Below are 72089 nucleotides of genomic sequence, written 5' to 3'. Positions count from 1 at the left end.
AATTAACCATCACAATAGGTTAAGAAAGTTCTCTTCTATTACTAGTTTATTAAGAGGTATTTGGTTTTTGTTTTAATAATTAATGAAAGTTAAATTTTATCAAATGCTTTTTTTGCATCTATTGAGGTTTGTTTTTATCCTTGGTCAGTGTGGTGAGTTACATTGATTTTCTAATGCATTCTTAAGATAAGCTTAACATGATCATGATGTTTTATCCAGAAATTTATTCCAGAATTAATTCTGCTAATATTTTAAGATTTTTGGAGATATATTCATCATTGAAAATGGTTATTAATTTCCTGTCTCATATTGTTTTTTAAGTTTTTGGTGTCAAGTTCACCTTGAGGAGTATTCCATCTTATACTTATACTCTGGGCATTTTTTTTTTTTTGCAAGATTAATTGCTTACTTAAATATTTGTTAAAACTCACTCATGAAGCCATCTGGGCCTAGATTTTCTTTTTGAGAATATTTTTGATTATTGATTCAATTTTATAAAGTTATTAGACTATTCATGTTTTCTACTTAAAATTGTTTTGATAAATTATTTCAAGACTTTTCCCAATTCAACTAAATTTTTAAATGTATTATCATGAAGTTATTCACAATACTTTTACTTCTGTTTAATGTCTCTGGAATCTCTGAAAATATCTCCTTTTCATTCGTATTTTTAATTTGTGCCTTTTTCTTTTTTTTCCCCTAACACAATCTTACCAGAAGTTAAAATACTAGATTTTTTTAAACAAAATCTATTTCTAGTCCTATTGATCCTATCTGCAACATATTGTTATGTATCTAATTCCTGTTTATATTTTGTTATTTATTTTGTTTTACTTTCAGGTTATTTTGCCATTCTGTTTTGACTTCCGGAGGTGAATGCTCAGTCTTTTTAATCTTCTAATACATGAATTTAGGAAATAAATCCCAGTGTAGCACTCATTTTAACTCCATCTCATACATTTCATCTGTTCTGAAAAATTCTCAGCCATTATTCCTTAACAATATTAAAAAAATGTTTAGTTTAAATATTTCCTAATTGTCATTGTTTACTTCTTCATGCATGGAAGTTTAGGCATGTACTTCTTAATTTCCAAATATATAGACATCTTCTTGCTATTTTTTGTTATTGATTTCTTGCAAAATTGCATTATGGTTTTTAATCCCTTGATAATTTTTACTTGATTTATGACCCTTATATAGAGTCAAATTTAATAAATGTTTATTTATGTGGTAGACTACATAATTGAGCCCTAAAGATGTTGATGTCTAGAGCCCAAAACCTATAAATATGTTACCTTACACAGTAAAAGGGACTTAGTAGATGTGCTAAGAATGAACCTTGAGGTGGGGAAGTTATGCAGGATTATCCCTGTAGGTCCAATGTAATCACAAGAGGAGGGTGGGTTAGATTTGACTATAGAGGGAGTAAGGCCATGAAGCAGAGTTTGGAGTGATGCAGCCAGAAGCAAAGGAATGCCACAACCTCTAGAAGTTAAAAGAGGAACATATTCTCCCCTAGAGCCTTCAGGAGGAACCAGACCTACTGGCATCTTGACTTTAATCCCTTAAGACCCATTTTGGACATTGGATATCCTGAACTATAGGAGAATAAATTTCTGTTGTTTTGAGCCACTAAATTTGTGGCAATTTGTTACATAGAAATAGGAAAATAATATTATGTATGTTTGAAAACAATCTATATTGTTCAGATTGGAGGGATAGCATTCTGTAAGAGTCTGCTAGGTTGATTTTATGAATCATGCTTCCTAAATCTTTACTGATTTTTCCTATGTTTGTTTTTGTCTATCACTGAAAGAAGTTTGCTAGAAATATTTCACTATAATTATTTATTTGTCTATTTCTCCCCATGGTCCTGTCAATTTTTGTCTTTAAGACTATATAATTAGGTACATACAAAATTTTAAACTTATATATATTTTTCTAGGGAATTGAAGTGATACTTCACCTATAATAATGCTGTTTTCCTTAAAGTATTTTTTGACCAATTTAAAGACAGCTTTTGTTGTTATTGTTAGTTTAATTTTGTTTTTACCAAGTTTAATGATGTTTTAAAAATTGCACCTTTAATCATTTTTCATTTAGTTTTTCTATTGAAATAGTTGGGCTTATCTTCGCAAATTTATTTGGGGCTTTCTGTTAGTCCTACTCATAGAAAGTTCCTTTCTTGATATTTTTAGATTGAGAAATATTCTCTCTTAATCATTTCACTTTTTATCTCTACTAGTTTGGAATATTTACCAATATTTCTGTTCTTTCGTTGGCAACTCACCAATGACAACGTGTAAACTTAATTTACCAAAGTCTTTATTTAATGAAACTCCCTTTGGTGAGAATGGTTGATTTCTACTCTTTTAGCAGTTTTCAATTACACAATATAGTGTTATCAACTATAGATACCATGTTATACATTAGATCATCAGACCCTATTGATCGTATAAGTTGGTACTCTTTTACCAGACTCTCCCTAATTCCCCAACCTCCCAGCCCTTGGCAACGACTTTACTACACTCTGTTTCAATGAGTTTGACATTTTTAAAGAAGTTTCCACAGGGAGGAGGGTATAGCTCAAGTGGTAGCTTAGCACGCATGAGGTCATGGGTCCAATCCCCAGTACCTCCTCTAAAAAAAATTAAACCTAATTACCTCCCCCACCCCTGTCAAAATGAAATAAATAATAAATTTTTGAAGAAGTTTCCACATATAAGTGATATCACACAGTACTTATCTTTTTCTGTCTGTCTTATTACACTTAACATAATGCTCTCCATCACGTAAGAGAGAGAAATAAAAAGGGCCCAAATTGGAAAAGAAGAGGTTAAAGTGTCACTATATGCTGATGGCATGATACTGTATATAGAAAACCCTATAAGGTCCACACAAAAACTACTAGAGCCGATCGAAGAATTCTGCAAGGTAGCAGGTTACAAGATTAACATTCAAAAATCAATGGCATTTCTTTACATTTACATTTCTAACAATGAATCAACAGAAAAAGAAAGTAAAGAAATAATCCCCTTTAAAATAGCACCCATAGTAATAAAATACCTAGGAATAAATCTAACCAAGGAGGTGAAAGAATTATACACAGAAAACTTTAAACCATTGATGAAGGAAATTAAAGAAGACTTTAAAAAATGGAAGGATATCCCATGCTCCTGGATCGGAATAATCAATATTGTTAAAATGGTCACACTGCCCAAGGCAATCTACAGATTTAATGCAATCCCTATCAAATTACCCAGGATATAGTTCACAAAATTAGAATAAATCATAATAAAGTTTATATGGAGCCACTAAACACCTAGAATTGCCAAAGCATTACTGAAGAAAAAGAAAGAGGCTGGAGGAATAACTCTCCCAGACTTCAGACAATACTATAGAGCTACAGTCATCAAGACAGCATGGTATTGGTACAAAAACAGACATATAGACCAGTGGAACAGAATAGAGAGCCCAGAAATGAACCCACAAACTTTTGGTCAACTAATCTTCGACAAAGGAGGCAAGAATATACAATAGATAAAGACAGTCTCTTCAGCAAATGGTGTTGGGAAAACTGGACAGCAGCATGTAAAGCAATGAAGCTAGAACACTCCCTTACACCTTACACAGAAATAAACTCAAAATGGATCAAACACTTAAACATAAGACAAGATACAATAAACCTCCTTGAAGAAAATATAGGGAAAACATTATCTGACATACATCTCAAAAATGTTCTCCTAGGACAGTCTACCCAAGCAATAGAAATAAAAGAAAGAATAAACAAATGGGACCTAATGAAACTTACAAGCTTCTGCACAGCAAAGGAAACCATAAGTAAAACAAAATAACAACCTAAGGAATGGGAGAAAATTTTTGCAAATGAAACTAACAAAGGCTTGATCTCCAGAATATATAAGCAGCTCATACGACTTAATAAGAAAAAAACAAACAACCCAATCCAAAAACGGGCAAAAGACCTAAACAAGCAATTCTCCAAGGAATAAATACAAATGATCAATAGGCACATGAAAAAATGCTCAAAATCAGTAATTACCAGAGAAATGCAAATCAAAACTACAATGAGGTATCACCTCACATCAGTCAGAATGGCCATCATTCAAAAGTCCACAAATGACAAATGCTGGAGAGGCTCTGGAGAAAAGGGAACCCTCCTACACTTCTGGTGGGATTGCAGTTTGGTGCAGCCACTGCGGAAAACAGTATGGAGATTCCTCAAAAGACTAGGAATAGACTTACCATATGACCCAGGAATCCCACTCCTGTGCATATATCCAGAAGGAACCCTACTCCAAAATGACACCTGCACCCCAATGTTCATAGCAGCACTATTTACAATAGCCAAGACATGGAAACAGCCTAAATGTCTATCAACAGATGACTGGATAAAGAATAAGTGGTATATTTATACAATGGAATACTATTCAGCCATAAAAACTGACAACATAACGCCATTTGCAGCAACATGGATGTTCCTGGAGAATGTCATTCTAAGTGAAGTAAGCCAGAAAGAGAAAGAAAAATATCATATGAGGTCATTCATATGTGGAATCTAAAAAAAAAAAAAAACATAAATACAAAACAGAAACAGACTCATAGACAATAGAATACAAACTTGTGGTTGCCAAGGTGGCAGAGAGTGGGAAGGGAGAGACTGGGATTTCAAAATGTAGAATAGATTAAACAAGATTATACTGTATAGCACAGGGAAATATACACAAGATCTTATGGTAGCTCACAGCGAAAAAAAATGAGAATGAATATATGTATGTTCATGCATAACTGAAAAATTGTGCTTTACACTGGAATTTGACACAACATTGTAAAATGACTGTAACTCAAGAAAAAAATGTTTAAAAAAATAATTGCCAAGACCAATGTCAAGGAGCTTATAGTCTCCATTTTCATCTAAGAGTTCTATGGTTTCAGATCTTATGTTCAAGCCTTTAATACATTTTGAGTTGATTTTTGTGTATGGTGTAAGACAGGGGTCAGGTTCCTTTCGTTTGCATATAGCTGATTACATATAGTTTTCTCAACACCATTTATTGAAGAGACTGTTGTTTCTCCATTGTATATTTGTGGCTCCTTTGTCCTAAATTAATTGACCATATATACATACATTTATTTCTGGACCCTATTCTGGTCCAGTGATCTATATGTATGTTTTTATGCCAATACCATTTTTTTTATTATTATACTTCATAAAATAATCTGAAGTCAGGAAATATGGTGCCTCCAGCTTTGTTCTTTCTCAAGATTGCTTTGGCTATTTGTGGTCTTTTGTGGTTCCATATAAATTTTAGGATTGTATTTATTATTTCTGAGAAAAATATCATTGGAATTTGTAGGGACTACATTGAATCCATAGATTGCTTTAGGAAGTATGAACTTTTAACAATATTAATTCTTCCAGTTCATAAACCAGAACATCTTTCCATTCTTTGGATTTTCTTCAGTTTCTTTTAGTTTTCAGTGAATAGAACTTGCAACTTCTAGGCTAAATTTATTCCTAAGTATTTTATTCCCTTTGATGGTATGGTAAATGGGATTCTCTTCTTAATTTCTCTTTCTGATAGTTCATTGTTGGTGTATAGAAACATTATTTTTGTATACCAGTTTTGTATCCTGCAACTTTACTGAACTCATTTATTAGTTCTAACAGTGTTTTTGGTGGGGTTTTCAGAGTTTTCTATGCATAATATTATGTTAAATGCAATAGAAATAATTTTACATCTTTCTTTCTTTTTTGGACGCCTTTTATTTCTTTTTCTTGCCTAATTGCTCTGGCTGTGAATTTTAGTACTACATTGAATAAAATTGAAAATAGTGAATATCTTTGTCTTGTTCCTTGTCTTAGAGAAAAAGAATTCAATATTTCACTATTGAGCATGATGTTAGCTGTGGGCTTATAATATATAGATTTTATTATGTGAGATACATTCCTCCTATAGTCAATTTGCTAAGAATTTTTATCATGAAATGATGAATTTTGTCCTTTTTTCTGTATCTATGAAGATGATCATATAATTTTTATTTTTCAGTTTGTTAATGTATCACACTGATTTACTTGTGGATGTTAAATCATTTTTATATCTCTGGAATAAATCCCACTTGGTCATGGTGTGTGATATTTTTCAAATTGTTAATATTTTATTGAAGATTTTTGCATCTATATTTGTCAGGGATTTTGGACTGTAATTCTCTCTTCTTGTAGTGTTCTTGCTTGGCTTAGGTATCAGGGTATTGTTGGCCTTACAAAAAAGATTTGGAAATGTTCCTTCCTCTTTAATTTCTTGGAAGAGTTCTCAAAGGATTAGTATTAGTTCTTCAAATGTTTGGTAGAGTTTTTCAGTGAATGCTTCTGGTTCTGAACTTTTCTTTTTTGGGAGGTTTTTGATTACTAACTCAACCTCTTTACTAGTAATTGGATTGTTCAGATTTTTTATTTCTTCAATATTCAATCTTGGAAGATTTTATGTTTCTGGGAATTTATCCATTTCTTCTAGATTTTCAATTAGTTGGCATATGCTTGTTCATAGTAGTCTCTGTATTTCTGTGGTATTAGTTGTAATGACTCCTTTTCCATTTCTGATTTTATTTATTTGAATTCTTTCTCTTTTTTTCTTGTTAACTATAACTAAAAGTTTGTCTTTTTCTTTAAAAAAAGCTCTTGGTTTCATTGACTCTTATATTTTTTTTTAGTCTTTATTTCATTTATTTTTATTTTCATCTTTATTACTTTCTTCCTTCTACTATCTCGGGGCTTAGTTTCTTCTTCTTATTCTAGTTTCAGTTAGTTTATATCTTTTTTCCTTAATGTAAGCATTTATTGCTGTAAATTTTCCTCTTAGAATTGCTTTTGCTTCATCCCATGAATTTTAGTATGTTGTGTTTCCATTTTCATTTGTCTCAAGGTATTTTTAAATTTTTCCTTCCATTTCTTCTTTGACCTTTTGGTTGTTCAGGAGCATGTTGTTTATTCTCCATGTAGTTGTGAATTTTCTAGTTTTCTTCTTGTATTTGATTTCTAGTTTCATACAGTTGTGGCAGGAAAAGATGCTGGATATGATATCAGTATTCTTATATATATTAAGACTTTTGTGACCTAATTTATGATCTGTCTTGGAGAATGTTTCATGTGAGCTTGAGAAAAATGTGTATTCTACTACTGTTGGATGGAATGTTCTGTAAATATTTGTTATGTTCATCTGATCTAATATGTAAAATCCAATGTTTCCTTATTAATTTTATGTCAGGATGATCTATACATTATTGAATGTGCATTATTTAAGTTCTCTACTATTATTTTATTGCTGTCTGTTTCTCCCTTTAGATCTGTTAATATTTTCTTTATATATTTAGGTGCTTCTACATTTTGGTTCAGAACTATTTACTAATAGTATATGCCCTTTGATGAATTGACCCCCTTTTCATTATATAATAACCTTCTTTGTCTCTTGTTATAGTCATTGGCTTAAATCCTGTTTTGTCTGATATAAGTATAGCTACCCCTGATTTCTTTCAATTTTCATTTGCATGGAAAATCTTTTGTCTATCCCTTCACTTTTAGTCACATGTGCCCTTAAAGCTGAGATATATCTCCAGTACATAGCATATAGGTGGGTTTTTTTTTTTTTCAATCTAGTTTTTCTGTGTGTTTTAAGTGGAAAATTTAGTCCTTTTACATTTAAAGTAATTATTGATAGGTGTGGACTTACCATTGCCACCTTTTGTAGTGGTATTCTTTGATTTCTTCCTCTTTATCTTCTTTGTATCTACTACAATTTTTCACCTTGTTGTTAGCTTGATGTTTATTTAAAATATATTATATTTATAACCATCTCTTTTAAGTTGATAATAACTTAAAATCTTTGGATATATACAAACCTAACATTTTTACACTCCTTCTCCCCACATATTGTTTTGATGTCACAATTTATATCTTTTTACATTGTTTATCCACTCACAAACTGTTGTTGTTCAAGCTGTTTTTAATACTTTAGTTTTATACTTTTATATATTTTTCTGTTATTAGAGTCCTTTTGTTTCAGCCTGAAGACTTTCTTTAACATTTCTTATTAGGTTAGTCTAGTGGTAATTAACTCCCTAAGCTTTTGTTTGTCTGGAAAACACTTTATATTTCCTTCAGTTTTAAAGGCCTACTGTGCCAGGTAGTGTAATATTGGTTGGCATTTTTTTGTTCAGCACTTTGAATACATCTTCTGGCCTGAAAAATTTCTCCTGAAATATCTGCTGAAAGTTTTATGTAACAAGTTGCTTTTTTCTTGCTGCTTTTAAGACTCCTTGTCTTTTTGACAATTTAGTTATATGTCTTGGTATGGGTCTTTGGGTTTATCTTACTTGGACTTCTATCTGGCCTTCCTGAACCTGGATGTCTGTATTTTTCCCCAGGTTAGGGACATTTTCAGGCATTCTTTTCTTTTTTTGCCATTATTTCTTTGTTTTAAATATTTTTAAAAATTTTATTTATGTGTAGTTGATTTACAATGTTTTATAGTTTCTGTTCTACAGCATAGTGATTCATATATATATATATATTCTTTTTCATATTTCTTTTCATTATAGGTTACTATAAGCCTTTTAATATAGTTCCCTGTGCTATAGAATAGGACCCTATTGTTTATCTGTTCTGTACATAGCAGTTTGTATCTGCCAGTCTCAAACTCCCAATTTATACCTTCTTCCCCTCTTTCTCCCTGGTAACCATAAGTTTATTTTCTATGTCTGTGTGTCTCTTTGTTTTATAAATAAGTTCATTTGTGTCATTTTAAGATTCAACATATAAGTGATATTATATGATATTTGTCTTTCTCTGTCTGACTTCACTCAGTATGATCATCTCTGAGTCTCTCAGTATTGCTGCAAATGGCATTATTTCATTCCTTTTTATGGCTGAGTAATATTATACACACACACACACACACAATATATGATATATATCCCATTTCTTCATCCATTCATCTACTGATGGACATTTAGGTTATTTCCATATCTTGGCTATTGTAAATAGTGTTACAATGAACATTGGGGGTGCATGTATTTTTTTGAATTAGAGTTCCCTCCAGATATATGCCCAGGAGTGGGATCGCTGGATCATATGGTAACTCTATTTTTAGTTTTTAAAGGGACCTACATACTGTTTTCCATAGTGGCTGCAGCAATTTACATTCCCACCAACACTGTAGGAGGGTTCCATTTTCTCCACACCCTGTTCAACATTTATTATTTGTAGACTTTGACTATGTCCATTCTGACTGATGTGAGGTGATACTTCATTGTAGTTTTGATTTGCATTTCTCAAATAATTAGTGATGTTGTGCATCCTTTCATGTGCCTTCTGTCTATATATCTTCTTATTTGTGAATTGTACCTTTCATTGCTTCTGGAATATTCTTAGACATTATAACTTTAAGTATGGTGTCTACCATGCTTTGTATCTTCTCTCTCTGTAACTCTAGTCATACTTATGTTAGATTATCTAACCCAATCCTCATCATTTTTTGACTTCACTTTCATATTTTTCACTCTTTCTATGTGCTACTATATTCGTTTACTAAAACTGTTGGAACAAATATCATGAATTTGGTGACTTCAAACTACAGAAACTTATTCTCTCATGGTTTTGAAAGCTAGAAGTCCAAAAATCAAGGTCTCTTCAGGGCTTGTTCCTTCTGGATGCTCTGAGGAAGAATCTGTTCCATACCACTCTCCTATCTTCTGGTGTTTGTTGACAGTTCTTGGTGTTCTTTGGCTTATAGACACATCACTCATATCCTTGCCTCTGACTTCACATGGTCTTCCCCATGGGTCTTCTCTTCTGTATCTGTGTTTCAAATCTTCCACTCTTTTCTCTTATAAGGACACCAGACATTGGATTTAGGGTCCACCCTAATTCTAGGACGATCTCATCCCAAGATCACTAACTTAAATCACATCCACAAAAACCCTGTTTCTAAATAAGGTCATATTCATAGGCACCAAGGGTTAGGATTTGGATATCTTTCTTAGGTGTGGGGGACATGATTCAACACACTGCAGCTACATTCTGATTAATTTACTCATATAAATCTTCCTATTTATTAATCTATCTTTAGTTATATCAAATCTACTATTAAATATATTCATTTATGGTTTTAAATTTTCAATTATTAAATTTTTATTCTTCAAAATACTTTTGTCTTTTTAAAATTTTTCTCTGCATGTTTTAAAACTGTTCTTAATTTTTGTAAATATATAGAAACATGGCTATTTATATTTTGTGTCAAGTAACTACAATATCTAAAGTTTTGTGGACCCCTTCCTATTTTGCTGTTTCTCTTGGTTCAGAGTGCCTTCCTTGTTTTCTCATGTGTTTGGTGAATTTTGATTGTGAGTAGTTCAATTTCACTGAAAATTTGCTTTTTGAGATTCATGGAGACTTGGTATTAATGTGAGTTCCTTCAGAAAGTGTGTGTATTGCTTCTGCCAGAGCCCAAGATAACTTACTTGGAACTACTTTAAATTTTTAGTTTGAGACTTTGAGAATGATTCAGACTATAAATTTGTACTTTAAGTCAACATGGTAGCTGGGTTATAAATTCAATTTCTTAAGGATATTGCCTTCCTCTGCCAAATTGCCAAGTTTCAGACAAATTTTCATGTAATCTTTGCTGAAAGTGGGTGGTATTTCTAGTTCCCTCTTACATTAAGGTAAAGCCCTTTGGAGTCTTTGATTTAAAAGAAGAAAAATCTCTGCTTAGGCTCTCCACCTTAAGCATATTTTGAAATTTGCTTCCTGTACTCCAGGTGCCACAAGACCATGAAAGCTGATACCCAAGTTCACCTAGTTTGTCAAATGTCCTCAAATTCCTCTTACCTCTCTGGTTCACATCATCACTATGTCTCTGGCTTGAGAATTTCTTACTTTGAAGCTCAACAGTTCTCATAATAAAACATTTTAAAGGTTTTATCTGGCATTTTAGTTATTTAAAAAGGGGAGTTTAGCCTACTAACATTGTCTGTTGTCTTATCAGAAACAGAAATCTTATTTTTCTTTTTGAATCAATATGGATAATTTCTGTGATTTTAGAAAATTACCTATAGCATCTACATTAAAAAATGATTAGTCTAATTTTTTAATCATATTCTCTCATGGACTTCAGAATCTTAACTATATCTGTGGTTATGGCCCAATTTTTATTTATAATTAATTTTAATTTATGGTTAGTTTATTTATAGGTGATCTTTTCTCTCTCTCTTTCTAACTTGATCAGGCCAATGATTAATAAAGACAAAAAGTGATTAAAATAAAATGTGATAATATCTATGAAGCTTCTGTGAGTGGGTTATGGAGGTAAACACAAGAGACATTTTGTGAAGAATTAAATGAGAAGATGCATGAAAGCTTTTAGCACATTGTCTCATACTTGGAAAAACCTCAATAGCTGTTAAACTTTGTAGTATTAGGAAACCTTACTTAGAGAAAGGAGAGAGTAAGAATTGCCCAGACAAAGGGGAACAGTGGAAGAGTGGGAAAAAGTTGATTAGTATTGATAAAGCCTAGAGTAACTAAATGAACTTTAATATAACTAAAGCATAGAGTAGAAGAGTGATAATTGCAGGAGGTGAGACTAAAGAGCTTAGAGTAGAGCATATCATGTAGGGTTTGGTAGACATAATAAGGAATCTGGACTTTATCCTAAGAGAACATAATTATTGAAGGGTTTCAAGCAGGAAAGTATCCTGATTATATTTATCCTTTAGAAATATTATTTTGGCTACTGTATGGAGAATAGCTTAGATAGGGTTAATAGTGGGTACTAGGAGAACAGATAGTGGATAACTGAAGGAATACAGTAAGAAATGAAATGAGGAAATGGAAGAATTTGATATTTTGTAGATGAATCCTTAGAACTTCATGACTGACTGGATGTTGAGAGTGAAGGACAGGCTAGGGTTAGGACAAAACTCAGATTTATGGCTAGGGCAATCAGAGGATTGTCTTATTCATTGATATGGGGAGCAAAGAAGAAGAGCAGGTTTGGAAGATACAATGGTAAGTTTTATTTTGTACATGTTGAATGTGAGATACTTTTGATACTCACAATACTCATGAGAATGTCTCCTCTGCTTCTTTGCCTCAGGAAAGTGTAAAAGATACAGGTTTCTCTATAAATAGCTAAGAATTTGATCAATTTTCCTTAAAGGGAGGTGGGAGAGCCTACACAAAACTTTGAGAGTAGAAACCAATTCTTCCATTCCTTTCTTTGACTCCTCTACGTTTGACTTTGTGTTAAATATGGTCTCATCGTTGGCTTTACAGAATATGGCTATCATGTAGACAATTCAATTTAGCTTCTCCTGACCCAGCAAACATGGTATAGTTGGATACCTCTCAGATAGCCCCCAGTGATCTCCACCCCATAGTATCCACACCCTTGTGAAATTTCCTCCCCTTGAATGCGGGCTCAATTTTCAACTTACTTCTAAGGAATAGAGTGCGGCACAACTGATGTGATGGCTCTCCTGAGTTAGAATATTAAAGGACTATGGCTTTTATGTTTGGGTTCTGTATTTCATGCTGTCTCTTAAATGTCTTGCTATGGGGGAAGCCAGCTGCCATCTCATAAGTCAGTGCTGTGGAAACATGCAATGTGGCAAAGAACTGATGCCTACTAAGAGCCGTAAGAGAGCTTGAGATTGTATCCTCTGCTAGTTGAGACTTGAGATGACTGCAGCTGACTTTTTGTTTGTCAAGTGAGAGATCATGAACCAGAATCACCCAGCTAAGCTGCTCCCAGATTCATGACTCACAAAAACTGTAAGATAATAAATGTTTGTTGTTTACAACTACAAATTTTGGAGTAATTTGTTATGCAGCAATAGATAAATAATATCCCTAACTTGCTCGTAAGGCAATCAGGCTGAGTCATGAAGATTGTATTTGAGATATAAGAATAAGCATGTAATGATTGAGAGATCAAAGCTATTTTATTTATTGAAGTATTAAAATAGTACCTGAACAGAATCTTATCTGACATAGAAATAACACCAGAACTCTACTGAATGTGATTATCACCTAAGCCACCAGAGATACTGATCCTGCTGAGTTTCTTCACAGTTATGTAAATCAAAGGCTGAGAGACTGGCTGAAATCAGGATGTAAATCATTGGATAGTTTCTTTTGGAAAGCCTTACAATGAATCAAAAGGAATTTTTAATAAGAAATTGAAATGAAACCTCACCTTTGGAGAAAGAGTACTCTGTCATTCCTGTAGCCAAGGCACCCAGTCAAAGAAAACAAAGGATTATGACAACGATCCTGTGAATTGAGTCCTGGGGCTCCCTTAACCTTGTTTCTTACTTGACTCTGGAGAGTGGACTGGGCATGATTTAGAGGCTAAAGACTGGTTCAACAATGGGAAGATGCAAAAATTCAAGTTGCAGACCCATCCTTTGATCTTGAGCCATTAGTACCACAGATCCTCTTGGCCTTTCATGTCTGACAAATTCTCAGGTATTGGTGACATGACTGCTGCTATGAGTGGGTAAAGGACTGTCCTGCTGTCTGAAATGGGAAGTGCCTGGCCAACACCCTCTTCTCTGGTTGCATGAGACAGGGACCCAAACAGGGAAGAGATGGGAGGGGGACAAAGACACCAGTTCAGAAGGTGATCATTTAGGGCTTCATGCTACAAGTGATTTTGGATTTCCAAAGATGAAACAAGTCTCTCCAGTACAAGGCAGCTGCAGGTCACAGTCCTAGGACCTGGCTGGTTTTGTCAATCTGGCAGTTCAGAGTCAGCGCAAAGGACATCCCCAACACCTGAGAAAAGAGTTGGGAAAATGTGAGGTCTTTACATGTGGAACTATCTCACCCATGAACCCTGGGATCAGCCCCAGAGAAAAAGAAAGTGTCCGTCACACTGAGACTACTCTTGCTATCACTTTCAATTCCTTCTCAGGGTTTTGTCCTTTAATTTTAGAATGGCAATGGGGAGACAAGTGAGGGTGATGATGGCAAGGCAGTAGGGTATGAAGCATTGGGACATCTTTTGTGTCCTTAAGAAATCATAGAAGTCCTGCTGCTAGTATAACAAGTTCTGCACAAGTCAACACTTTGTGCAATGAGTCACCTCTACTCATGTCTTAGGCCTCCAAGGTTTCCAAGAAGAGAAAAATTGTTTCTCTCTCAGCTTTTTGATTAAGTCTTAGCTAATTGTGATATACTCAAGACACTTGGTATAAAAATGGTAGAAATCTCACATAATAAAAAAGAACACAAAACTACCCCCTAGCTACCAATGATTTATCAAACTAAGCAGAGAAACAATGTGGAAGTTGATTACAATTTCCATCAGCAACTTCTGCTTAGCATATAAGGCCAATTTTTCCAGTGGAATATTTTATTCACCACACGCTTTTCCAGACCAGCTGAGTGAGGGACCACAGTAAGGTTCTGCCTGGTGACATTTAACTTGATTATGAGACACTCTTATCTCTTAGGGATAAGTTGACCAGATAGATCTTACAGCATATTTTTGTATGCATTAAATTGGTAATAATGTCATTTGCTACTTGACTGGGGGAGCTCATATTTATTGAGCACATACCATGTATCTGGTACTGTTCTAAAGATTACATGACTTAACTCATTTAATCCTCAAAGTAGTCCTGTGATTAAGCTCTTACCTGGATCACACATACACAGATAGTGATGATTCCAATATACAGGAAATTGGAGTGAAACCACAGTTTTGCTTTTACATAGCAACCCTGGAAAAAATTACAAGTACAAATGATACTACTATATTATTCAACTTTGTATTAGTAGGTTTATTTGGAGAGTTTCTATTTTGCCTTATGCCAAGAGACTTAGGCCCAGTATTATATTTTCATTTTCTTTAAATGGATGAAAAAACAGGAATAAAGTAAAGAATATTAAACTACAGACTTTTCTTGTATCATTATCATTATAATTATAATTGCACCTAAATTAGAAGTCTTAGGTGTTTACTCACTGAGTTAAAATGGCTTCCAAGAGGCAGGTCAGCAACATATGTTCTGGTGGTCTTTGAACATTCACTGCTGACTTGGGGTTGACAAAGGGGACTATAGGCTATGCAATCCTAGGACTGGTTGATTTCAGCTTCTATTTCAAAAGCCAATAAACCTACCACAGCCCTACCAAGCTCCAGGCAGGTGGCTGATTGGTGGGTGTCCCAGTCTTTCTTCACAGTCTTCAAGACTGGGAAAAATTGCAGAAATGTCCAAACCATCCAAGTGGGTAACATGGGATAACAGGACCTTAGGGACTTGTTCTAGTTAGAAGATGATTTTGGATTCTTCTGTGGGCCTCATCTGAAGGTTCAAATTAAGTCAACAGTTCCATCAACACTCTCTCTCCCAACTCCTTACACCTTTGCTTATGATTCATTCTGCTAAGGAGCTGGAGGATGCTGCCATCTCCAAGGAAGGAGAGCAGGGGAACAGGTAGAAGGAGATTTTCTGCCTCAACCTTAAAATTTTACTTTCAACCATAGGAAGACCTCAATTCTCATTCTTGCTCAAGAAAAATCTAGACATAGTCTTCTGCCAGTATCACATAAACGTTTCTTTGCTAATGTCATAATTTAGAGTAAATAGATAGATTCTTAATGGCATTTCTAGACTAAATGAGCTTGTTCCTTTTTTTCTGATTTGTCTAGTTACCTGGGTTATTTTTCTGGTCTCTATTTTGTTAAAGGCTTCCTCTTTCTGGCTGGGAGGAGTAGGTCCTGTATGACTAGAGTTTCTAAGGTAATTAAAAGTTTAACCAAAGGAGTCAATAGCAGAAAAGTCTCCCCCACACACACACACAAATTACCTTAACTTGCGGATCTGGGGGGCAAGATGCTGGTGGGCTGCCTATCCAATCACTCGTGCCATTTACACCACAACACTTCAGCTAAAAGTCAAACCCCAAAAAAGTTATGGTTAGAAAGCTAACAGAAATAAAACCACAGGTCTTGGGAAAAAGGTGGACCCTTCAGCTCTGACTCTATAGCAGAAAATCTAGAATTGGCCTGACTACAATGTTCCTTAGAACTAAGCACTTTCAAATCTGTTATACCATTTCACTCACATAAAACTTCTTCAAGTAGAGAGGTAATACTTAATTTATTCACATTTTACAGATTAAAAAAACTCAGGCATACTGGGGACTTTATAATGGAAGGATCAGACTGACCATACCTAGACCCCTAGGCTGTTAGCATACTGATGCCATCTTAGGCCTTTTATAGTTTTTCCTGTCCTACAGCGAACCCTACCCAGGATTGTACTGTGCAGTAAATCATTTCTCTATCATCAAGGGCTTTGTAATTAATAGATATTGTGGTCTCTATGCTCTGTTAGTCCACAAATAATAATGAAAATCTTTGTTGACATATGCTCAGCTCCCACAAGACTAGATACCCATTCATGAATCTTGACTTAGGAATGGCTGTTCTGTTTCCAAGCACTTACCTTCAAACCCTCAGTTAACTATAAAATTGTCCCAGTAACCCCTTGGCAGTGCAGAGTGCAGCTGCAAATGCTTCCAGATTATTGTCCACCTGATTCCAATCCCTGTGAATAAGTCACCCTATAACAAACTGATTCAGTGATTATATGGAGCTGTCTGCCTTGTTTTTTGGCCTAAAGATGTCTTTTGAGTTCAGTAGGCACTTTTCATTCCCTCCATCCCTGGACAATTGGTAGGCCAGGCAGGAGACAGAAAATGATGCAGAAATGGATACGGGGGCCAAGCAAGGAAAAGCTCATTATCAGTAGGGGAAATCACACACTGGCCAGCCATTTCCATGTGGCGTGATCTGGTTACGTTTATGGAAAACTTCAGGCTGGTGCAAGAGTACCCTGAAAAAGTGAAGGGCTCACTAGATCTATTAAGCGGTTGGAAAATGCAAATGGAAAAAAAGTGAGCAAGCTATTGCAGCTGTTGCATGGCCTTTGTTCTGCGGTTTAAGGATGAGCGCAGACAAGGAATTACAGTTCAGCTGGGAACTAGAGAAGACTAAAGAGGCACTAGCACTAGACAGGGATGTCTGGATGGCATGTTCTGCCACTTCAGACATTTTTTCAAAGAAAATACAACAGGAAGAATATAGTGAAGTGATGGGATGTAAGATAGCTAAATGTAGGGCCATAGGCTGCCCTGTTCAAAGGTGAGGACTATTATTTCACAGGAGAACTGGGACTCGAAGAGGTGGAATCCTTGGGCTAATGACTTGTCAGAAGACAAGGACATAACTATGGAGGAGGAAGAGGACCTATGGGCCTGGCTTCTGATCCAAACTAAATCACAGGCCACTAGAGAACGAAGAGATAATAGAGAGGAAATCCTTATGAGCCAAAAAGCAACCATGCGGGAATTTTCCTCCCTGAATTAGTAGAATTAACCAGCAGATTTAAACAAGAGTGAGGACTGCATTGCAGCCTAGGTGCTCCATTTATGGGATACTAGGGGAGATGGCATTATGTTAAACGGGTAAAATGGCTTTGGTTACAGCACAGCCTGCCTTCTGGCACTGTTTGTATGTGACTGAGGTGGGAGAAAATTGAGGGCACCCAGCCAACTTGATTGAATGGATTCATGTAGGTATAGATATGATTTGGCCAAATGAGAGAGAAGAGCTGTCACCCCCTAAGATGGGCATCTATGGAAAAGTTACAAGAAATAGTGAGGGAATTAGGAATGAAGTGTGCTATCTATGCTCTTAATTTCCAAAGACCTAAAGAGGAGTTATTTACAACAGGCATGAAGGATTGTATCTTGCAGTCCACTCCAAGAGTTTGGTAGGGAAACTTAGATTCAGTTTTGGCTCCAGTGGTTAATCCACTCATTCATATGGTGGTGGCCATGATAGCTGATCTAAATGACACTGAAAGGATCCAACATAGGGAAATAGATAATTAGACTTAGATAAAGCCAAAGAGAAAAAACAAAACATGAGGAAACTAAAGAAAGGGGCCTGACTAGAATTTCTTGCAAGCAATTGTGGCAAGACCTGGTATTAGCCAGGACCCCTAAGGAGAATACAGATAAACAACCTAAGTCGGTCCTTTTAAACTTATGGAAAGTATTAACCTAAAGAAAAACAGTTTAAACTGAAAAATTGTGCTCTACGCTGGAATTTGACACAACATTGTAAAATGACTTTAACTCAATAAAAAAAAGTTTTAAAAATAAATAAAGAAAATAAAGAAAAACAGTTTACTCCTCTGGCAACAAGAGAAAAAGAAGAATGGCACAACCCAGTGGTCTACCACTGAGAGAAGATGAAGAACAGGGGTGGATACCCCCAACTCCTAGGGAGTAGGAGTGGGGTCAATGTTGCTCCTTGGAGGGGATGAATGGAGGCCCCATGATGAACAGACTATTGTTCCTGCATCAATAAAAAGATTGTTCTGGCTTTAGTGGATACTGGTGCCAAGTACACCCTGATTTGTGGGAATCTATCCAAGTTCCAAGGGGAAAAATGAGCCATTGATGGAAATGGAGGCCAAATGTTGTAGTGAAACAAATGAACTTGTATTTACAAATTGGAAGATTGCCTCCCTGATTCCTTTTGTTTATTTTTACCCATACCTGAGTATACTTCGGGTATGGATGTCCTACAAGACCTGGACCTCAAAAGGCAAGTTCTGCTTTTGGATCAGAGAGCTCAAGCCTGTAATCAAGGGTTATGCTAAATAAGGCCCCATGAAGTTGCCTATCCCCTGGAGATTGATGACAACAAAACAATATCACTTACCTGGGGGACAGGAATAAATAACAGCTATCATGAAGGAATTAGAGAAAGTGGTGGTATATGACTAGCACAAAGCCTTTTCAGTAGCCCCATGTGGCTGGGGGAAAAACCAAGCCCCACCTGGTACATGACAGCAGACTACAGAGAATTAAACAAGGTAGTACACCTTATCTATGCAGCAGTTCCATAGAACTCTTGAGTATGCTCTCTTCCTCTCTTAAAACATAGCATTGTGTCTTTCTTAGATTTGTCTAACAACTTTTTCAGCAAACTCTTAGATAAGAGGTCCCAGGACCAGTACACCTTCACATGGTAAGGGAGACAATGGACTTTTACTGTCTTACCCCAAGGTTATCTGCATAGTCCTGCTATATGTCATGGGATGGTGGCCCTGGGCTTGGAGAAACGGGCTCTCCCTCCCTCTTTAGTTCTCTGTCATTACATTGATCATATTTTGTTAGCCTGTAATGGCTTGTTTTCTCTTTCCTAAGCCTCTGCATCTCTTCAGGAACATTTAAACATGGGGATGGGAGTTAAACCCTGAGAAGGTGCAAGGACAGGTACAATCAGTAAAGTTTTTTAGCTGATTTCTTGGCAGAAACTTTGCAGGCCAGAAGGGAGTGGCATGACATATTCAAAATGCTGAAAAGGAAAAACCTGCAACATAAGATACTCTACTTTAGGATGGAAGGAGAGTTTTAAAATTTCTTACATTAGCCAAAACTAAAAGAGTTCATTGATACAAAACCTACCCTAAAATAAATTTTAAAAGATTTTCTCCAAGTAGCAAAGTAAGGAAGCTACAGAAAAGGGAAAATCTAACTAGAAAAGGCAAATATATAGTAAAGACTAAGGATCAACCACTTAAATAAGCCAGTATAAAGATTAAAAGACAAAAAATATAAAAGTAATTATAACTATAATAAGCAGTTAAGAGATAAACATGAAGATGTAAAATAGGACAGCAACAAATACAAAATTTCAGTTAAGGGAGTGAAAAAAAGTAGATCTTTTAGAATGTGTTTGAACTTAAATGACTACCAGTTTAAAACAAGTAGAAATACCTATAGGTCAACATATATAAACCCAATGGTAACCACAAATTAAAAACCAACAATAGACACACAAAAACCAAAAAGAAAGGAACACAAGATGCTACTAAAGAAAATCATCAAACCACAAGGGAAGAAAGAAAAAGAAGAAGAAATGAACAGAGAAGAACTACAAAAACAACTGAAAAACAAGTAATAGGATGGCAATAAGCACATATCTATCAATAATTACTTTAAATGTCAATGAACTAATGTTCCAATCAAAAGTAATAGGATGGATGATTGGATTAAAAAAAGGCTCTTCTATGTGATGCCTATAAGAGATTCACTTGAGAGCTAAAGTCACACACAGACTGAAAGGAGGAGATGGAAAAAGATATTTCATTCAAATGGAAATGATAAGAAAGCAGAGGTAGCAATACTCATATCAGACAAATGGACCCAAAAACAAAAGGTGTAGCAGAAGATAAAGAAGGGCATTATACAATGACAAAGGGATAAATTCAAGAGGACATTACACTTGTTAAATGTATGCACTAATACAGGAGCATCTAAAAGTATAAAGCAAATACTAACTGTCATAAAGGAAGAAATTGACAATAATACAATATTAGGAGACTTTAACACCCCACTTACATCAATGGAGAGATCATCCAGACAGAAAATCAAAAAGGTGATACTGGTCTTAAATGACACAATAGACCAGTAGAACCCAGTAACTATCTATAGGACATTACATTCAAAACCATCAGAATACACATTCTTTTCAACTATATTGGAGCTTTCACCAAGATAGATCACACACTAGGCCACAAAACAAATCTTAACACATTTCAGAGGATAAAAAATTATATCAAGCATTTTTTTGTACCACCATGGTATGAAACAAGAGATCAATGACAGAAAGAAAAATGGGAAAAGAATACTAAAAAAAAAAAAAAAAAAAAAAAAAAAGCTACTAAAAAAAAAAAAAAATGAGTCAATGAAGAAATCAGGAGGGGATTAGAAAATATTTTGAAACAAATGAAAATGGAAACACAATGCTCCAAAATCTATGGGAGATGCAGCAAAAACAGTGAAAAAATGGAAGTTTATAATAATTCAGGCCTTCCTAGAGAACAAGAAAAATCACAAATAAACAATCTTACCTACCACCTAAAGGTCTTAGAAAGAGAATGGCAAAGCCCAAAGTCAGCAGAAGGAAATAAATAACAAAATCAGTGAAGAAATAAATGAAATAGAGATTTTTTAAAATAGAAAAAAATCAATGAAACCATAGATTTTTCTTTCTTTCTTTCTTTTTTTTTTTGAAAAGTAACTAAAATTGATAAACCTTTAGCTAGGCACACCAAGAAGAAAAGAGAGAGGACCCAAATAAACAGAATAAGGAATGAAAGAGGAGAAATAACAACCAATACCAGAGATAGAAAAAATAATGGGAGTACTACAAATAGTTATATGCCAACAAATCATGCAACCTAGAAGAAATGGACAAATTTATAGAAACAAAGAACCTGTCAAGACTGAATCAAGAAGAAACAGACAATTTTAACAGACTGATAACTAGAAGTGAAATTAAATTTGTAATTTAAAAAAAGAGCTTCCCAGAAAACAAAAGTCCAGGACCACATTTTCACGAAGGGAATTTTACCAAACATATAAAGAAGAACTAATACTACTCTTCTTAAGATATTCCAAGAAATTGAATAGAATGGAACAATATCAAATTCATTGTATAAGGCCACAATTATCCTGATATTAAAACCAGAAAAAGATACTATAAAAAATACAGGACAATATTTTTGATGAATATAGATGCAAAAACACACAACAAAATATTAGCAGAGTAAATCCAACAATATATAAAAAGGATCATACACCATGACCAAGTTGGATTTATTCCAGGGACACAAGGATGATTCAATATTTGAAATCAATCAGTGTGATACACCACATTAAGAAAGAGAAGGATAAAACTCACGTGATTATCTCAATAGATGTAGAAAAAGAATTTAACAAAATTCAATATCCATTCATGATAAAATTTCTCATCAAAGTGAGTATAGAGGAAACACACCTCAGCATAATAAAAGCCATTTATGACAAACCCACAGCCAGTGGTGAAAAGCTGAAAGCCAGCATTATCCTAATAGCAAAATCAGACAAATATATTACAAGGAAAGAAAACTAAGGACAAATGTCTCATGAACATAGATGCAAAAATCCTCAAAAATTTGAAATTGAATCCAAAAAGTATGTACAGGAGCATACACCATGACCAAGCAGGATTTATTCCAGACTTGCTGATTCAACATTTAAAAATGAATAAGCTCTAGAGATCTCCTATATAACCTAAACACTACTGATTATTGTACCTATAATTAACAATAATGTGCTGTTAAGTTTGTAAAGAAGATAGATCTCATGTTAAATGTTCTCATCACAATAAAATTGAATTAAGGCTAGGTCAACATTAGATAATCAATTAATGTAATTTGTTGTATCAACAAACTGAAAAAGAAAAATCATATGATTGTAGCCAGCCATAGATGCAGGAAAAGCATTTGACAAAATCCAACACCCGTTCATGATTTAAAAAAAGACTCAGCAAACTTGGAATAGAATGGAACTAGCTTAACTTGATAAAAAAAAAAAAACTACAAAAAAAAATACAGTTAGCATCATGCTTAGTGGTAAGAAACCTGAAGCTTTCCCACTAAGATCAGGTACAAGTCAAGGATGTCCCCTCTCACCAATCTTCTTCAACATTATACTGGGAGTCTTTGCTAATTCAATAAGGCATAAGAGGCATAAAGAAAGGATGAAAGAAAGAGAGAAAGAGAAAGAGAAAGAGAAAGAGAAAGAGAAAGAGAAAGAGAAAGAGAAAGAGAAAGAGAAAGAGAAAGAGAGGAAGGAAGGAAGGAAGGAAGGAAGGAAGGAAGGAAGGAAGGAAATACAGATTGGAAAGGAAGACATAAAACTGTTTTTGTTCACTGGTGAAATGATTAATTATGTAGAGAATCTGAAAGAATTAACAAAAAGATTCCTGGAACTAACAAACAATTATAGTAAGGTTGCAGGATACAAGGTTAATATACAAAAATCAGTTGTTTTTCTATATTGCAACAATGAATAAATGGAATTTGAAATTAGAAACACAATACCATTTACATTAGCATCCCCCCAAATGAAATACTTAGGTATGGATCTAACAAAATAGGTAAAAGATCTGTATGAGGAAAACTCTGATAAACAATCAAAGAAGAACTAAATAAATGGAGAGATATGCCATGTTTATGGATAGGAAAACTCAATATTATTAACATGTCAGTTCTTCCCAACTTGATCTATAGATTAAATGCTACATCAATCAAAATCCCAGCAAATTATTTAATGGATATCAAACAACTGATTCTAAAGTTTATGTAGAGAAACAAAAAACACAGAATAGACAATACAATATTGAAGGAAAAGAACAAGATGGAAGACTTACACTACTCAACTTCAAAACTTACTATAAACCTACTATCAAGACAGGATGGTATTGATGAATAAATGGACAAATAGTTTTAGAGAGTCCAATAACAGACCTGCATATAGTCAACTGATCTTTGACAAAGAAGCAAAGGCAATACAATAGAGAAAAGATAGTCTGTTCAACAAATGGTGCTGGAATAACTGGACATTCACAAGCAAAAAAAACGAAAAAAAAAAAAAAAAAGAAAAGAAAAAGAAGAAGAATCTAGACAGATAGCTTACACCCTTCACAAGAATTAACTCAAAATAGATCATAGAGCCAAAAGTAAAACACAAAACTATAGAAATCCTAGAAGATAATATAGGAGAAAACCTACATGACCTTGGTTGTGATGATACATTTTTAGAAACAACACCAAAGGTCTTATCCATGAAAGATGTAATTAATGAGCTGGACTTCATTAGAATTAAAATTTTCTGTTCTGCAAAAGCGGTGTCAGGAGAATTAGAAGACAAGCCATAGACTGGGAGAAAATATTTGCAAAAGACATCTGATAAAAGACTTTTATCTAAATAGTTATATATTTTTAAAAACCACTTAAAACTTTACAATAAGAAAACAACAAACCTGATTTAAAAATGAACTGGACCAAGTGCCAAGATGGTGGAGTAGAAGGACGCTCATAGCTCACCCTCTCCCACAAGTACACCAAAACTCACATCCACGGACCCACTCAGCCAACCAGAGCACCTGCCAAACTCCAACAGAACATCACCCTCTTCAAAAGAATCTGGTAGGAGAAAAGGAATAAAGAAAGAAGAAAAAGAAAAACAGTGTGGGACTGGTCCCATGGGGGAGGGAGCAGCAAAGAAGGAATAGTGCTCATTCACTGAATCTCCCCCTCTCCAACAGAGAGGCCAGCAGGACAGAGGGGGAACCTCTGAGGCTCTGTTCTGTATGGAGCAGCCCTTGACCGACAGAACTAAGTTAAACAGGCATAGAAAGTCTCCGAAACTCCCAGCCTTAGAGGCAAAGTGGCAGGTGGGGGATGGGACAGGCTGCTCAAGACGGGCGGAGGACTGGGGCAGCTGCACTGAGGCACCTCCGGGGGACTTCAGGGTGCTGTGTACCATGGATGAGTGGGTACACAGGGCAGAACAACCTGGGCCCTCCATAAAACAACATGGCTGATGTGCCCTGGGGGGAAGTGTGCCATACCCCCATCTCTAAAACCCACCCAAGGTTTTTGGGAGAAGAGGGGCAGGGCTCAGGCACAGCTGCCATATCCTCTGGCGCTTAACACCCAGGCAGGGGTGGGGTTGAAACCTGAATCTGTACCTAAGGGCTTAGCAGCCTCAAAGGCTGGACAGAGAATTGTCTACAGCCCCAGGCAGATAGGATCTTTCTGCCCATGTACCTCAGAGAACTTGCTCCACCAAGACAAAAAGACAAACAGGGAGCTGAGTTTTGGCACGGACCAGGGGCAGGACTGTCCCACCATCTTCCCCAGTCTTCAACAAGGCCACCTACAGAGCGCAGACCTCAGGCAGAGTGGGCAGCTTCACAGAGTAGGGGAGCAACCTGCGGCAGGAGAGGGCAGGCGGCCACCCGCCTTCCTGGCAGGAGCACAGCACCTGACTGCAGTGCTGGGAGGGGACGCAATCTGCTTGCCGAAAGGCACTGGGAGCAGCACTGATGAGGGGCGCAAACAGAGGGCCTCTGGAAGCAGCAGGCTGAGTTTGCAAAACAGTGAAGACAGAAAGACTTCTCAATAAAATCATTAAGAGCTTACAGTCTCCACAAGAAAACATCCCCCCTCTTTTTTTTAATCTTTTAAAAAATCTGTTATATTTTCTATTGCCTTTTTAATTTTTACTTTTTAAAAAATTGTATATGCTTCCAGTTTTAATCCCTTTAAAATTTTTCTTTTAAAATATTATTATTATTATTTTTAAAAATCCACCACATTTCATTTTTATTTCTCTTGGTTTTGATTTCCTGTTATTGATTATACACAGGTTTCAAATATCATTTTTTTGCTCTTTTCTCCTTTTTTTTAAAGCTTTTAAAAGATGTTTCAACTCGACTGATAGTCTGATTCAAATTTCTCTTCTATTATTGATTATACATGGTTTTCAACCTTTTTTTTCTCCTTTCTTTTAAAATTCTCTTTCTCTTTTTTTTAAAGTTTTATTCCTGCATAGGAGTTAGATAGATAAATAAATAAACTCCTTAAGGACCGCAATAGATAACTGATACTCCATAAGCCACAATGCCAGAGAGATATGAGCAAGATGAAGATCCAGAGGAACCACTCCCAATTAAAAGAGCAAGAGAAATCCCCTGAAAGAACAATCAATAAAGACATCGATAGCCTACTAGATCAAGATTTCAAAAAAGGAGTGATCAAAGTACTGAAGGAATTAAAAGACATAGTATTTAGAGATATAAAATATGTCAAAAATGAAATTGAAGCTATAAAGAAGAGCCAAGTAGAATTGGTAAACTCACTTGCTGAGATGAGAGCTGACCTAAAGGCTGTACAAAGCAGACTAGATAATGCAGAGGAATGAATAAGTGACCTAGAAGACAGGACAACAGAAAGCCCTAGTCAGAAAAGCTGAGAGAAAAAAGGTAAAAACCAATGAAAACAACATAAGGGACCTATGGGATAATATAAAGCGTGCTAATCTTCACGTAATAGGAGTTCCAGAAGGGGAATAAAAAACAAAGGGGATTGAAAAGGTATTGGAAGAAATCATGACTGAAAACTTCCCAAAACTAAAGAAGGAATCAGATATCCAAGCACAGGAGGCTCAGAGGGTCCCAAACAGGAAGAACCCAAATAGACCCACACCAAGATGACATAATCAAGATGGCCAGAGTCACAGATAAAGAAACGATCCTAAAAGCAGCAAGAGAAAAACAGAGTGAGTTACAAGGGAAGCCCCATAAGGCTCTTAGCTGATTTCTCTACACAAACACTACAGGCCAGAAGGGAGTGGCAAGATATATTCAAAGTCCTGAATGAAAAAAGATGCAGCCTAGGATCCTTAATCCAGCAAGGCTATCCTTTAGAATAGAAGGAGACATACAGAATTTCACACACAAGCAAAAACTAGAAGAGTTTAGCAACACTAAACCCATGCTAAAAGAAATATTGAAAGGTCTACTCTAAATAGAAAAGAAGCAGGATGCTATAGAAATGAAAATCTCATAACTAGAAAGGTGATAACTCATGAATTACAAATAAAATAAACACAAAATTGTAAAATAAGACATCTAAATCATTAAGAGTGGGAGAGGGAAGCAATAAAATATAGAGTATTTTTTGTTCTTTCTTTTTTAAGAAAGCTTTTTTAAGTTTTGTTTTCAGTAGGATGGGTTTGAAATTATATTACTATCTGTTTAATACAAACAGTTATAGTAATGGGTTAATAGACTTACAAAAAAAGGGTAACCACAAGCCAAAAACTTACAAGTGAATCACAAAAACTAAATAAAATGCAAGATAATATAAACAAAAATTACTAAACCACAAAAGGAAGAAGAAAGGAACAAAGAGGAAATACCAAATCAACTGCAAAAATAAGTTCAAAATGGCAATAAACACACATCTCTCATTAATTACTGTAAATGTTAATGGACTAAATGCTCCAATCAAAAGACATAGAGTGGCAGACTGGATAATAAAGCAAGAACCTTCAATATGCTGCATACAAGAGGCTCACTTTAGGGAGAAGGACACATATAGATTGAGAGTGAAAGGATGGAAAAGGATATTCCATGCAAATGGAAAAGCCAAGAAAGCAGGTGTAGCAATACTGATTCCAGACAAAACAAAGGCCATAAAGAAAGATAAAGAAGGACATTTTATAATGATTAAAGGAGTAATACAAGATGAGGATATTACACTTTTTAATATATATGCACCCAATATAGGAGCACCTAAGTACATAAAACAATTAGTAACAGAGATAAAGGGGGATATTGATGGGAACACAATCATTGTTGGAGATTTTAACACCACATTAACATCACTAAACAGATCTTCCAGACAGAAAATAAATAAGGCAACAGAGAAATTAAATGATACAACAGAAAAATTAGATTTGGTGGATATTTTCATAGCATTACACCCCTCAAAAATAGGATAAACAGTCTTTTCAAGTGCACATGGAACATTTTCTAGGATTGATCATGTACTTGGGCACAAAAGAAACCTCAACAATCTTAAGAAGATAGATATTATCTCAAGCATCTTTACTGACCACAATGCCATGAAACTAGAAATCAACTATAGAGAAACAAAGGAGAAAAAAAAGAAAGCATAGAGATTAAACAATATACTATTAAAAAAAAAAAACAATGGGCCAATGATGAAACCAAAGTTGAAGTTAAATATACCATGAGACAAATGAAAACACTACCACACAAAATTTATGGGATGAAGCAAAGGCAGTGATAGTGATATAGGCCTTCCTCAAAAAAGAAGAACAATCTCAAATAAACAATCTAACCCACCCGCTAAAAGAATTAGAAAAAGAAGAGCAAAATACCCCAAAAGGCAGCAGAAGGAAGGAAAGAATAAACATAATAAACATTAGGGAGGAAATAAATAAAATAGAGATTTAAAAAAATTGAAAAAAATCAATCAAACCAAAAGCTGTTTTTTTGAAAGAGTAAAATTGACAAACCTCTGGCCAAACTCAAAAGGAGAAAAAATAGAGAGCACAAATAAGCAAAATAAGAAAAGAAAATGGAGAAATTACAAATAACATAGAAATACAGAATATCATACGCGAATATTATGAAAAACTATATGGAATCAAAATGGATAACCTAGAGGAGATGGACAAGTTTCTGCAAACATAAAGTCCACCAAGAGTGAACCAAGAAGAAACTGACCACTTGAACAAACCTATCACTAGAAATGAAATCGATTTTGCAATAAAAAAAACCTCTCTACAAATAAAAGTCCAGGACCGGACGGCTTCACCAGGGAATTCTACCAAACATACAAAGAAGAACTCTTACCAGTCCTTCTCAAACTCTTCCAGAAGATTGAAAAGGAGGGAATACTCCCAAACTCATTCTATGAAGCCACCATCACCCTGACACCAAAACCAGGAAAAGACACTACCCAAAGAATTATAGGCCAATATCACTGATGAAAATAGATGCCAAAATCCTTACCAAAATATTAGCAAATAGAGTCCAACAGCACATAAAAAAGATTATACATCATGATCAAGTGGGGTTCATCCCAGGGACACAAGGGTGGTTCAACATATGCAAATCAATCAATGTAATACATCACATCAACAAGAGAAAGGACAAAAACCACATGATCATCTCAATAGATGCAGAAAAAACATCTGATAAAATTCAACACCCATTTATGATAAAAACTCTCACCAAAGTGGGTATAGAGGGAACATATCTCAACATAATAAAAGCTATATATGACAAACCTACAGCCAGCATAGTACTCAACGGTGAAAAACTCAAAAGCTTCCCACTAAAATCTGGGACAATATAAGGCTGCCCACTATCACCACTCCTATTCAACATAGTCTTGTAGTCCTAGCCACAGAAATCAGGCAAGAGAGAGAAATAAAAGGGATCCAAATTGGAAAAGAAGAAGTAAAAGTGTCACTATATGCTGATGACATGATACTATATATTGAAAACTCTAAAAGGTCCACACAAAAACTACTAGAACTGATTGAAGAATTCAGCAAGGTAGCAGGTTACAAGATTAACGTTCAAAAATCAGTTGCATTTCTTTACACTAATGATGAATCAACAGAAAAAGAAAGTAAAGAAACAATCCCCTTTAAAATAGCACCCAAAGTAATAAAATACCTAGGAATAAATCTAACCAAGGAGGTGAAAGAATTATACACAGAAAACTTTAAACCATTGATGAAGGAAATTAAAGAAGACTTTAAAAAATGGAAGGATATCCTATGCTCCTGGATCAGAATAATCAATATTGTTAAAATGGTAACACTGTCCAAGGCAATCTACAGATTTAATGCAATCCCTATCAAATTACCCAGGATATAGTTCACAGAACTAGAACAAATCATAATAAAATTTATATGGAACCACAAAAGACCTAGAATTGCCAAAGCATTACTGAAGAAAAAGAAAGAGGCTGGAGGAATAACTCTCCCAGACTTCAGACAATACTATAGAGCTACAGTAATCAAAACAGCATGGTATTGGTACAAAAAGAGGCATATGGACCAATGGAACAGAATAGAGAGCCCAGAAATGAACCCACAAACTTTTGGTCAACTCATCTTCAACAAAGGAGGCAAGAATATACAATGGAATAAAGACAGTCTCTTCAGCAAATGGTGTTGGGAAAACTGGACAGCAGCATGTAAATCAATGAAGCTAGAACACTCCCTTACACCATACACAGAAATAAACTCAAAATGGATCAAACACTTAAACATAAGACAAGATACAATAAACCTCCTAGAAGAAAATATAGGCAAAACATTATCTGACATACATCTCAAAATTGTTCTCCTAGGGCAGTCTACCCAAGCAATAGAAATAAAAGAAAGAATAAACAAATGGGACCTAATGAAACTTACAAGCTTCTGCACAGCAAAGGAAACCATAAGTAAAACATCAACCTACAGAATTGGAGAAAATTTTTGCAAACCATGAAACTGACAAAGGCTCGATGTCCAGAATATATAAGCAGCTCATACGACTTAATAAGAAAAAAATGAACAACCCAATCCAAAAATGGGCAGAAGACCTAAACAAGTAATTCTCCAAGGAAGACATACAAATGATCAATAGGCACATGAAAAAATGCTCAATATCACTAATTATCAGAGAAATGCAAATCAAAACTACGATGAAATATCAGGTGTAGCAGTCAGATAGGCCATCATTCAAAAGTCCACAAATGACAAATGCTGGAAAGGCTGTGGAGAAAGGGGAACCCTCCTACACTGCTAGTGGGATTGCAGTTTGGTGCAGCCACTGTGGAAAACAGTATGGAGATTCCTCAAAAGACTAGGAATAGACTTACCATATGACCCAGGAATCCCACTCTTGGGCATATATCCAGAAGGAACCCTTCTTCAAAATGACACCTGCACCCCAGTGTTCACAGCAGCACTATTTACAATAGCCAAGACATGGAAACAGCCTAAAGGTCCATCAACAGATGACTGGATAAAGACGATGTGTTATATTTATGCAATGGAGTACCATTCAGCCATAAAAACCGACAACATAATGCCATTTCCAGCAACATGGATGTTCCTGGAATGTCATTCAAAGTGAAGTAAGCCAGAAAGAGAAAGAAAAATACCATACGAGATCACTCATATGTGGAATCCAAAATAAACGAACAATAAAAACACAAACAGACTCATAGATATTGAATACAAACTTGTGGTTGCCAAGGGGGTGGGGGGTGGGGAGGGAAAGACTGGGATTTCAAAACGTAGAATAGATAGACATGATTGTACTGTATAGCACAGGGAAATATATACAAGATCTTGTGATAGCTCACAGTGAAAACAAAAATGTGACAATGAATATATGTATGTTCATGTATAACTGAAAAATTGTGCTCTACACTAGAATTTGACACAACATTCTAAAATGACTATAACCCAATAAAAAAAAGTTTAAAAAAATGAACCAAAGACCTTAACAGATACCTCACCAAAGAAGATATACAGATAGCAAATAAACATATAAAAATTCACATCAGATGTCATCAAGGAAATGAAAATTTAATCAGTAAGCTTTCAGTATCTATCTATTAAGATGGTCAAAATCTGAAACAATGACACTAAATTCTAGTGAGCATGTGAAGCAACGGGAACTCTCATACATTGCTTGTGGGAATCAGAAATGGTAGAGATGCTTTGAAAGACAGTTTGGAGGTTTCTTAGAAGATTAAACATACTCTTACCATATGATCCAGCAATCATGCTCCTTGGTACTTAGCCAAAGGAGTTGAAAATTTATGTCACAAAAAAATTGCTCATGAATGATTAGAGCAGCTTTATTCATAATTGCTGCAACCTGGAAACAACCAAGATATCCTTCAGTAGATGCCTGAATAACTAAACAATGGAATAGTAACACCAAAAAGAAATGAGCTGTCAAGCCATGGAAAGACATGGAGGAATCTTAAATGCATATTACTAAGTGGAAGAAGCCAATTTGAAAAAGCTGTACATACTGTGTCGTTTCAACTATAGGACACTCTAGAAAAGGCAAAACTATGGATACAATAGAAAAGATCATTTGTTGCCAGGGAAGAGGGTAGGAGGAGGGATAAACAGACAGAGCACAGAAGATTTTTAGCATTAGTGAAACTATTCTGTATGATATTATAATGTGGCATATATATTATAAATTTGTTCAAATACATAAGAGTGTGCAACACCAGGAGTGAACCCTAATGTAAACCCTATGGACTTTGGGTGATAACTATGTGTCAATATAGGTTCATCCTTCATAAAAAAAATATCATCTGGCAAGTGATGTTGATAATGGGGAGACTATGCAGCATGTGTGAGAGTATATGGGAAGTCTCTACCTCTCATTTCTGTTGTAAACATATGACTGCTCTGAAAAATAAAGTGTTCTTTAAAAAAGAAGCAATTATCTTTATATTTTATTTGTGAAATGTCTATTATTTGTTTTAATAAATTCTAGCAAAAAAGCAGAGAGGATTAGCTAAAACAACATTGGTAAGATGTTGACTGTTGAAGCTGGGTGATATGTACCTGGAGATTCATTTTGCTAGTCTTCTTTCTTTTGTATAAGTCTAGAAATTCTATAAGAAAAGTTTCTAAATTTAATTTAAAAAGGGAAGTAAAGAAGTGAGGATCCAGAGAAGTTAAGTGACTTTTCCAAGGCCACCCAGTCTGGTCTCCGGGCTTTAATTCCTATGCAATTTCTTTTACTCCACACTGAGTAGGCATGGCAGGGCCACAGGTGGCTCCATGTAGTCAAAATGGTATTGTCTGAGACACAGACTATGGTGTCATGCTGGCTCCCTTACTCTAACACACCAAGCCAGGAATGCCAGGTTAATATTTATGTTTCTTGGTAGGGAGGAGCATGAGGAATGGGGTGCTGGTGAGCTAGGGAGCAAGAATGATTTGGGTTACTCAGGAAATTAAGAGATTTCTGATGTTATTTTCAGAAGAATTTTGGAAAATACATAAGCTAATCCAGTATGATACAGGTCTTTCTTACATCTTAGTAGGGGTTAAACAGTGAGGCTGGGTGAAGGATAAAAAGAGAACAATAGACAGTTTTGTACTGATCAGGTTGATTCCCGTGCTCTCCTGTTTATGACAGCCAAGCATTATTCTGAACCTAGGGGCTGATCTGTCCCAGGGAACTGAGGTTGGAAAATTAAATCCAGGCTGAACTGAGGAGGATTCCTCTTGTACTCACATATGTCTGGATGGAGTCCCACGCCGCCTTGGTGCTGTTGTCTGAGTGGTATCGCTTGATGCTGTCGGTCAGACCCTCAGCTACATAGTCATTCAGCTGGGTGGGCATATTCCAGCAGAGGAGACATTGTAAAAAGCAGGTGAGTTGAAGGAACAAAGAATTTCTAGCATAGGCTAGTAAAGTGGTTCCACTTGCTCCTCCCTTCCAAATGGTCTCCTCAGAACTAAGGAAGTGAGGGGAGGGAGCTTATATATAGGAAGGAACGCTGAATATGAAATGGCATTGAAGGAAGAAATACACGGTTGTCTCTTGTCCTTCTAGAACTCTGGTTTTACGAAGGAAGAAAAGAGACAATAAAAGCATGGGTGTCTTGGGCTCTGAGACAGATATTCTGTACTGCCAAACACTTGGAGAAAAATGAGTAGGAAGGAGATAAATTTGTTTTTGCTGTTCTTTACGTTTATCCTTTAAAACGCCACTCAAATGAAATTCCCTTCATGAATTTTTTTCTTTCCCCAAGTACAGTTAATCTCTCTTTCCTCCATCCTTACACCTTGATTCTACCTCTATTATAGGACTTATTTTGTGCCAACTTCTTCCCCACTGCACACTCCCCGCTCTTAGCAATACAACACTGAGTTGTGTTCTCTATAACTTACCTTCCGTTCATAAACGAAGAGCAGGATGGCCAAGGTCACCTCAGCAAGGAGGATAATCAGCAGCAGGACAAAGAACTGGGGAAAAGCAGAGAGATGCTCACAGCATTGATCCCAGTTCTTCCCCCACTCCCACTTTACCCCTGCAGCATCCGGCATGTCTCTGTGCATGTGCAGGAGGTTCTGTTCCTGCCTACTCAGGCCTTTAAAAGCCTTCTCTAGTTCTGTGAGGAATATTTTTCTTTTCCTACAGCTAGTCTCCAAGATTCTGGAGGGCAGATCAGCTGTCTTCAAACTTTGTTCTCTTATTCCCATTGTGAATATTGAGTTCCGTGCGCATTATGAATATGCAATACCATTTGTTGACTCAATGAAGCATTTTTGGCATCAACCTATTGAGACAATTGAGCAAAAGACTAGTAAATTAAACCATGTATCTTTCGAGTTTGGGGCGTGGTCCTTTCTGCAAGTGCAGGGCTACTTTGGGGTGGAAGATGGTGGAGATTGAGAGGAACCCTGTACAGATGGGGAGAAGAGATGCTCTAATCATGGTCTTAACTCATATTTATCTCCAACTTTAGATTCTTATGCTAATCACAGTTAATAGAAAACCCATTTTCACTTATTCACTTTCCCTCACCTTTTTACTCCAACACAAATTGTGGCTACTTAAACCTGTTCTCCATGTCTATTATGCCATTAGTCTTTTGCCATTAGTCTGGGAACTATTTGAGAATAAGGACTTTCTTATTCTCTCTCTTGGCTCCAGTTTAACAGTGGATCCATAAGGGAGAGAAGATTAACCACATGGCTTGAGGAAGAACCACGGTGTTGGGGAACCCATACTTATGGCTAGAGTGGCACTGTTATACCAAGCTCTGTTCTGGGCACACTAGAGAAATGAGGAGTTCTTCCTTCACAGAGCTTAAGTGCAAAATCCAAGTCTAAAGGCACTCCTTAGGGTAATTAACTGACAGGGAGCATCTCTCGTGTTAGAACTCAGTGGCTGCAGCCTAGGCCCTCCTCGCCTGGCTGGGTCACTCACATTGTGACAGATGTGAGACAGGTAAGCATCCTCTGCCATTTTAGGAGGGTCACAGAATTCAGAAGAATTTAGAGACTATATTTTCCATCAGTTAGTGACTCTGAGTCAGATCCTGGAAATACATACTAATGTCACAAGGATTTAGGCAGAAGGATGACACTCGATTTCAATCAGATATAAAGGAGAAATAAAAAGCTACAAAGGCAAATTATAATGACAGGTGTCATTATTAACAGTGTAAAATGGATGCCAAGGAGGACAGCAATACCCTCTCTTATCTATCCCAGGGAACCTTGAGGAAAGCAAATAGTATTGGTCTAGACAGACGTGACTGACCTGAGGTGCGAATCTCATGTTCCTATGATTTCCCTGTGCTAACAGGAGAGATATCAAAAAACATCTTGTCTGTTGGTTAAGGCATCAGGTCCCCCTACTTAGAGCACCACATCAGCTGTGAGAGTAACTCACCGACATAAGCAGGCACTTGTTCTCCTTGATAGATCCCATGCAGCCCAGGAAGGCGACCACCATGATAATGGAGCCCACGATGATGAGCACATTGCCCAGTGTCAGAGAGGGGAGGTTATGGAAGAGCACCCCAAAGTTGTTGTGGATCAGGAGGTAGATCCCAAAGCCCAAAATGCAACAGCCGCAGAACTGAAAGGAAGAATCACAGAACATTCTGAAGTAAAACATGGTTCTTGACTGTCTCCTCATATTCTCACTTACTTGAGATCAGAATCACCTTTTTCCGTGGACTCTACCCAACAAACTCTTTACTCAGATTTCCTCATGCACCTAGAAAAAAAGTTATCATCTCCTGTGATGTCCCACCCATGCATTATCCTACCCATATCAGACACCAAGGAAGGTTCATTCCTATCAGTAACACAGTTATCTTCATGCTTCAGATTCCTGCTCATGCTTCATATCTTCACAATTCAGATTCCTACTTCTTGTTTCTTCAACTGCTTATACATGGTCTTCGCTTTGGAAACCAAGACCACGTAAAGGGGATGCCCTGATGAACTTGAGAAGTTCATCTTCCTTGGCAGAAAACTAGAGAAGCCAAACTTTTAAGATCTTCTCATAGAAGTATGAGTATCAACCCATCTTATGTCTGAAATTCAATTGCTGAATTTTGTATAGTGAAACCTCCCCAGAAAAGGTGACTTCCCTTTCAATCAGCTATTTTTTCCAAGAAGCCAGGGTTGGAGGTAGAAAGAGAAAGAAAAAGGGGCACACAATACACAGAATATAGAATCTTAGGTTTCTCACCCATAGATGTCAGCAATGAGCAGTGATAGCTTAAAGCTCCCAGACAGAAACAGCATCCCCAACTGCACTATATCTTTCAAATTTTGTAGGCTTATACTGTGGCAGGATGGGAAGAGGGGAGCAAATTATTATTTTCTTGTTCTTGGGCTGGGTATACTGTTCATGACCTGGGCATGCATGGGTTGCATTCCACACCAGGCTCTTCAGGAGAAGAGAAAGAAGTAGAGTGTAGCTGGGAAAAGGTGAGCTCAACCATGCTTAGAGGAGACACACTTACCCAAAAGATCAAATTGAAGAAAAACAGGACATACTTCAGCAATTTCAAGCTACTCATGCCCATGCTGAGATATTCTTGCCCTAAAAAGTAGAAGTAAGAGAGGAAGTAAGTGACCTGGCTCCACTAAGTGGCACCAGAGATCAGAGGCCACAAAAGTCCAGGGTTCAAAGATCTCCAGCATTACCTTGAGTTTGAGCTGTGAATTTTCTCTGAAAAGCTTCCCTGAACTTCTTGTTCTTTTAGTCTCTAAACTGAGTTAAAAATTGGCTCATCTTGAATACTCACTTTTGCTTCAATTCAGCAAGCCAATGATTCTTAATATTGGATTAAGCACTCTAGAAGGAAGCGATGGAGCTATTCTAAGAGGAGGATTAGGCACAGTGACACACACCAGGCCAGTGTTCAGAGACTGAAGGCAGTCCTGGGGTCAAAGATAGGCTGATCAATCAGCTGCTGTGGAAAAGGTCAGTGGGCTGGCTTGATCAGCCAGTTTCTTAAATGCACTGAGATACATATGCATTCTACATTTGGTCTATAACTCTCTCCACATGAAAATGAGGGGAACAGATCTATGCCTCACTCATTCTTTCACTGAAGAAACATATATAGTGTTTTCTGTTCTAAATGCTGTGGGAGATGCAAACATGACTAAGCAGTAGCTATCCTCCAGAAACTGTCAATATGAAAGCAGAGATAAAATTGGCCAACAAATATCCAATGGAGAAATGAAAAGAGATAGCAATGAGAACTTGAATTTTTAAAATATAAAATTTCATTTCTCAGTGAGGACATATCAATATCTAAAGTCTGGTCCTCAACTCTAGAGATCCAGATACACAATTCTGAATTTTCTCTCAGAAGTAATGAGGTTCTATAGAGTGACATATTTTAAAACTGTGCATAAGACTGATACAGAAAGCAGAATGTCAATTTATTGGATTTTTTTCCCATTAGAACTATGCCTTTTCTAGTGCACAGATTGCTTTTATAATCCATCATTCCTTCTTTGCAGTGCCAAGGTACCTGTAAATCAGATGGTCTTAAGAGATAGTTCATTCAGGCTGTAGATAAGCCTGATGAGCTACTTATGTTCCATAATAGAGTAATGTTCTCTGTTAAAAAGATAAAATACTTATATTTATCTCATACCTGTTCCTTTATTTTGTCCTTCTCTTTTCCCTTCCTTCTTGTCTTGACCCTCAGAGTTACTCTTTTTTAAATTGAAGTATAGTCAGTTTACAATGTTGTGTCAGTTTCTGGTAAACAACATAATGTTTCAGTCATATATGTACATACATATTTCCTTTTCAGATTCTTTTTCATTATAGGTTACTACGAGATATTGAATATAGTTCCCTGTGCTGTACAGTATAAACTTGTTGTTTGTCTATTTTATATACAGAAGTTAGTATCTGCAAATCTTGAACTCCCAATTTATCCCTTCCCATCCACTTTCCACTCTGGTAACCATAAGTTTATTTTCTATGTCTGTGGGTCTGTTTCTGTTTTGTAAGTAAGTTCATTTGTGTCTTTTTTTTTTTTTTTCAGATTCCACATATAAGTGATAGCATATGGTGTTTTTCTTTCTTTTTCTGGCTAACTTCACTTAGAATGACAATCTCCATCCATGTTGCAGCAGATGGCATTATTTTATTATTTTTTATGACTGAGAAATAATCTATTGTGTATATATACCATATCTTCTTTATCCAATTATTGCCAATGGACATTTAGGTTGTTTCCATGTCTTGGCTATTGTAAATAGTGCTGCTATGAACATTGGGTTGCATGTATCTTTTTGAATTAGAGTTCCCTCCAGATACATACCCAGGAGTGGGATGGTTGGATCATATAGTAAGTCTATTTTTAGTTTTTTAAGGAACCTCTATACCATAAGAATTAATAATTCTTAGTTTGTGTATGTACATTCCTAAAAATTCATGTATGTGTGAAATGATAGTATTTTGTATTTCATGAGGTAACTAAAATATATTACTAAAATGTATTTCACCTTTTTAATTTTAGCTTTTTTAATGTGAACATGTAAAATTACATTTTGGGGATGAATTGACAGGGATCAGATTTGCCCTCTCACTTAAAACAACTCCAAAATGTTCAAACTATAAAATGATAACTTGCAAGACACTGACCATCAGACAATGAAGGACAGTGATCACTGAGAGATGGCAAATAAATGATGTGAAGTCTATGATTTCCCCAGCTTACTGAATTGACATAGTTTCCAGACCATGGGGCAGAAAGAGGAAGCCTGGCAGATTATCTGAGTTGAGACAGAACTGAGATTCTTAGGAGAGCAAGGCAGCTAGAGGTCACAAGACAGAGTAATGTAGAGGAGCGAGCTACACAGAGAACGAACCACAGAGCTCTGCAGCGGATGCCTACATTACTAGTTTTCTCTTTTGTCTGTAACAAATTACCACAAACTTAGTGTCTCAAAATAACATAAATGTATTCTCTTACAGTTCTGAAGGTCAGAAGTCCAAATTCAACATATTGGCAGGGCTGCCTTCTGTCTGAAGGATTCAGGAAGAGAATCTGTTTTCTTGCATTTGTCAGCTTATTTGCATAACTTGGCCCCTTCCTCACTACACTCCAACTTCTTGCTTTTGTCAAACACATCTGCCACTTCCCACTTTGATCTACTTCTTTCTTATAAAGACCCATATGATTAGATGAGGCCTACCCACATAATCCAGGATATAGTATCTCCAGTTCAAAATGTTTAATTCAACTCTCTATAAAATTCCCTTTGCCCTATAAAGCACATGAACCTATCTGAGGGTCCCATGAATCAGTCAACCATAATGTCTATCAGGAATTTAATGGAATATCGATTAGTGCTACATGTGATAAACTACCCAAGACTGAATATCATATAAACAGTGACTGGCACTCACCCAAAAGTGGGATTAATGCCTATTCTCACCAACCAGAGTAGAAAACCTCAAGATTCACAGGGTAGAGTACACAGAAGGGTCTTGCTTCAGTTGGCAGGGAATAAAGAGACCTAGACTGAACACTACTCTAGATCCACCTAACAAATCTTAACAGCAAGGCCTGAAAGTATCAAACACTTTCCAAGTAACTTAAATGCATCTCCAAACAAAACTCAATAATATTTTATAGAAATATAAAAATATCCAGCACCCAGCAAAGTAAAATTTGCAATGTCTGGATTCACTCAAAATACCAGGCATGCATGCAAGAATCAGGAAGTACAACCCATAATGTGGATATAGATTCATAAAATAAAACTGACCCAGATGTGAGACGAGTGGTTTAAGACATTAAGTCAGATATTATATGTTCAAAAAAATTAAGTAGAAACATGGAAAATATTTTTTAAAAGACTTAAATTGAGCTTCTAAAGAAGAAAACTACAATGTGTGAGATGAAAAATACACTGGGTTGAATTGATGGCAGATTAGGGGTTGTAGAGGAAAAGGTTAATGATCTTGAAGACAGCAAGGGAAAGTATCTCAAAAGAAACACAGATAGAAAATTTAAAAATTTTTAATAAACCAAGTATCAATGAGTTGAGAATGTTAAATGGCCTAAAATACATGCAATTGGAGTCCTCAAAAGGGAAGAGAGATGGGGCTGGAGAGAAAAAATATTTAAAGAAATAATGACTGAAAATTTCCTAAATTTGACTTAAAAAATACACCCACAGATCCAAGAAGCTCAATGAACAACAAGCACAAGAAAAATGAACACTACCTCAAGACATTTTACAATCAAATTACTCAAAACCAGAGATTAAAAAAAAAAAATTTAAATGGAAAGAGAATAAAGAGACATTTTAGGTACACAGGAACAAATCTAAAGATAAAAGCAGACCTCATTGGGAAATAGGCAAGCCAAGAGACAGTGGAGAAACATATTTTAAAATATAAAAAGAAAACATAATGTCAACCTAGAATTCTACACCCAGTAAAAATATATTTCAAAAACTAAGAAAAAAATAAAGACTTTCTGACACACAAAAAACTGAAAGTATTCCTCACCAGTAGATCGATGCTATAATAAATGTTAAAGGAAATCCTCCAGGTAGAAGAAAAAATGAGATCAGATGGAAATACAGATCTACACAAAAGAATGAAGAACACTGGAATCAGTACACTGATAAATATAAAAGGTTTTTTGTTATTTATTTTTAAAGATGCTGGACTATTTAAGCAAAAATAATAACAATGTTTTATGTGGTTAATAACACGTGTAGAAGTAAAATTTATGATAACAGTAACATAGAGGTTGGAAAGGGAGATATGGAAGCATACTATTGTAATGTTCTTATGTTATATGTGAAATGGTCTATCTTGAATTGGTCTATCAGTCTTTCCTAAAAATAGAATGTCATGAGTTAAAGATGTACACTCTAAACCATAGGCAATCACTAAAATGTTTTAAAAACCCAAAGAATTATAACTAATAAGCTAGCAAAGAAGATAAGAATTATTTTTAAAAATACTGGATTAATTTTTTCAAAACCAGAAAAAGAGGAAAAGAGAAACTGCTATGGTCTGCTATGGTGATTTTGTGTCCCCACCAAATTCACATGTTGAAATCTTAATGCTCGATGAAACAGTGTTAGGAGGTAGGATAATTTGGGTGTTCCGTCATGAGAATGGAGCCTATGAATGGGATTAGTGCTCTTATAAAAGAGAACTCAGAGATCTCCCTAGCCCTTCTACCATGAGAGGGTATAATAAGTCTGTGACCCAGGAGAAAGTCCTCACCTGACCATGCTGGTACCCTAATCTTGGACTTCCTGCCACCAGAATTGTGAGAAATAAATTTCTATTGTTTACAAGTTACCCAGTCTGTGGTAATTTGTCACAGCAGCCCATACAGACTAAGACAAAAGCAAAGAAAAGATGGAGAAAATAGAAAACAAATATATTCAACTCCAACCATATTAATATCACCAAAAAAAAAAAAAAAAAAAAAAAGAAATGGTCTAAATACTCCAAGGATGAGGCAGAGATAAACAAATGGATTAATTAGGAGGAGGCCAAGATGGTGGAGTAGGATGCTTGTAGCTCATCCTCTCCCACAAATGCACCAAGACTCACATCCACAGACCCACTCAGCCAACCAGAGCACCTGCAGAACTCCAACAGAACATCGTCCTCTTCAAAAGATAGAGATGCCAAAAATCTGGTAGGAGAAAAGGAAAAAAGAAGAAAAGGCAAAACAGAGCGGACGGGTGCCGCGGGGAGGGAGTGGCAAAGGAGGACTTCTGCTTGTTCGCTGGGTCTCCCCTCTCCAACTGAGAGGCCAGCAGGACAGAGCGGGAGCCTCTGAGGCTCAGATCTGTACAGAGCAGCCCTTGACTGATAGAACTAAGTTAAATGGGCACAGAGGGTCCCCGCGACACCCAGCCCAGAGACGTGGGCCGGCAGCGGTGGGTAGGGCCAGGCTGCACAAGCCTGGTGGAGGAGAGGAACGGCTGCGCTGAGGCAGCCCCGGGGGACTGCAGTGGGTGGTGCGCCGTGGTTGTGGGTGCACAGGGCAGAACAACCTGAGCCCTCCATAAAACAGCACGGCTGATGTGCCCTGGGGGGAAGGGTGCATACCCACAGAAAGTTTTCGGGTGAAGAGAGGTGGGGCTCAGGCACAGCCGCCATATCCTCCGGCGCTTAGCATCCAGGCGGGGGCGGGGGCGAAACCTGTATCTGCACCAAAGGGCTTAGCAGCCTCAAGGGCCTGACGGAGACTTGTCTACAGCCCGAGGCAGATAGGATCCTTCCGTCCTAGTCCCTCAGAGAACTTGCTTCGCCAAGACAAACAAGGAGCTGGGTTTTGGCCCGGAGCAGGGACAGAGCTGTTCCTTGGTCCTGCCGGAGCCCGCCTGCAGAGCGCTGACCCGAGGCGGAGCGCGCAGCCGCACAGAGCAGCGGAGCTACCGGGGCCGGGAGGAGGCAGGCGGCCACCCGCCTTTCAGGCAGGAACGCAGCCCTGATTGCGGTGCTGGGAGGGGGCACGACCCGCCCTCCTACCCGGCCAGTCTGTAACATCTGACTGCAGCATCGGGAGGGGCAGTGACCTGCCCGCCCACAGCAAAGGAGAGCTGCACCTGACCCAGTGTTGGGAGGAGGCACGATCTGCTTGCCGACAGGCACTGGGAGCAGCACAGACAAGGGTGCCAACGGAGGGCCTCCGGAAACAGCAAGCTAAGCTTCCAAAACAGGAGGAAGACAGAAAGACTTTGCATTAAAAGCACAGAGTCTCCAGAACACCGACCCCCTCCCTTTTTTTTTAAATCTATTTTTACCTGTTCTATTTTCTATTACCCTTTTAATTTTTACTTCTTAAACAATTATATATACCCCCAGTTTTAATCCCTTTTAAATTTTTAAAAAATATTTTTATTATTATTATTTTTAAAAATCCACATCATTTGATTTTTATTTCTCTTGGTTTTGATGTCCTGTTATTGATTATACACAGGTTTCAAATACATCTTTTCCTCTTTTCTCCTTTTTTAAAAGTTTTTGAAGGATGTCTCAACCCGCTTGCTACTCTGCTCCAACTAGCTCTTCTATTATTCATTACACAGTTTTCAAACCTTTCTTTTCTCCCTTCTTTTAAAATTCTGTCTCTCTCTCTCTCTTTTTTTTTTTCTAAGTTTTATTCCTACATAGGCAATAGATAGATAAACTCCTTAAGGACCACAATAGATAACTGACACTCCATAAACCACAGTGCCAGAGACGTATGAGCAAGATGAAGAAGCAGAGAAACCATTCCCAATTAAAAGAACAAGAGAAACCCCCTGAAACAATGATCAATGAAATAGACATCGATAGCCTACTAGATCAAGATTTCAAAAAAGGAGTGATCAAAGTACTGAAGGAACTTAAAGAGATAGTGCTTAGAGATATAAAATATGTCAAAAATGAAATTGAAGCTATAAAGAAGAGCCAAGTAGAATTGGTAAACTCACTTGCTGAGATGAGAGCTGACCTAAAGGCTGTACAAAGCAGACTAGATAATGCAGAGGAACAAATAAGTGATGTAGAAGACAGGACAACAGAAAGCACCCAATCAGAAACTGAGAGAAAAACAAATAAAAAACAATGAAAACAACACAAGGGACCTATGGGATAATATAAAGTGTGCCAATCTATGCATAATAGGGGTTCCAGAAGGGGAAGAAAGAACAAAGGGGATTGAAAAGGTATTGGAAGAAATCATGACTGAAAACTTCCCAAACCTAAAGGAATCAGATATCCAAGTACAGGAGGCTCAGAGGGTCCCAAACAGGAAGAACCCAAATAGACTCTCACCAAAACATACTATAATCAAGATGGCCAGAGTCATGGATAAAGAAATGATCCTAAAGGCAGCAAGAGGCAAAGAGTGAGTTACAAAGGAACCCCCATAAGACTCTCAGCTGATTTCTCTACACAAACACTACAGGCCAGAAGGAAGTGGCAAGATCTATTCAAAGTCCTGAATGAAAAAAAGATGCAGCCTAGGATACTCTATCCAGCAAGGCTATCCTTTAGAATAGAAGGAGAGATAAAGAACTTCACAGACAGGCAAAAACTAAAAGAGTTTAGCAACACTAAACCCATGCTAAAAGAAATATTCACAGGTCTACTCTAAATGGATAAGAAGCAGGATGCTACAGAGATGAGAAACTCATAACTGGAAAGGAGATAACTGCCATGAATTCCAAATAGAATAAACACAAAATTGTAAAAGAAGACATCTTGATCATTAAGAGTGGGAGAGGGAAGCAAGGAAAGCCACTGTGGAAAACACTATGGAGATTCCTCAAAAGACTAGGAATAGACTTACCATATGACCCAGGAATCCCACTCCTGGGCATATATCCAGAAGGAACCCTTCTTCAAAATGACACCTGCAACCCATTGTTCATGCAAGCACTATTTACAATAGCCAAGACATGGAAACAGCCTAAATGTCTATCAACAGATGACTGGATAAAGAAGAAGTGGTATATTTATACAATGGAATACTATTCAGCCATAAACACTGACAACATAACACCATTTGGAGCAACATGGATGCTCCTGGAGAATGTCATCCTAAGTGAAGTAAACCAGAAAGAGAAAGAAAAATACTATATGAGATCACTCATATGTGGAATCTAAAAAAAAAAGCATAAATACAAAACAGAAATAGACTCATAGACATAGAATACAAACTTCTGGTTGCCAAGGTGGCGGGGGGTGGGAAGGGACAGACTGGGATTTTAAAATGCAGAATAGATAAACAAGATTATATTATATAGCACAGGGAAATATATACAAGATCTTGTGGTAGCTCACAGTGAAAAAAAAATGTGACAATGAATATATGTATGTTCACGTATGACTGAAAAATTGTGCTCTACACTAGAATTTGACACAACACTGTAAAATAACTATTACTCAATAAAAAATATATAAAAAAAGGAAAAAATAAAGATTAAATACTTGATGGAAGTAATTATAGAATCAGTAGACAGAAGATCAGTAAAGATAAGGTAGAAATAACATTGTCAATGAACTTGAACTAATCAATTGTATTAGAACAGCCTACCCAACAACAGAATTCACATTCATATCAAGCATTCATGACACATTTACCAAGATAGAATATTCTGGGCCCCATAACAACTTTCAATAAGTTTAGAGAAATGAATTTAGAAACCTATAACAGAAATATCTCTAGAAAATCCCCAAATATTTGAAGACTAAATATCATAATTCTAAATAGTCCGTAGGTCAAACAAGAAATCAATGAGAAAATTAGAAAGACTATACCAAGGGTTGATGAAGATGTGATGGAACTGGAAATCTCACACACTGTTGGTAGAATGTAAAATGCTATATTCACTTTGAAAAACAGTTTTCCCGTCTTGTAAAAAAGTTAAACAGACACTTATATTATCCAGCTATTCCACTCCAAGGTATTTATCCAAGAGAAATGAAAATACATGCCCATATGTACATATATACAAAGACTTGTACAGGAATGTTCATAGCAAATTTATTTGTGATAGCCAAAAACTGGAAACAAACTGCGATATTGTGATATATATATATGGTCATTCAGATGACTAAAATATATTTCTTAGATATATTTGGTCTTAATCCATTGTTCCTGGCTCACAGCTCCCATAACCCTTGGAACTTACTGAGTAATAAGAGCAATGGGAACATTTTTTGACGTACTATTTGGTCTCATCCTGAATTCTTAAAAATGCTTCAGAGCCATAAAGGTATCTTGTTATTCATAACAAGCCGTTTCTACCACAAATGGGTTTATGTTAATGGAGGTGGCTTTTACAAAGAACCTAAGGCTAGGGGCCTATTGTCAGGAGAATCAACTATGAATAGAGGATTGGAACTTTCAGTCTTAACTCCCTAATTTTCAGGGAACAGAGAGGGGCCGTTGGTTGCATTAATCACCAATGGCCAATGAGGTAGTCAACCATGCCTACCTAAATGGAGCCTACATAGAAACCAAAAAAGGAAGGATTTAGAAAGCTTCCACCTAGGGGAACCAGAACACTTTCATGTGCCATCATGCCAGGCTCCAAGCTTCACGAGAACAGAAGCTCCTTTGTTAGGGACTTCACCCTATGTGTCTCTTCATTTGACTTTTATTACATATCCTTTGTAATAAATCAGTAATCTTGTGAGTGAATAGGTTTCCCTGAGATCTGTGAGCCATTCTAGTAAATAAGTTGAACCCAAGGAGGGGGTCTTGGGAACCTCTGGTTTATAGCCAGTAGATCAGAAGCACAGATAACAGCCTGGGCTTGGGGCTGGTATCTTAAATGGAAGGCAGTCTTGTGGGACTGAGTCCTTTCCTTATGGAATCTGATTCTATCTCTGGGTATATAGTATCAGAATTGAGTTGAAGTCTTGGATACTCTGTAACAAGAATTTCCTGTTGGTGTAGGGGAAGCCTCCACACATACACACACGTATGTTGGAATTAGGTCCAGGAAACTAATTGACAAACTAAAGCTCCAACAACAGGTGAATGGATAAATAAATGGTGGTATAACTATATAACAGTATACTACTCAGGAGTAAAAAGGAATGAACCGTTGGTACACACTAGAGCAGAGATGAATCTCAGAATGATTAAGGTGAGTGAAAGAAGCTAGACAAAAGAAGAGTACATCCTGTATGATTAGTTACATAAAATTTTAGAAAATAAAAAATAATTTATAGCAACAGAAGACAGATCAGTGATTGCCTGGGGACTGGGGTAGAGAATCATAGGGGTGAAGGTAAATAGAGAGGGAGTAGGCAAGAGCAGGAGAAAGGGATCACAAAAGGCCACAAATAATCTTTTGCGAGTGATGAATATGTTGTCTTGACTGTAGTGATGGTTTTATGCTTGTGTGCATGTGTCAAAAGGCCCTTCCTGATTTACTCCTGTCCATCTCCCCAAATTCACAGCAACATTCCTGGTCTTATATTTTAAAATCTAGCAAGTAACACTGAAAAATGTTCTCCATGCTTCCTTCCTTACCTTTGCTCAGTGGTTCTTTGCTGGAATTTGCCCCTTTCTTCCCCCTCTGACCCCTTAATTTGGTTAGCTACTAATCAACCTGAGACTCAGCTCAAGTGTCATTTTTTCAAGAAAACTTCTCTGACTGTGTCTAATTCATCACACCCAATCCGCACTTTGTTTTACAATGATCTCTTCCCTCACTAGAATGTCAGCTCCTTGAGGGTAGGAGCTAATTTATTCATCTCTGAATCCTCAAGGTCCAACACAGTACATGATTCGATTAAAAAAGTACGGCTGTTGAGTGAATAAACGACTGGAACTTTGCTCGTTAACTCTGCATAATCTGGTGTAGTGGAAAGAAAATGACACTGAAGAATGAGGAGCCTTGGGCTTGAGATTTATTGTGCCATTAAACTAATCTTTTGGACATGGGAAAATAATTGACACAAAAGGAGACTGGGCCAGGTGCCACCTAGAGTCACCACAGGCCCAATATCCTTGGCTGTGACAGCTGCTTCAGGGCCCCGTAATCTGTTGTCCCCAGAGCGCCAACTCGTGAGGTGCCTACAAACCTGGGAATATCCCCACCGATTCTTTCCTTCACAGGCAGGAAATGGAACCTCTTTCTCCTTCCCTGATTTTCCACTTACTCTCACACCTCACTGAAGGAGAAAAGCTGCCCATTTTGTGAAAATTGTTACTACTCTCACCACGTGCAGTGATGATCCCAGGTTTTACACAAACTGAGAGAGAAGGCCACTCTGTTTCCCCTTTCCTTACTTCACCGTGTCTGGCCAGTTACTGAGTTTCACCCCTTTCAATCCCACTGTCTGGAAAAACTGATGCCCCTCTGCAGTCAAAATCTGTGACTCATGTCGCCCTGTGAAGAAAGTCCCTGACGTCAGCTTCCAGGAAGCCTCCATGACTGAACCGAAGTAATTGTGGCCACCTCCCACAGCCCAGTGTGGAGGCCAGGGAGGAAGCTCGCCCTTTAGTTTTGCAAACCAAAGAGCTCCGGCTGATAAACTGTCTCGTGGCCTTCTCATTCAATCTCTCTCTTTCCTTTGACCCGTCCTTGCAGCCATCCAAGCTAGTCTTGAATCTAACAGAGCTTAGAAGTGGCTCTATTCTGTTCTATTCTTAGATAAGGGATAGAAGTTTCAAGAAATTACCAATTCTTGATCTGATCCGATCTTAGATTTGGAGCTACAACAAGACAGTTTCGGTGTTACACAGACTATTATATGCATGAGAAGTTAAAAAGTATTCCTCCAACAAAAATAAACAAACAAAACCATAGGAATCCATAGTCAATAATTTTGGAAATAAATGAGATTAAATAAAATAAAGCAATAAACAGATTTTAATGAATGACGTCTGAGAAACTTGTTATATGTTAGTGTACATTGTGGATCTCTAAAAGTCTACTAATATAACTACAAACCTATTCTTCTATCGCAGATGACTTGTTAGCAGCTCAGAAAACATAGCGTTCCATGGAACACAGTTTGACAAACACCAGTGATGGCCTCCGGCAGGTCTAGTTTTGAGTCCTAGTAGGGCTGCATACCAGAAGCATGGCCCTGGGCAACTTGCTTAAGTTGTTCTGAGGGTTTAATGAGAAAATATTTCCTGAATAGCTCAGTATCAGATTGTCGGGGTTCAGTGAATCCTGAGGAAAAGATCAAGTTCAGAGCTTCCCTGACAGTCCATTTATAAGGGTGACTCTGGGATTTCTGCTAGATTTTTCAGGAATAAAATGCATCAGGATCCAGGAGGCCTTTAATAATCCTTTGCTTGTTTCATTTTTTGTTTTTTAACTTTTAAAAAGATTTGTATGTTCCCTTTGTGAAAAAGTCAAACTGTAAAGTACAAAGAACACTTAGTATCTTCTGAAACTTCACATCCATGAAATAACCACCATTAATATTTTTGGTGAACATCTTTCCAGCCATTTCTGTCTATACAAATCTATTTGCTGATTTACATAGAAAAACTTGGTATTTAGCAAGAAAATTATTGGCTTCCCATTTCTTCCTACACAGAACTGTAGAGGTCTTTGATTCATCAGTGAGGAAAATTCGGGACTTTAATAACAAAAGTTTTTTTTTTCCCTAAATAAGAAAGAAAATCTTCTTCATGAGGGCCCCCAAATTATGGCTCTCTTGACAAAATACATATAGATAAATGATGTAGTTCACTGGATCCTGAAAAATGCCAAAGCTCTTTATAAATATATTTTACTTATAATACTCATATCCACCCTGCAACTTAGATGTCAAAAGTCCCACTTTGCAAGCAGGAAATCCAAAGCTCAGACAGCTTATGCAACTGGCACAACATCATCCAGCTAGTAGTCAGCAAAGCCAGGGCACAGGTCAAGGTCTTCCAGCCTCCTAAGCCTCCATCCTTTCCACTGTCCCAGGCTCTGGTTTCATACCTCCTGCTTCCCAACTCAGCTCCCTCCCTGCAATGTGATGAGCGTCCAGGAGGACTCCCTCCATCTTTCTAGGTTCAAACCCCTGTGAGCAGTAGCTGAGGCAGGATGGAGGTTATGCAAGTATGTCTCTTCAGGGAGTAGTGAGCAGTTATAAGGGGAGGGGTGATACTAAAATAAAACCAAATCAAACCATCAACTTTTATGCATCAGTTTCCTCTCGTTTCTCCATCACTTTGTCAGAGGAATGTGTCTGTCATCTTATTCTTCCCTGAAATTGTGGTCTGATGACAATTTTTTTCCTTTCAAGGCTGTTCTCAGGGGAGAATTGGTGATTTGTAAAAGAGAGAAAGAAGAAAGAAGCAAAGAGAAGAGAAAAAAATGAGGAAAAACAAATCCAAATGATTTTGGGAGCTCATTTCACTCCATTTGGGAGCTTAGCAAGATACTGCTTAACGAAAAAGCACTGATACTCCTAGCAGCTGAGCTGAAACAGGGACCTTTATAATAAGGCCACTTTCTGACTCCGGAACAATTACATAAAACAGTTACCACTGTTACAGAGTCAATGGACTAGTGGTTTCTTTCCTTAGCTGAAAAATATGTAGAATTTTGCTGTGGAGGGTCCCTCTCCTGGAGACCTGTCCGTGGTGCACGGTGCATACAGGCAAGCTATGGCCAGTGTGGGCAAGGCTCTCTGTGGGGTAATGAAAGCCATTTCTGTGGTATTCCTATCAAAATTTGGAATAGCCTGAATCTAGTAATGAGGAAACATCAGACAAATCCAAATAAAGAGACATTCTAGGAAATAACTTGCCTATACTCTTCAAGAATATCAATATCGTGAAACACAGAGAAAGACAGAACTGTTCCAAATATAGGGTGACTAAAGAAACGCCACAATTAAAAGCACCGTATGATCAAAGATTTCCTTTTGCTATAAAAAATATTAGTGGGCAATAGGTGGAATAAAATCTATAGAGTTTTAATAGTATTGCATCAGTGTTAAAATCCTGATTTTGATCATTGTAAAGTGGATATGTAAAAGAATTTTTTTTTGTTTGTAGAAAATGCACTTAAGGGGAAAAGATACCAAGTTAGCAATTCCTGTCAAATGAGAAAGCTGGGGAAGGATAAAGAAAATGTGGTAAAATATTAGTATTTGATAAATCCTAGTGAAGGGGGATCAGAAATGCTTGGTACTGTTTTTGTAAACTTTCTGTAAGTATGAATTTCGTCAAAATAAAAAGTGAAAAAAGAAGTTGAACATGAGTAAATGATCTGAGGTCTTCTGCTCTTGAAATCATTACAACTTAAGTCCCTTGTGGTATAAATACTGAAATTCTACAATAGTTATTTTTGCAGAATAAACCATGAGCTAATTCTCTATTTGCTCCTGATATAGAGTAAATATGAAGCCATGAGTTCAAATTTACTTGAACAAATTTTGAAAGACGTGACGTATCAAAATCATTTCTCACCTTTATTCCTCAGTCTAGTTCTTCTGAAATATAAAATGTCAAACAAAATTTGAAAAAGTAAACAAATATTAAATATCTGATTTGCTAGCATATTGATTTCAGACCTTTTGGATTTATAATTAAGTTGTGTTTTCATGTTTGCTTATGTTAAAATGCACTGAAAATTTCTGCATGTGAACAAATAACACAGTGTAATGATGCCTATTTAATAAGTCTATAAGAAAAGGGAGAATAGTGCAGAGGAAAGAATATTTCCTAAAGAATCAGAGACATTCTAAATAACTAGTTAAATAATTTTATGACTTTGGACAAGTCACCTGACCTGAAAAATAAGCAGATTGGAATGTTATAAAAGCAAAATTGGGCTCTCAATCTGAGTTGGACATTATATTTGATCCTGAATAATCTCTAAGTTCCCTTTAAATATCAACATTCTAATACTTAGAACATAGTGCTTGCATTTTAAATGATTATAGAAATGTTTCCTTGTGGCATCTTTGCTTTTACAACAAGGTTTGGCCACAGCTATGATGGATTGACGCTACTGCTTGGGTAGAAACTCCACCATGCGAAATGAATAGAGGACTTGCCTCTATAGTCCAACACAGAGATTGATAGCCTCCTCTCTGAGCGCTCACCCACTCGCTTTAGAAATGCATTATCTTCCCTTCTCTCAAAGCCTGCTTCCAGACAACCTTCCCAAACAGGCCACCCAACCTCCAGCTGCAATCCTCTCCTCCTCTGCCTCGGCAGCCGCCCGGAGGCCCACTCTGCACAGCTGTCTAACTTCTCTGCATTACTTTGCTTCAGTGCTCTGCACCTGCAGTGCCAGCTGGGTCCCGGAGCTTCCTGAGGGCAGGTGTCTCATCTCCAGGCTCAGGGTCAACCATACACATTGGACACTCACTCAGTAAAAGAAGTACCGTGGGCTGACTAATTCAGGAACATAAACCAAACCACCGTAACTAAAACAACACAGCGTTTCCGGAAACAGAAGCTGAGAGAAAGAGAACGGTTGTAACTGCAAAAAGCTCCATCCTTCACTTCATTCTAGGGGAAAACCTAGGTTGAGGAGGAAGAAATCTGCCTCTTCACCCTCACTTCAAGCCACGTTCCATCATTTCTCTCATGGGGTGTTTCAGGCATAGCTCCATCCAGGGCTGGGCCTGGGACTGGCCTGATTAGTGATCTTGCTTCCACTATCAGATGCTAGGGCTCTAGAAACAAGTAGGAGAAATGTCCTACTTCCTGTGGTCCTGTAACCACGGCCTGTCATACTCTGATCTCGTTTGCTTACTCCTATTTCAAGCATGCCTGGGTGTTCACATTTCCTTGAGTTTGCATACACTGTGCCCTGTCTTGAAGGCCATTCGTTACCCCCAGTGTCCATAGAAAACTCATCCTTCTTTGAAAATGAACACAAGCGGGCACCTCCTCTCCCAGGGAATCTTTGACACACTCCTAAACTCCTCCTACATTTTGTGTAACTCTTGCTCCATTATAGAAAAAATCCCCCGGTGTCATTCTTGTGTATTGCTATGTCTGTCCATCATGCTACTCTACAAATGATTTGAAACCAATAACCACATCGGCTCTCCTTGTATTTCCAGTGCTTAGCACACACCTAGTCCCTGGTATGTTTCAGGGTGGGAGTGAGGAAACTGAACAGGTCAGAGTCTGAAGACTTCCGGTGATCAGAAGTCAACCTGAGGACACAAGAAACTAAAGACTAACAGAGTTCAACATTTCCAGTTTGTGCCTCTTGTCAATTACCAAAAGCAAGGTCATTTAGGTAGTTGTAGCTGTGAAGGGATTGGCTTTGAATTATTCTTTGCGGATCTAAAGATGCCCAATGCTTTCATTTAAAGGCTAAATGCTCCTAACTGGCCCACACAGGAAACATCACAGGAAATCATGTTTCAGCTCAGCCTCTGCTCCAATACAACCGCAGTTTCAAAATGCTGCAGATTCTGGTGGAGATTGAGAAAGCAAAACTTCTTTGTTTAGCCCGCAGCTAAGATTCTGCTTTTGCTCAATTCTCTTCCAAAGCATTTGCATGCATATCTGATATTTCTTATCTCCCAAGGGAGTGCCTTAAGGGCAAGACTGTTTGCAGGACAAATACTTCCCTTCTACTTGCCTTTCCTCCTTGCCACCTATATCTTCCAAAGCACAGGGTCCGGGCCTAGGAAGTACTTAACATCTGATTATTAAGTAAATTCATTTAAAAAGTCTGGTCTTTGTTTTTAAATTCAAGGCTTGATAGCCCCTGAGGTGCTTTGGGAATCTAGAGCCCTTGGTTCCATTCCCATCCCTCATTGTTAGGTGGGTGGGTGTGGTTCTGTGGGACTTCCCTCGCTATTCCAGGGAAGATTCTTGCAGGTCTTGGAAGGAGAAAGCTATGATCTAGAGTTCCCAGTGGTAAACTGACCCCCAGCAATAACAGTGGTCACAGAAAGCCAGGATCACAGCTAGCTATCACTTTCTGAGTCCATAAGACCTCAATCATTAGTTATGGAGCGTGAATTAGAAATCTTGGAATATCAAATTTTGTTTTGTAAGTCATGCAGATTTGGTGCATGCCATATATTGATTGATATTCATGTTTTAAACACTAAGGATAAGTTTATTTGAGGAAACCCTGAGGATCACAATGCTCTTCCTGCCCTTTAAAAACAACCAATCTAAGCATCTGTTAGACACATCTAGCTTTTTGAAATACAGGTACAGAGCATGTCCTGTGTTCTTGACTCTGAGCTGGGTGTAGCAGTTGTAATGCCTTCTATTTAGTGGCTCTGAGGAATCACAGTGCGAGTCACTAACTCTAGAAATTTCTCAAATGAAGAAGATCTGCACCTCCCTGCTGCCTTTTTAAATGGCTCTGGCTGTTGATCCTCTCCTCACTTTAAAATCACAAGATGAACTTTCTAAAGACCACAGCATGTAGGAAGTTCCCCCAGCTTCATCTCTCACAGAAGGCTCTGGTCATCAGAAATGACCACACACAGAAACTTAAGTTCTGAAGCAATTTAAGCACATAAATGCCCTGAGCCAAACAGATCACGGGAACCCAGTTAATTGAAACTCCTTCTGGCCTAATTGCCTTTTGAGAGTTACAAGGGCCTTGCTGATCATTTTACTTCCTGCAGTATATATTTACGAAACAGAAGTTACAAAAGATTTTAGAGTTACTAGAGGTATACAGAGACTCCAGCCCACATAATACAGTTCAAGTCTTTGTTCTCAAACCAGATTAAAATGTCACCAATCTTACCTTTGGCAGACACTTTTCCTCAGTCCTTCAGATAGAATTTGTGACTATCCTCGAGGTAGCTTGACAAGGCTGGTAACAAGGATGTCCGGGGCTATTTGTGTAAAAGGAGAAGTGAAGAGGGAATAAATGTGATGACACCGTGATGACAGGAAGCCCAAAAGAGGCAAGGGAGGAAGTGAGGCTGGGCCCGCCCTCTTTAGCGTCAGAGATGCAACCCCTCCCTTGTGGTTTTTTAGAAGCTTATACCTACGACCCACCCAAATGTCTAAACCAGGGGAAAAACTCCAAGGCCAAATTGGTTTAGGCACAGATCTGTGAGCTTTAGTGGGTTCTGGGGTGATTTGGGCATTGCTTTTGTTTAGGAAATGACAGTGCCTCTCAATGAAGGTGGCATCTCAGAATTACCTGTGGATGAGAATAAGTGTGCCTGGCCCCACTGTGCTTATGCAGTCCCATTCACGTAGACTGAGACCCGAGGGGAACCCAAGAATCAATATTTTAAGAAGTTTTCTAGGACTGAGACTTAGGAAAGTCTCTTAAACAACTCCACCTTCTCCCCACTAGTCTCCAGTTTGATTGGGTCACCATTTTCAGAATCTTGTGTCTCAGAAGCTGGACTGTCCTGATGTAAGGGGATTGTCAGGGACAAACTTCAAGGCACAATCCAAGGGTCACTGGTAAATGACTTGGTTAATAGAGGGAGCCCGAGACTTAGAGTCCAAAGATACGGGTTTCCATCCCAGCTTTATTTCTGTTAGCTGTGAGATACTGAGAAAATGTCAACCTCTTGGCTTCAGTTTATTAATAGTAAGTCCAAGAATAATCCTGCTATCTTCCTTCACCCTGAGACATAAAGATTCTGGAATAAACTCTGACCAGGATTGGCTCATGGGGAAAGCTGAGTGGAAAAGTTCTTTAATGTAGAACATGTCAGTCATTAATAGTCTCTTAATTAATATTCTCCAAATATGTAGATTTTCACAAACTTATTTGACCATAGAACAATATGTGTGTGTGTGTGTATTATTTCTAAGGGAACAGTTTTTCAGTGTAACTACACTTTAGGAAATACTGTTATAAACTCTCCTGTCCTTGGCTGGCATCACTCTGAGAAATCACTGCCCCTCAGTCAGGGCTGCTGTCATACTGACAGTCCTCCAAAGTGGAGTAATTGAGGGGAGAACTTTTGATGGCTTTGATTACTAGCTCTCTGTACCAAAGATTCACATTTCTATGTGTAATCTGATCTCTCATTTGAGCTCCACGTAGGCACCTCCAGTACAGTGTCCAAAATTCAGCTTAGTAAATGTGGCATCCTCCCTCTCAGGCCTGCTCTTCCCAGCCCCACCCCGTTACCATCTCAGGGAAAGCTGGACTAACCTCTCAGTTGCCCCAGTCAGAAAACAGTCTTCCTCTTCAGCTACTCTCTCTCCCACATCACCACATATTATTGCTAAAATAATGATTAAAGAAGATAATTTAGGTGACACAAACTTTTTTTAAACACTTCTTGAAGTGGACAGTCTCCATCTGGAGAACTACAAAGCGGGGCAGAAGGCAGGAAGCTTTTACAGAATAGAGGATAAAGAAAAAGAAAGAGGAAATACCTGATTGGCTGAGGCCACATTGTTGAAATTGTTTCGGATGAGAAGGAACAAGGAAATAAATATAGAGCCTAGAGTTGACTTGGCTGATGGATGAAAGCAAAGCATTTACAGAGACATGAAAATTGTAAAAATTTCAGTTTGCTGACAGGGCATCCAAGGGGCAGGAGCAGCTCCGTCCTGGGCCTAAAGAGTTATTTCAACATTGTCAACCACCAAAGTCTTTCAAATTTTACCTTTGCTTATATATTTCTCAAATCAGGCTACTTCTTGCCACTCCAGAACCATTACACTAATCCTTATCTCTCACCTGAGTTACTGGACCCCAGCCTCCTTCTCGATCAGCTTCGATGTTTTCTCCTGCAGTCCTGAGAAGGAGAGTATTCTAAAAATGCAAATTTAATTATGTCATTCCCCGGTTTAAAACTCTTCAATGGATTCCCATAGGTTTTGAACAGTTCCTGTTAACTCCTAAGCCTCAGCTGGCCATTCCTTATCCATCCCCACCCCCATGGTCCTGCCATACTGGTTACTGAATTCCTACCAAATTCCTTTGAGTTGCTTGAACAAGTCAATCTAGATTCTCTCTCTCTCCTCTCTCCCTTCCTTCCTTCCTTCCTTCCTTCCTTCCTTCCTTTCTCTTTCTGTCTCTGTCTCCCTGTCTCTGGAATATTTCCTCAATCTCTAGACTCAAAGATCTGTATGTAGGTTCTGTGTTGCTCTGTGTATGTTGAACAACTGGGTCTGGCACATAAGGGGTGCCCCTACAAATATCTGAATACCTCAGGTAGTGTCAGGCCTGAACATTAGGAGAACTGGAGATTTATGGATGGAGGAGAAAGTAAGATAAGGAGAGAGATATGTAATGTGAACATCTATGGAGAGAGAAGTGGTTATTAGAAGGGAATTTTAGAAACAGCAGGGAGAATATCACAAGATGAGAGGTGCTCACAGAATTGAATGACCATTTTAATGGAGAGAACTTTTCCTTTAATTACTCTTCTCCATCATCCCACTGGCAAGAGGGATCCAAGTGCTTGACAACCAGTGGCACCTGTGGTCTGGGAGTCAGGGAATGGTAGAGAATTGTATATTGACTTAGACCCAAACCTACAAGATTTCATTGAGAACTAATGCTCTTTATGACCATCAGATATTTACAATCCATTTGGAGGAACAAGGGAAAAATGAAGAATAAGGCAGTTTCAGGGCAGCCCATGTTGTTGAATAATCCAGAAGAATGCTCCAAAACTTTGGGAAAAAATAAATAAATAAGAAAAGGAATTTAGCTGAAGCTCAGACTCATGGTTTGGTCTTCTCAGTGCATGGTATTGATCAAGCATCAGAGATGATAATGGAACCTGGGAGTTTAGGAGACTTGCAGCTGGCCTGACAAGGAGTGGAAATACAAATTATTGTTGCTTCATTATCATGCAGTAGTATCTGCCAAAATGCCTCCTGAATGGACAAAACCTCATGGAGAAATCATAGGGTTCCCATTTAGAACTTTTTTTTTCTTTCAGATGAGTGAGTCTGTTTTTAATGATTGGAAAATAGGCACTATTGAAATATGAGAAGAATACAGATGGAACCCCCAAGCTGAGGGTAGACAGTATGTTTTTTATTACAGCTACAATAACCAGCAATGATACTGCTGTGCCTTTGAGGTTTAAACCAATGTGGCAGGGACTAGCAAACTTGCATCCATAGCTGCCCCTTACTAGCATCATTGTCCCAGATGCCATTTTGCCAGAAAGTTTGGCACCTTTTAACACAATGTTTGTGATATATTATGGCTACTTTTATTTAGGCCCTAGGAATGATATGGGCTCTAGAAGTAGAAATATAATGTTGTATACATGAAACTTATATAATGTTATAAACCAATATTACCTCAATAAAAAATGATTTTTAAAAAATGTTCTCTTAGTCTGTTCAGGCTGCTATAACAAAAATACCATAGATTGGGTAGCTTATAAACAACAGAAATTAATTCTTCATGGTTCTGAAGGCTGGGAATTCCAAGATAAAGGCACCAGCAGGTTTGGTATCTGGTTAGAGCCTGCTTTCTGGCTGATAGATGATCATTTTCTCGTGGTCCTCAAAAGGTATGAGAGAGTGATAGAGCGTTCTGGGGTCTCTTTTAAGGGTGCTAATCCCATTCATGAGTGCCCCCTCATGCCTTAATTATTTCCCAAAGTCCTCACCTACTAATACCATCACACTGGGGGTTAGGGTCCAACAATATGAATTTGAGAAACTGTTTCAGTTTATAGCACATACCTTGAAGAGAAGAACTGAATTATGGAATCTCACAGCTAGGAGTATGATGTAAAGGAAATAACAGAGGGCTGGAAATCAGAAGGCATTCACAGAGATAGTTTAAGGAAGTCATTTAATGTCTCTGTGTCTTAGTTTTTTCCTCTGTGCTGTGGGATCATTTCTTATAGATCATTTCTTTATTTTCTATATGGAAAAGCTTTATAAAGTTTCAAATATGAAATGAACATTAGCTGTTATTCGCAGTATACTCCTAAGAAAATAGCTAGGCAATCTTCTAGATTTTTCAGATTCAGAACCTAAGACTTAAAGAGCTGAAGAGACCTTCCCCAGGTCTCTCAGCCAGGAAAGAGCTAAGCAGATTACCATGACCTCCACTCCCTCAGTGGTTGGGGGATGATCAGGCCCCAGGAGGAAGCAAAAGGAATGGACCCCTTATGCTGAAGATTCTTGACTTCTACCTGAAAGTTGTGACTCTCTCTTAGTAAGGTTCCATCTTCTTTGAGCTCAAGTAGGTGTGGACCACTGAGAAACCACCAAGGTCATACGACACTGTAACCCAGACTAGATGGGTTTCCTTGCCCTCTTGCCTGAGTTGAGACAGAACAGGGTGACAGGTCTCTGTGCAAATACAGCTACTCCCTGTGATGGCAACAGTTGCTATGACCGTCTCTCCTGACCCTCATCTAATCTTGGCTGTACCTCTGCAGTCCTCCCATCTATCAGCAAAGGTCTGCACAGCCCTGGGGCAAGAATCAGAAACTTACATCACTGTGTAGCCTCCCCTTCACTTTTCCTCAGAAGGACTCTAAGTCTGTGGATCACAAGAGGCTCCTTTTCCAGGTCAATCCAAAACAAAATCTAAGACAAAAAGCACAGATATGTCAGGGTTTGGCCATGCTACCTGGATATGTCCAGTGTCTCACAAGGACGAGCATCCTTGATAAACCTGGGAAAGTTGTTGGCAAGTGTGGCTTTGCAACTCAACCTTGTAGAAGTCAGTTACAGAGACTCAGAGGCTTAAAAAGCACAGTGCAAGTAACTGTGACGTGCAGAATTATCTGCAGAAGCTCATCATTCTAGAAGCCGTAGCCTTGTCTCAATACTTTCTCCTTATTCTCCTTTCAGTCAGGGCACACCAATTGTCCTTGACCTTATGAGACTAATCCAAACATAACTTTCATGTTTTTGTATATTTTTCCAGTGGGGAAAATAAGGGAAACTATAATGAAAGGAGAGGTCTAGAAAAAAAAATATGTGTTTGTGTGTGTGTCTGTACACCTACATAGCAGCAGAAGTCTTCATTCAAATGAAGTTTCAACTGGAACAGCAATAAATAAGATACATAAAAATAGAACTGCTCAGTGAACACAAGGGTGGGGCTCAGAGACTGCTCATCCTCCTCTCCCATTTGGAGGCTTCTTAGACATCTTTGCCCAACTCCAAAGTCAGAAAACCAGTGATCCAGGTGAGCTCAGAACCTCTGGGTTCCTTGCCAATGTTAGGATTTATTTTTAGTTGTGGGACCAGGGCTGTGGCTGCTCCAGTCCTGCAGCCCTCACTAACCAGGCATTGTGTTTCATTGCCATGTCTCAGTGGAACCAGGAAGCCCCAACATCTCCCCTTCCTCATTCGAAAGGCTGGGAGTTGTGGCTTCCTGCAGAAGGAATAGTTGGGAAATTTCTCCCAGGTGACAGCAGTTGTGCTGCCCACAAATACCCTAAGGCTTTGTTTCCAGATTGGAGCTGTGAGCCTGTGGGAGGTGCAATGTGGGGCCTGGAGCTGGAGGGGCAGGTGAATGGCTCTGGCATGTGCTATGATACATTACACTCTCTCCTGGCCAACTATAACAAAAAGGTGATGCTACAGGCAATTTTTGTCATATACAGGGGAGTTCCTTATGTGTCCCTGGGCAAGGAGAAAAGCCACTGAGTTGGCAGGTGGTGTGGTATAGGGGATAGAGGCCTGGATTCAGAAACAGAAGTGCTGGATTCTTACCTGTGTTGTCCAGGGAAAGTCCACTTACTCCCCTAAGGGGTCACTTCTTTATCTGTGCAAGAAGATAGATTGGGTAATCCATACACTCTCTCTGGGCCTTAAATATTTTGAATATTTATTACTTTGTAATATCAAAAAATGAATTTCTACTAGCTAATAGCTTTGGCTAGGATTTGGTACAGAAGGTGGAATCTAGAAGAAGCATTATAAGAGATACCATTTATTGAGCATTTCCTATGGGCCAGAGCACTGTACATGTCCTCAGTTAGGGGCAGTGTGAGATAGGCATGGCATTTCCTTCTTTACAGATGAGAAAGGCTAAACTCGGTGGGTTTAGGTACCTTGCTCAAAGCACACTGCTAGAAAGTGAAAGAGTTAGAATCAAAAACAGTGCCTGCTCTCCTATCCAGCTTCCTGCACAGTTAATCTGACATTAATACTTGCTGCCGATGAGCCACCTGTGCCCGTTGAAAGCTGACAGCTTTCACTTTTACCAGGAGAACCCTAAGATGAGCTCACAGTATTTTCCTTGTTTACAAGAGGAGCAGGAAGAGGACAATTCTCTCTTCAGAAGGCAAAGTCTGAGAATGTTTTCAGATACCCAGTACAATCTCACTTGTGCTTTTCCCAGCCAGAGTTTTGAGTAACCCCCATGAGTGTTGAACCTAATCTCTTTTCTTAACTCGAAAAAAGAAGAAACTTCAAAAGAAACTTTAGGCAAGAGATCATCTTATCCTTGGCACTGAGGGAGCATAATTTGTAGGAGCCAAAAAATAAGGCAAGCAACATCTGAGTGTGCAATGCTGACCTCAGCTTTTCGACCTATAAAGTCAACTCAGCTCTTTAGAGTTGCATAGAGCAAAGAACACATGCCCACCACGCCCTGTGTTCTAACTACTGAGAACATGCACCAGCAGGGAGGGGAGGAAGTGAAGGCAAGAGCCTGGTAGAGTGTCTGGCAGGAAGAGGTAGAAATCAACAAGTATGAAGCCTTAGCTTCCAACTGAGCCTACCAACCATAGCCGCAGGGCAGATGGAGCATCACAGATTTGTCATGAGTCCTTTGCCTAGACTCATTTCCCCAAATCTTTATTTCCACTTCCAATTCTTCAGTGCAAAGAATAAGAAAATTCTTTGCCTAGGCCAAATCTACTGCAGAAAAAGGAAATGAAGTTCCATATTCTTGATGTATAATTAACACCTTATAATAATTATTACTATTATTTTTAATTTTTTTAGAGTAGTTTTAGGTTCTGAACAAATTTGAGGGGAAAGTGCAGAGATTTCTCATATACCCCCTTCCCCTCCATATGCATAGCCTCCCTCACTATCAACATCCCACATCAGAGTGGTACATTTTTTACAATCAATGAATCTACATTGACACATCATGATCACCCAAAGTCCATAATTTAAATTAGGGTTCACTCTTGGTGTTGTACAGTCTACTGGTTTTGACAAATATATATACATATGTATCCACCATTATAATGTCGTACAGAATTGTTTCACTGTTCTAAAAATCCTCTGTGCTCTGCCTATTTAGTCCTCCCTCAAACCCTGAACTCTGACAACTGCTGATCTTTTTACTGTCTTCAAAGTTTTACCTTTTCCAGAATGCCATATAATTGGGTTAAAACAGTATGTAGCCTTTCAGATTGACTTCTTTCACTTAGTAATAATGCATTTAAATTTATTCCATGTATGTTTATGGCTTGTTAGCTCATTTCTTTTCAGTGCTGAATAATATTCCATTATCTGTGTATGACAGTTTATTTTTCCATTCTTCCACTGAAGGACATCTTGGTTGCTTCCAAGTTTTAGCAATTATAAATAAAGCTGCTATAAACATCCATGTGTAGGTTTTTTGTGTGAACATAAGTTTTCAAGCCATTTGGGTAAATACCAAGGCATGTGATCACTGAATCAGATAGTAAGAGCAAGTTTAGTTTTGTGACAAACTTCCAAACTGTCTTCCAAAGCATCTGTACCATTTTGCATTCCTACTAGCAATGAATGAGAGTCTCTGTTGCTCTACATCTTAGCCAGCATTTGATGTTTTCTGTATTCTGGATTTTGGCTATTCTAATAGGTATGTAGTAGCCATCTTATTATTTTTAATTCTGAATCACAAGTATAATTATTTTGTTTATATGTAGTTTTACATTAGTTATTTGATTAACGTTTGTCTTTGCCCTATATATTGCCTCTATTTTTGTTTATTTTGTCACTTATATGTCAAACAATGCCTTGGAAATAGTAGACTCTCAATGAATATTTAAATGAATGAATGACCAGCCTTATCAACTAATTTTGTAGGTGAGCTTTTACACAAGGATCCAGGTTTACTGAAGATAATGGAGAAAAATCTGACCTATTTACATCAAACCTGAGACACCAGTTCACCTGTCAGCTTCATTGTCAGAATTTAGCAGTGTCCACAGCCTCAGTCAGAGGCATCTGGTCATCAATCTTTGGTGGTTACTGGTTTAGGTAGTTGCCTTTTACATAGAATCTAAATTATTTAATCCAGTTTATCAATCATCAGACAAATATAGCTCTTTTCCTTTTTGCATTATCTAAGGAAACTTGGCTTCTTATTCAAGCATTTCTTCAGGGCTTCATGGATGTCTCTGTTTCTCAGGCTATAGATGATGGGATTGAACATGGGTGTCAGGACGGTATAGAGCAGAAAAAACCCTTTGCACAAGAGTTGGGAAGAGTTGGCTGAGGGCACAAGATATGTGGCAATCAGTGTCCTGTAGAATACTACAACCGTGGTGAGGCGGGAAGAATGAAGGAATAGGAAGCTGTTATGAGGAGAAATGGGATCAGAGTCCCTGCAGAAGAGGTGGCATAGGCAATGGTCTCAGTCAGTGAGGTGTCCATGCAGGAGAGATGGACTAGAGGTGTGAAGTCACAAAAGAAGTGATCAATTTCATTGGGTCCACAGAAGGTTAGTCTAGACAGTAGGACCATAGTAATTGCTGTGAGAAGGAAGCAGCAGAGCCAAGAGCTGGCAGCCAACCTAATGCAGAAGGGGCCAGTCATGAGGATGGGATAGTGCAAAGGTTGGCAGATGGCCAGGTAGCGGTCATAGCACATCACAGCAAGCAAAAGGCACTCTGTTGCAGCCAGGGATCCGAAGAAGTAGAACTGTGCCAGGCAGCCAGCCACAGAGATAGTCTTCTGTTTGGCTAGTATAATCAGCAACATCTTGGGGACAATATTGGAGGTATACCAGATCTCCAGAAAGGACAAGTTCACCAGGAAGAAGTACATGGGGGTGTGGAGGTGACGGCTGAATAAAACTAGCAGGACAATAAGAATGTTTCCAGAAACAATTAAAATGTAGAAAACTAAAAACATCATAAAGAGGAAAATATTTACCTCTTGGATGGAAGAGAATCCCCTAAGCACAAATTCCACTATTGTTTGGTTTTTCCAGAGCAAGGTCACCATGGCTTGGCCTCCCTGAGCACTCAGGGATAGAACACACAAAAGGCAGAAAGTTCTAGCTCACACATAGAGCACAGACTGACAGTGGATGATTTTCATTCCCACTCAGGTTTTTGGAAGGTTTTTTTTTAATTTTCATGAAGGAATATCTTCTTTTTTGTTTCAAGACCTGAAATGGGAAAGAAAAGAATTTGCAATAAAAACTTGTGACCACTTCAATCCTCCCTTCTTATCAGGAGCAATGTCAGGATTTGGGAAAAGCAGGAAATGGGAGAAACGGGAAGAAAAATACAAAAGGGAGGAAGGACCCAAAAAAATGAAGAAGGAGAAAGAGGAGGTGGGGGAGGAAGGGAAGGAGAAAAAGAAGAAGAAGAAGGAGGAGGAGGAGGAGAAGGAAAGTGAATCACCTGCTCTATGCTCATCTTGAATATGCTATGGTAGCCTGGGGAGTTATGGAAAGAAAGGAAGAAGATCTAAAAGCAAGGTGGGCACATTCCAGAGGGTTTGTGAACTCTTCGACAGAACCTAGAGATACAAATGCCTGGGATCCTCCCTTTCATCCCTAAGCACTGTTTAGCTTTAGGGATATAGCCCTTATCATATCTATTATCTATTCTTTTCTTTTCATCTTCTTAGTGAATTGAAAGGTAAGTTTCTTATTTCTATTTTGTTTTCCATAGTGCTAGCAAGAGAAAAGTTGTGACTGTGAGGTTTGAGAGTCTTTGATTCTGAGGTCAGTGCCCATGCTGGTGTAATTCAAAGGCAAGAATGCTTTCTTTTGAAATTTTAAATAGATAAAATAAAAACCAAGCCATTAAAATTTTTTAAATCTGGGGCTGCAGTAAATGCGAAAAGAAGATTCAGAACCAGGTAGCAAAAGCACTTTGTGCAACCAACCAAGTGAATGTAGGATAGCTGCAGGTTCTTTTGAGTGTGATAAGGAAGCCCATGTTTCTTCCTCAATTCTATCTCAGTCCAAACATTCTCTTCACCACAAAGTGTAGGCCAGTTGGAGAACTTGCTCAAAAAGCACTGCCGTCCACAGATACAGTTCTAGGCTGAAACCATTTTAGTATTCTCAACCCACGTGCAGATATAGAAAACTCTGTGGGAGTATAATAATGAAGTAGTTATTACAGGTGACCAGGGAGACCTAAACAAAGCCTGGGGCTCTGCTCTATGAGTCAGACTTTGGACAAGTTGTTTAACTTCCCTGAGACACAGTTTCTCATCTGTAAAATGGGATACAGAGTGGGAGAAGAACTTAACATGTGCTTAGTATGTACAAAAAGAATACACGTACAAAGATTGGGAAATCACTGGCTATTCAGGGCTGCTAACATTACTTACATTTACCAAGAAATTGCCTTACTCTGAAGGGGGCATTGGCAACAAACCCCAGTGACTTTTGCTGTATCTTGTAGTGCGTGTGCCTGTAATTGTGTGAATAGTTAAGGTCTTCCTGCAATCTCTTATACAGCCTTCAATACATTAATCCCATTTTAAAACTGATCCATTGCCTAGATATCATTCTGTGGAGCCCTAGCTCCAGCTTTCCAAAGGGGCCCACAGACTAATCCAGAATCTGTGCTGATCAGCAGTCCTGGTGCCCAGAGAATGCCCAGCAATTGGTGATTCAGACTGAGACCATTGAGAGGAGCAGGGAGAAGGCACAAATAGAGGACTTCTCTCCATCCCCTGCAAAGCACAAATACCAATCTGAGATCTCAGAGAGAGGGCTTCAGTTCTGGCAGAGTACAGCCAAACTCTTGGCTGCTGCCGCTGTTGCTGCTAATGATGGTGATAGTATTTGATCCCAGGCACTGTTCTAAGTGCTGAAAATATATAACTCACTTAAATATCACAACAACCCCATGTCATGGGTATTCTTATTATTCTTACTTTCCAGATGGAGTCACGGAGAAACTAAATAACTTAACCATGGGCATCAGCTAGAAAGTGACACAGAGGAGATTCAGACTTGCTCTGGATCCCTCGCTCCTAACCACTAACACTGCCTCTCACGGGGCTTGGGTATGTAGGCTAGTTTGTGTTATCTCACAGATGTGGGAAGAGAAATGGTTCCAGAAGGTAGACTTTCATCTGAGTTTTAACTTCAGGGCAAGTGAGATTTGTTTTGTTGGTTGATGAGGGAACAATCCCATAAAGGGTCACAAACTTTGACAACCTTTTCTACTAGTCTTGCTTTCACACTACTACTTTTATGTCCTTTCTTTATAATCTTAAAAAAAAAAATCAGGTCAGCCCATTATCTCAAAAAACAAAAACAAAACAAAACAAAAAACAAAACAGAAAAACAACTAACACTTTCTGGGTATGGGCACATGGAATTACTACTTTCTCTCTACCATGCAATTGTAAGGCAATTGTTGCTACCAGGCACTTGTACCTTGATGCAGTGCGGGAAGGCATTACAGAGAATAGAAAGCCAATGAAGGGTATGAGAGGACTGAATAGTAAGACAGTGAAGCTTGGTTAAGAGCACAGGCTCTAAAACTAAACAGGCCTGGATTCAAATCCTACTCAATCATGAAGCTATGTGAGCAAAGGCATTTTATAACCTTCAAGGGAAGAGAAACTCTGTTACCTACAGGTCTGGGCAGAGGAGGCTTTTGAGGGCAGCAGAGAGGACAGTAATACTAACTACCCCTTCTCTGACCCTAGTATGCAGCCACTATCTCTCCCTCTTTCTCCTTAGCAGAAGTGAGGAAATTAAAAAAATTAAATTAAAAAATATTATTGAAAAATTTAGAGATGTGGACGCTGCTAACGTGCTCCTACATTAAGTCTGCTCATGCATGCTGCTTGACTCTAGAGCTACAAGCCAAACCACATGGTATTTCTGTAATTCATGATGGCACAGAGCTGAGGCCAGAGTAAGTGCTCAGTAAATTGTAGTGCTTTCTCCTCCTCCTCTCCTCTCCTCTTAATCTCTTTCTCTTCCACTCCCTGCTTCCTCCCAATTATGCCAGCCCAGTTAGTGCTATCTATAGATAAGTTCTTTTAGGAAGGCGTCTACTTTCCTTCAATGAAGATGTTCAATAAGAACAATTTATGAAAACAATTAAAGGAGACTAAAGCACTAGAGAATTATTTGGATTTGATGATTTTTAACATTCCTTCTGTACTTGATTTTTTTCCTAATTGGAAAGCATTCCATTCCCCCAGGACACACACACACACATCACACCACACACACACACACACACACACACACGAAGCAAGCTTGTGGGAAAGAGAAGAGGGTTATCACAAAGCAAGGTGAAAATACAAATACTCAGTGAATAATCACAGGTTTTGTAGCCTCCAGTAACAAAAAAGCAAGGGAAGACATGAAGTGATTTAGGTGTTATCTGAAAGGGAGCCATTCTCTTAGCTGAATTCAGTGATCAATTAATTAACCAATCAATTCAGCCAACATTTGACTTATTGATGAGAGTTGTTGATTCTTGCCAGCTGATGGTTAATTCAGGTGAACAGCTGGAAAACCAGATAGGCAAATATTCTGATTTTGTCACTAAACTGCTAATTGATTTAGTCTGCTAGGTAGTTGTACCCTGTCCTTATCTAGCAAAACACAGATTAAAACAGTAAAAACTAACGTGCACACAAGCAGAATAGGTAAACATTACCTGTCAGTGCCTCAGAGGGGTCCATACCAACTTTGGGGAGCCAGGCCACAGAGACAATGCATGTCCATCTCCCTTGATTCACAGAACTGGGATAGACATCTGGAATCCTTCTTTTATACAAAAATACATCTCCCTATGCACTTGACATAAGTGAGGCCTGATCTGTCTTTCTGCATGACCTTTAGGAGGCTGGTAGAGTTTTGGCCCCTCTCTTAACCTCCCTCCTCTGTGTAAACTTGAGTCCCTCTGTGGGCAAAGCCGTAATCTCCCCTGATATTGGTGCTCATGGGCATTTCCCAAATGACATTTGTGGGGAATTGTTATTTTGAAAATTAGAGGAAATCTCTTTTTTCCCTTGCTTTGTCTTAGGCTTCTACTTTAATAATGATTCTCTGTGTGTGTGTGTGTGTGTGTGTGTGTGTGTATATATATATATATGCATTTATATATTACCTTTATAAAGAGCTCTAATTTAATAATTGAAAATGCATGATTATGTTATACTTTGGGGGAATAAATTAAAATAATATATTGAAGGAAATATTCAATTTTTTCTATCCTCAGGAAGAAAAATTAGTGTGCATATCCTTACTATGTAGATTTGGTAGAAAACTGAAACAAATGTCCATGATAGCAAACATTTATTGTCAAAGCTGTTGATTAGGATTCTAAAGAACTTGTGTCCTCCTGGAATCTTGTTATGGATTAAAAATAGTAACTGAGGCTAGTCTTGTTCTAGGAAATGAAAGTCTGTGACTGGCAACCTTGTAGAATTTGAGTTATCATTTTCTGATAGGCATTAACAAACTGGAGAAATATTTGCTCAAGCTAACAAATTAATATAGCTATCCAACAAGTGTAACAAATGAAACAGTAATAAAATAATCAATGAACTGAAACAATCTCATTTGTTCTTTAGAATGAAGTATTTTTTCTATGAACTAGTACCCAGGTTTCCATAAGCCTTGGTATGTGCCACTGTTTTAACTCACAAGTGACAGGTATCTGAATACATGAGGTCTTTGGGTAGAATGTCTTTATTGAAATCTACTAAGTAACCAATGGATGCCAGGCATTGGGCTAAGCCTGTACTATCATCTGTAATCCTTATAGCCCCTCTGCAAATTGCCTGTTATACACATGTGGAAATCCAGGCTTTCAGAGATGAAATGCCTTGTTCAAAATTACCCAGGTAGAAGAATGTGAGGGAACTGAGGCTGGACTGAAAGCTCCATGAAGATAGAGCATGTCTCGTTTAGTCACTACTGTATCTACCTCAGAGCCTATGTTAAGTTTTTTTTGAATAAATAGTTATAGTAAGATTTTTAATAAATAGTTATAAACTATTATATTTTTATATTATTTGTTTACACATAGTTATAAATAGATGAATGCATAAATGTGTGAGCAAATGTCTGACTTCAAATCAAGTGTTCTTTCTGTTTTAGCAAGCTCCTTCCTCCACATCTTCACAAAATGGTAGTTACCCTATTAAGTTAAAGAAGGGCTCCAGCACTTGAACTGAGGTTAATTAGGTAATGGAGGCAGTTACTGATGCTAAACAAAAATTTTAAAGGCAAATTATATCTAAAAATGTCAATAGAGAAACCTGTTTAATATTTAAGCCAATTAGTTATTTTGCAGAAAGGCTACTTCTCAATTTCTAAGAGGTTGTGAAACCATTTTCTATTCTTAAAAAGGACAGATATTTATTTTTTGGAAGCTAAGCCACTGATAAAACTTTTGCAAGAATACAAGCTTCAGATATGTTCTGTAGTGGGTACAGATTCAGCTGAACACTTTGGACTCTCAACTCATACAGCACAGTGCAAGAAGCAATTACAGTTCTGATTCTTTGACTCCAGGAAGAATTTAAATTATAAAGTCTATATACTTAAAGTCTGAAAAAGGTGAAAAATTCTAAAAAGAATATTTAAAGGGTTAAAATAAACCGGATTTTTGAGCATTATCTGTTAACTTCAGTTATTCAATATGATTAGGAATGTGACTTTGTGGATATAATGGAAAGTTAACTGTATGTTTGGCTGCCTATTTTTCTTTTTTACTCCTTGTCCCCATCCCTTATCTCAGAGACTTTGTAATTGTTGACTCTGTTTAGATTATGCCCTGTTTTTATTTCTTTGTGTCAGGTATCATTATTTCAATTCATTTACTGGTTTATTGGCTTATTGACCGTCTCCCTCATAAGACTATAATCCTACAGGAGCTGGAAACTCTTCTGTTGTTTTTGCTACTGTGTCCCAGGGCAGATACTATGTGTATCTACACATAGTAGATAATAACTATTTGCAAGAAATAATGAGACAAAAATCTATAGTATTACTACAAAGTTTGCACTTATTCTTAGTGACCGGATTCCCAAGGCCCACCCTTTAGAGGCTGGTTATTTTCTTTAGGGACTTTGCCCTCAGGAGGGGAATGGTACTTGTGTGACTATTGTGACTTTGTTAAATGAACATCTGTTAAGCATAGCCCTGGGTATCTGGCTGTTGAGCCACAGTTCAAGAAAGACCACAAGGGAATTGAAATAGAGAAGTTTATTGCTCACAGATCTTAGAGGAGATACACTGCATGCCTTAAGGGGCCATGCAAGGAGGTCAAGGTGGGGTGCTGGCAAAGAACACGGCAGGACCTGGGGCACATGTCTTGATTAGGGTCTACAGATGAAGTGCTTTGGTATTCCCTGCCTAAGTCTAGATTGGTCAATTCAAAAGAAAAAGAGCGGGATGGTGTGTGGCCTTCATGGGGGGTGGGGGGGTTGGGGGTCTTATCTAGGGGATGCACAAAGCGAAGGCCTTAGGAAGCAGAGGAGAGCAGGGGAGAGTGCTTACCATGAGTGGCTGGGAAAGTCATACCAGGATCTTACATTTACTTGTGACTCTAAAAGCTGTTATTATCTAGGACATGCACTTACGGGATGGGCTAGAGTCAGTTCAAGGCCCCTGCAGGCTGGCTGGCCACATAAAAAGGATGCCAGGGCAGCAATATTAGGGAGTAGCTTAGCTAAATTCTCAGCAGTGGCAAGTAGCCACGCTGTCCTCACATGCAGACTATAGAGAGAGGAAGTGTGGACCAGACAACCCCATTCCTTAGCCTTACTCTTTTTGTTGTTATTGTTGCCTGAGGCTTATTGAAAATATTACAGCACCACAGAAAGATTCAAATGGCTCTGGGTGGTGTTTTGAAATTCATCCCAGCTGCAGGCTGAGTGACCTGCAGGTTAGACAGACTGCCCAAGTCTAAGAGTTTCAGCATGTCCCTAGTGTCAGTATCTACTTCACTCATCTCCTGACTCAGGGCTGAGACCTCAGGAACGTAATTATCTCTCCTCTCCCTCTCCTGCCCCTGCAGCTGGATGGAGATGCCCCTCACTGGGCCTCTCTGAATCCGCTTCCTTGGGTGTGTGACACAGTCTGCTATCTTGTTGTGGAGCTTCTTGCTGGGAATAGTGGCGATCACCTCACACACGTGCTTGTTGGTGGGAAAGTCATTACCCAGGCGTGTGTGGTACTTCTCAGTGATGACGCAGGCTGCCTTCTTCACAGTTTTGGTGGGGATGTGGCCCATGTTGGGAGGTCCTTGGTAAAAGAGGAGGCCTTACACTAAAATAGACATGTGAATAGCAAAGAAATAAATTACTTGCACTGTACAAAAGTTAAGTGAAGATAAAGATTTTAATATATATATATATATATATATATATATATATATATAAACTCTAGCTACAGATGAGTTCTCATAGGTTATTTTATTTATTATCTCAGTCTCATAGCAAAGTTAATATTTGCTTGAGGCCAGCAGCACTGTGGGGAATGTGGACTGCTCAAGCACCTGGGCTTCAGGCTCTGTTGATAGGTAGCTTCAGTCCACTCTCACTTCCCTGTTTATAACCTATGAGAAGAGAAGGTACTAACTTACCTTCTTAGGTTTTTAAGTGACTTGTGAACGATATTTAAAAGATGAGTGAGGGGGGTCTCTTTTTACTTTATAAGGCTTTATTTCAAAGCTCTTCTTCATCTTTATTCCTTACTGTTTTCTTTGTGAAATGGAAGCAGGAACAGAACTATTTCTCAAGGTGACTCCTTGAGCCTACCTAAATTGTTTGATTGAATTGATTGGTTCCCTTCTAATCAGAAAAGGCTTTCTTGGTAACCATTTACTCATTCCAAATTTATCTTGCTCAAGCTGTTTTCCAGACATTGTGCTTGAAGGTTCAGAAGGAAAGGACCTGTTTACCTACATTATTACTAGGCTCTCTGGTTCCCTTTGGTTTACATGTTTGTTTGTTTATTGACCGTGTACACTGTGCTGATTATGTACAGCAGATAGAAAATTATGAAGGTACACTCCTTACCATCATGTTATTTAGAGCCCAATTAGGGATTTTGAATACAAAGAGATAATGTCAATAAAATGAGACACAAGTAAAACTATTTTAAAAGAAGATTGAGGAAAAGAGGGATCAGCCAAGGTGGTGACATGAGGCTCTTAACTCCACACTGAATGCACAGCTGCTACACGCAGAGCAATTACTTCTGAGAGAAATCCAGAAGCAAGCTGTGTGATTCCTGCACATTAGGTGAATGAAAAATACCCACAGCAAAACAGGTAAGAAAGCTGAGTGAGACAAGTTTGCCATAAACTGTACCCTCAACACAGTGTCATAGAGTGAGAGGGAATGTCCCATTCCAAACTTCTTCCTGAGGAGTGAAGGGTTTGGACCCCATAATTAGGGCCCCAACTTTTAAGACTCCCACCTGAGTAACAGGCTTCCAAAACACCTAGCTCTGAAATCCAATAAGGTTTGTATCCATGAGACAATGAAACTATCACAAAGAGGCAGTTGCTAGCAGGCTAAGGTGCAAGAACTCACCATGGCTGTTTCCCCAGGGCTCAGCACAGAGGGAGCAGGCAAAATCTATCCATCTTTCCCTGAAAAATCTCTGAATACTTTTAAACTTTCTGCCTGAGGGTCAGGCTTCTAATCTAGCTTGCATCTGGAAGCTGGCTATGGTCCTCCCCAGAAATTGGGAAAGATGGCGGACACCTTCCCTGCATTCTCCTTCAGCCCACTCAAAAGTCACAAGTTTTTCCCAGGAAAGAGCTTATACACAAATCTGGCTTCCCAGCTCTTGTGACTGCTGCCTGAGGGATGGGCCTCTGGATTGTCTGACTCTGATAGCCAATGAGGTTTGCATTAACAAGTCCCATAGTGCTATAACACACGAAGAAACAATTCTTAAAAGGTGCAGGAGAATCCCTCTGCAGCTATACACTTGGACCCAGCACAAAGAAAACAGACAAAAA

The 72089-nt window shown here is 38.1% G+C and overlaps 2 protein-coding genes across 3 annotated transcripts; both read right to left on the bottom strand.

Annotated features, from left to right (window-relative positions):
- Positions 1–12997: 12997 nt before the first annotated feature.
- CD53 (CD53 molecule) lies at positions 12998–53922 on the bottom strand. Of its 2 annotated transcripts, none has more exons than XM_006194754.3 (8): positions 53768–53922; positions 36067–36146; positions 34980–35168; positions 33470–33544; positions 32811–32906; positions 15893–15973; positions 14719–14802; positions 12998–13852 (listed from the first exon to the last, which is right to left on the bottom strand). In XM_006194754.3, the coding sequence occupies exons 2-8, from the start codon at positions 36127–36129 to the stop codon at positions 13781–13783; spliced, it is 660 nt and encodes a 219-aa protein (XP_006194816.1). In that variant the 5' UTR covers positions 36130–36146; positions 53768–53922; the 3' UTR covers positions 12998–13780. The 2 variants fall into 2 exon arrangements, with proteins under 2 accessions (XP_006194816.1, XP_032343196.1); XM_032487305.1 differs by lacking the exon at positions 53768–53922 and adding an exon at positions 37216–37259.
- A 16018-nt stretch (positions 53923–69940) lies between these two features.
- Positions 69941–70349, bottom strand: LOC102519865 (40S ribosomal protein S17-like). Its single transcript, XM_032488214.1, has one exon. The coding sequence runs from the start codon at positions 70347–70349 to the stop codon at positions 69942–69944; it is 408 nt and encodes a 135-aa protein (XP_032344105.1). The 3' UTR covers position 69941.
- Positions 70350–72089: the final 1740 nt, after the last annotated feature.

The sequence above is a fragment of the Camelus ferus genome, chromosome 9 (genome assembly GCF_009834535.1).
Source record: "Camelus ferus isolate YT-003-E chromosome 9, BCGSAC_Cfer_1.0, whole genome shotgun sequence".
In the NCBI taxonomy this organism is placed as follows: Eukaryota; Metazoa; Chordata; class Mammalia; order Artiodactyla; family Camelidae; genus Camelus; species Camelus ferus.
Note: the sequence above shows the minus strand (reverse complement) of the source record. Positions and strands in the feature narration are given on the sequence as shown.

What these genes read in the sequence shown, in the direction of transcription:
- CD53 (XM_006194754.3), bottom strand. Translation starts at nt 36,129, where the DNA reads ATGGGCATGAGTAGCTTGAAATTGCTGAAGTATGTCCTGTTTTTCTTC. An exon ending in ACAAGTGCCTGCTTATGTCG is followed by an intron (nt 33,545 to 34,979) that starts GTGAGTTACTCT and finishes GCTTTTCCCCAG; the next exon opens with TTCTTTGTCCTGCTGCTGAT. An exon ending in TCTTCGTTTATGAACGGAAG is followed by an intron (nt 32,907 to 33,469) that starts GTAAGTTATAGA and finishes ATGCCCACCCAG; the next exon opens with CTGAATGACTATGTAGCTGA.
- LOC102519865 (XM_032488214.1), bottom strand. Translation starts at nt 70,349, where the DNA reads ATGGGCCACATCCCCACCAAAACTGTGAAGAAGGCAGCCTGCGTCATC.